At 39.9% G+C, this 72,089-nt stretch overlaps 1 protein-coding gene and 4 non-coding genes across 5 annotated transcripts in view; 2 read left to right on the top strand and 3 right to left on the bottom strand.

Annotated features, from left to right (window-relative positions):
* TRNAS-AGA (transfer RNA serine (anticodon AGA)) overlaps nt 1-68 on the bottom strand; it is an 82-nt gene extending 14 nt beyond the window's left edge. Inside the window, exon 1 of the tRNA in view lies at nt 1-68. This exon is cut by the window's left edge and continues 14 nt beyond it. This is a non-coding gene — a tRNA (tRNA-Ser).
* A 1,163-nt stretch (nt 69-1,231) lies between these two features.
* TRNAS-AGA (transfer RNA serine (anticodon AGA)) lies at nt 1,232-1,313 on the bottom strand. Its single transcript has one exon. It is a non-coding gene; the product is annotated as a tRNA-Ser (tRNA).
* A 36,819-nt stretch (nt 1,314-38,132) lies between these two features.
* On the bottom strand, nt 38,133-38,507 carry LOC135704262 (histone H2B-like). Its single transcript, XM_065225727.1, has one exon. It carries the CDS (start codon nt 38,505-38,507, stop codon nt 38,133-38,135), a length of 375 nt encoding a protein of 124 aa, XP_065081799.1.
* Nucleotides 38,508-64,564: 26,057 nt separating this feature from the next.
* On the top strand, nt 64,565-64,638 carry TRNAT-AGU (transfer RNA threonine (anticodon AGU)). Its single transcript has one exon. It is a non-coding gene; the product is annotated as a tRNA-Thr (tRNA).
* A 191-nt stretch (nt 64,639-64,829) lies between these two features.
* On the top strand, nt 64,830-64,911 carry TRNAS-UGA (transfer RNA serine (anticodon UGA)). The gene has a single exon. It is a non-coding gene; the product is annotated as a tRNA-Ser (tRNA).
* Nucleotides 64,912-72,089: the final 7,178 nt, after the last annotated feature.

Raw genomic sequence — 72,089 nt, 5'->3', positions numbered from 1 at the left:
TTCGAACCTACGCTCCCAGAGGGAATCTGATTTCTAGTCAGACGCCTTAACCGCTCGGCCACGACTGCTTCTTATAAAACCTTTGACAAACGTGCGTCTGTAGGTTTCATCCCACCACAGAGTTGATTTTCCAGCTCTATATATAGTACAGGAAGGCACAAACTCCGTCTATAACACCATATTTTGGTGTTGGTGCGATTGGCATTGGGTGGTTGGTGTTGTTATTGCTATAGATGTTTATATTTCACTTTGTGCCCTCATTTGACTCGATGGTCGGTGTTAAGCACTGAGTCGCCGTCGTCGATAGATATGTTATAAGGTTGCTTGCTTGCTCGCTCACACAGAAGCAGCAGAGTTTCTCAGTGCTGCACAGCATGGCTCGTTTTTCAATGGAATTATGTTCTTTTGCTTCGTTATTTTTTTTTCCGCTTTCCAAACCAAGGGATCCGAACACAATGGAAAATCTGTACCCACATCTTGTGTAATGAATTCAAGAGCTCGATACGAGTCTATTAGATATACGGCGAAGGAAATTTGAGTTTCTGCCGAAGATTTCCCAATTTGAATGCCTATTGCGATGTGATGATGCTAAGGCGTAGAAGAAAAGTTTCGGGAAAGTCGATTCTCCGATTCGGTAAATTATCTTTTAATTGACGACAATCGTTCTTTGGGGCGCTTCTCAGCCGTGTTCGAGCAGCTTAATTTGAGATTTGAATTTTGTTTTGTTTTGGAACGACTAAAAACAACGCCAAAGTGATTTTCGATTCAAACGACGCAGTCAGCGGTAGCCTAAGTGGACGGACGGCTCTTTGATTATGATGATGTGGTGGAGAGAGTGCGGTGTTGTGTGTGGTGATACAGCACACCGCGAGAGACCGAAACCGAGACGATGTCAGCCAGCCAGCCAGCGAGCGAGCGGTGTGGCAGGCGATGCTCTCAATATGGGAATAAGCAAATAGAATAATAAAAAGCAACCTCATGACGAGGAAGAGCGCACACGAAAAATCCGATCGACGGAAAAAAAGCAGGCGTTGAACATTGTTTAATATACTTTTTATGGTTGACTGAGTTTTATGACGTTCGGATGAGTATGGAATCGCTGGGGCTCGGTTTGAAGCAAGTAGTAAAGAACTAGAAAATCGCTTGTTGATGAATTAATTAATTGAATTGTACCCCAACCTACTAGAAATTTTAATTCTCGCTGATTGATTCAAAATATTACCGCTTTTAGCGCAGTCGGTAGGATTCGAACCTACGCTCCCAGAGGGAATCTGATTTCTAGTCAGACGCCTTAACCGCTCGGCCACGACTGCTTGCTGGGGGGGCCACGACGTGGGTAGGTGGGAGAGTCCACCCACTGAAACGACGTCTTTCAGCGATAAGCGATTATCACCTGGGTCTGGCTTAGTGAGTCCAAACAGTGCTGTTGGCGAAAAAAATTGAGTTGCGATATGATATATCATCCGGTTCATGCAATACTGTTGCAACTCAAAATTTCCCATTTTTCTGTTTTTCCATACATACATACAAAATCCAATTAACATCACTTTACAATGCTTTAGTTTCGAAGTACGTACATCCCTCTAAAGGTGGATTGAAAAAAAATATTGGCGTTCAGGCTTAAAATTTACTAAAAATTCAAAGTCTGAATTTATCCATCTATGGTGAGATCTGAACAAAATCAATTTTTACCACTTGCAATGTGGTCACATTCACAATCACATGACATCCTTCAACTTCTCAAAACATCCGGAAAGAACCTGGAAACTAAATCTAGCTCGGTAAAACAGCCAATTAGGGGAAATGGGTGCAACATCGGCCTAACCCAAGTAACAATTCAAGCTGAACAGTGAGAACAGAAGCTGATTATTAGTTGATTTAAGGTGCACAAAGCTGATTAACAGCAGGCTGAATATATAGTTGATTAGTAGAAGTCAATTGTATCCCCATAATTCAACCTCAATAAGTTATACCCCGTTCACATTACAACCTATATCACGTAGTATAGGCTGTCTTGCAATGAGCACTCATACATAGGATTTCCAGTGAAAACTATATGTATGAGTGCTCACTGCAAGACAGCGTATATCACATGATATACGCTGTAATGTGAACGAGGTATTAGCTGATCTAAAGATCGAACAAGCCTTATTTAAGCTTAACACTACTCCACATATCAGCAATGCACTACAAATATTTTGATAGCCTGATTTGCTAAATGTAGTCAGTGTCATTCTTGCATTTCCGGCAATTTAGTTCTTCTAAATTCACTGCCTACCTTTCTAATCCCAAGCAGCGGCAGCAGTAGAGACAAGGTAGAGGAGCTTTTTTTAGGAATAGCTCTACGTAGAAGTGTGCTGCGACGACGTTGGAAGCATTAACATGTGTATTTCTGTGTTTTAACTGCTATATTGCACTGAATTTTCAGACAGAATTCCAAAAATATAGCTCAATTATGGCACTAAAACAGCTTCCACATGATGATCGAAATAAATCGCGCATTTGTGTCCACATTGTGTTAACTACACTTGAAAATGAGAGAAATGTTGTACTGTCACCACTTGTTGTTTACAATTCTGCATTGCTGTATAATACTCTTCCGGTTGCTGTTATTCAACTTAAATTTGACGTGCTTCAACTTAATGATCATACCTTTTTGCCACACATATGCTTGGGTGGTCCAGTAGGTATGATTGATGCCTGTGAATCAGTGACTACCAGATCGAATCCCGAAATGCAAAGGTAATTTTTAGACAACAATATAAACACAGACAAACAGACGTAACACTTCATTGTGTATCTTCGTTCACGCATTTAAACGGTTGATTTGAATATTATCAGTTCCGCGAACTACTTGCCGCAGCGCTGGCATCGGATCACTTTGACGTTTCTATACATTCTATAGAACTTTTATGCAATATTTTTTGCGAGTTAGCGAGCAATCTTGTTTTCCGCGAGGAGCGAGGAGCTTGAAGAAATCCTCCAAAAGTTTTGGTGGGCTGTCGATCGAGTTGAAATAACTTTTGAGAGCCGGATAAAGATGAAGAATTCTCTAGACTGTTGGCATTAGAGAAAGCCACCTAGTTTTCGAGTGTTTCAGGACTTTCTTGAACTCGGTGTCAACAAAAGAACAGATTTTTTTCAATTCTTCTGTTCGAACTGTGTATCTCGAGAAATATCCGTAAACCTTCAAAACCAGAGCCTCAATATCTACATCCAAGCGATCAAATCCATGGCGAGCAGTATTATGCAACAGATGGGCAGGGCAACCGATCCCCACCAAATCACACTGAGCTGCTTGTTTCATGTGATAATATACGTTATTTTGCCCTGCACGATTGATGCCACCAAAATGTGGTGAGCAATTATCACCGCCAAATGCAATGCATTTGTTAAGCAAATCATGCTTCTTCAAATTTTTGGCCATGAATTCAGATATACGTACCGCTGTTTCATTCTCCAGAGACTCAAATGACAGCATTACATGTTGAATCCCCTTTGCTGGATGGAAGCACTGAACGAGCACCGGAAACATTTTGAACGATCCATGCCCAGACAACCAGAATGCACGTATATTCAAAGTAGTTTCTGTGATATACAAACATATACACACACAAACAAATCGTATAGAATGCAAAAAAGGGCCTATACCTACAAAAGCAGAGGCCATATACGTGCCAAATTTAGTTTCTTTTTAAACGAGTTGATTTGACATTATATACGATTTAATCTGTAATAACAAATTCAATTTGAAAAGCCTTACGATGTAATCCGATTTAATTTGTGATACGATGGAAAAATGATTCATCGCATATAAGTCGGAAATTTGCATTCTATACGATTTAACTTAAACACAATGCGATGTATGTCATACTTATATGCGATGTTGACTTAAACTCTAGTTATTTACGATACTGTCTGTACATTGTTATACGACTTCTGGTTGTCTGGGTGGTTGCTTCCATCGGTGCATGCTCCGATGTATGGAATATTCAATTCACGCTTCTCATCCAGGCACATTTTGACGGAATGTGGTCCCAATACTTCATTAACGATCGCCTCAGTTTTCGTCCTAGCACATTCAAATTTAGCAGCAACCTCTGAGTCTGGAAATACCTTCTTGTACAACTTATTTCCACAATCACAGCTTAGGAAACTGTAATTGTGTTGCACAGCACAGCTAATACCTTCAGTTCTAAAGGTGATTTTTGCACTACAAATATTTCCGTCAACTTTTGTGATGACCCCGCTGATCTCAAATTGGAACAATGCTTCTGTGACGCCAAATGATGTGTTAAATCCGTTCGTCCTTTGTTGACAATTGAAATCTTCTTTTGGCAAGTTTCGCAAAACACTTCAAACTCGACTGAAGTTGGTTCGAAATGTAGAAATTCCTTCTGGAGGATGTCCGAAAACTTATTCTTCCGGCGAGAAATGTCAGCACGAAGAACCTGTTCATTAAAGAGCAATTTGGAATGAGTAAATACTTATTGTTTTACAAACACTTCACTTACAACTATACAAGTTAAAAGTAAATATTAGATTCGGACAAATAAAAGCAAATTTACATTGATATTTCCTCGAAGACAACAACAATTTTTAACATTGAATCCGATCGGGCTGAACGTGGTAAACAAAACAAACAATTAAAAACCCGCGAGCGGACTGATTTTCGACAAGCTGTCAAACGAGGGGTGCTACTGCAATAAAAATTACAATTTACAATATTCTGAGGGGCCAGTGAAAGTGTTTTTGTTACAGGTGCTAGCAGTGTAAGCAAACCATATTTTTTTTCGAAGCAATTCGCAACGTTTTCGTATCATGTCTTAATAAATGAACATTTATCTCATAAATTCGAGAGAAAATGTATTATTTGGGAAAATTAATGGCATATGTAGACTGAGAGAAAATATATTTTTTTTTTTGCTAGAAGGTTTGGAGGCTATAAAAAGAGTGCAAACGGCATCATTTTGCAAAAAAGAATAGTACTCGCAATTTTCCGCCGGAAAAGAGTACATGTACTCTAAAAAGAGTACGTGTGGTAACTTGCAAAACCCTACAAACACACCTTAAAAAACGTGTAACAACTCTTTTTGCTTTCTAAAAAAGTAGACAACTCTATTTTCAATCTTATTACAATCAAAATCATCTACAAACCCTAGGAATTCTAAAGGTACCATAATTTTTGAAATTCATTAAGAAATGACTATGTTATGCCATTGCAAACTTGCCGTTACACGTTTTTTGGAGGCATCGTATTCAGTGTACACCAGTGTTAAGGGAAATGTTTAGGGAATTCCTTCGAAACCGCGACGAATAATTCGTTTCGTGCTTATTTCTTAAAACATAAGGAATAGTGTGAACTTGAGTGAAAACCGTTTTCAAATCCGTTAATTCAAATCCGAAATAGACACAAATGATTTTGTTCCATTACAAAGTGGGCCATGCTTTAAGAATCAACCCCTTAAAGTGTACCGATCTTTTGCAAGGATCTTCAACTTGAATCCCTTCGATAATACTGCTTAAGCTTTAGCCGTACACCACTCAACACGAACAAGTGGTTAACCCCATCTCAATCGTCTTGCGTGCTTCCTTCAATCGTGTACATAAATCACGCAGCTGATCGACTACGTCACACTTCGTAGCCTTCCCGCTAGCGAGTTCTCCGATAATCGCATTTCAAACCACCACTTGCTTGCTCTGCATTCCATTTCAAAGGTCTATTTCACTGGCGTTTGTAAGTCACAGTCAGCAGAACCACAGCTTCGGAAACAGGAGGATATCTTTTTTTTGCGCTCAGCTGGGTTTGGGGGTGCTCGGCGCCTTTCCTTAGTCGTCGCCGTCGTCATTGAGTGACAGTGGGCGGCGAGTTCACCGCCACACGCACGCGATTATCACATCGCCCACATGCGAATCCGGCCCACCACCTTCACCTTCCACTTTACTCCTTCGTGATTTTTCCGGAACTGCCTTGTGTGTGTGTACATGGAGTGATTATATTGCGCTTCGATTTTGGTTGGGAAGATGATGCTGCTGCCGCTCCAGATCAGAGCCGCCAGTTGTCGCGAGGGTAATTCTCTTCGGTTTCACCCTCCCATCATCAATTTCAGCATACATTCAGCGCGCACTTGAGAAGATAAACAGGTTTCACTTTTTCCCTCTCCTTGGAGGCCTGAATTGGCGAAAAACTGAAACTGACAAAGAAGACACTCACTTTGAGGCCGCTCGGAGAGCGAGTGGATGCGCGCTGCTAGAGCGAGAGTGACAAATCGGGAGAGCCGAAGCGAAGCGTGCCTGTGGTGGTGTTCGGCTTTGCGCTCGTGTGAGTGGGTGCTCTCGATCGCCGCTGAGTGACCCGCGTAGAAGGCACAGCAAAGACACATAAAAAGATAATCAACGAGAGCGATTAATTCGCTTAAAATATTTGTTTTCCCCGACTTCTTGCTTGTAATTTCAACTAATTTCCTCCGATACCAGTAAATTGAATGAATTTATCGGCGGGCGCATTTTCACCGGGATTTCGAGGGAAAAAGTTGATGGAAATCAATAAAGCTTTCCGTTGCCGAGAAGAGGAGCGTACGTCATAAAAATTTCCCCGGTCTGTGAGCATTGGAGATAGATCCACCCCCCCCGGCCTCCCACTGACTGGTGCTAGTCAGTCGGTGAGTACTTTTCTACCATGGGCTATTAAGACGAGAGCCGTTAAACTGGCACTATAATAATTCATAGAATAGTGCACGACATCGTCAGCAGAGCAGGCAGGGGCCCTGAATACAAACGTTGTACCCGGCAATCTCGGAACGCAGGCATTCGTCTGGGGGGCAAAAAATATTGAAACAGAAGCGTGTGTTTTCACAAACCACCATCATCAGCAGCAACATGTTCACCATGAGCAAGGGCAGAATGGCGACGAGACAGAGGCAGAAGGCGACGAGGGACTCAAACGGCACTGGAGAACAACCGACCGGCAGAGACCATCAGAGAGCATAGCATGTGTTGTAGTTGTAGGTAGGCCCCTCTACGGTTCGTCATCGGTGGTAGCATATTGGTCGAAGGGTCGATCGATTTGAGCTCGAAAAAGCGGGAGTAGATTCGCAGCTGATCGTTTCAGAAAATTTTGTAATCTATTTCTAATTTGCCGAAAGTGTGAAATGCGCGAACTATAGGTAGATATTTACCGACTACCGTCTAACGAAATGACGAGAGCCAGGCGCATGACGGTCATGTTGGCAGATGATGACGGTCGTGTCGTCACTTGTTAGCGCGACTGTTGTGCGCGGTGAGAACAGAAGCGATCAAACAAATAAAAATCACCCGCTCAGCCGATATTTGCACGATACGACTATCAGAGTGGTGGTGATGACGATGACGATGATGATGATGATGATGATGGTGCTGTTCGACGTCACTCGCACGTCGCTGCTTGCTTTGATTCGCTTGGGTTGCGGGTCGCGCGATACGGGATAGTAGGTATTTCATGGTTTACAATAATATTAATAAGAACAACAACGACGAAGATGACGGGCAGGGCCATGGACGGCCAAATGCACGACGACGGAGTAGGCTGTGTGCAAACGTAGTGTAGAGTACATTTTCAAGTAAGATCTGTCGTCACAGTTTTGCGCTTTCCACCACTCGTCGTCGAACTGCGATGCCGTGAGCGTTGGTTGGTTACGCTGATAAAAGCTAATGAACACTATATTCTGAAGCGCGTATTTACGTCTATGTGTACAGCAGAAATATGGTAGGGCCAAACGACTATGTGTATTAGGGTGCCAATGAATGTATGGGAAAAAAAGTGACCCTTGAAGTTTCAGAGTCAATCATATACAAAATGTGTTTTGCCTCGAAAAAAATACCCTGTGTAAAATTTGAGTTCAATCGGATATGATTTAGGGGTGGCACAACATCGTCACAGTTTGAGTTTTGACGTTGGACTACGGCTTTCTTTACTTGCTAGTGGTCACACTACGAAACCGAAAATGACTCATGTAACGAAAATGTGGTAGTTTTCAAACGCGTTTTTCTCAAAAAACATTATTGGGAAATATGTCCAGCAATATGCCATTTGACATAGAATTTATCCAGCAAGTTCTTGTATTAAATTATTAATTGATTAGCAATAGTACACCATTGCCAATTGTGTGTACAGACGAGCCGATAGCGGATCCCTAACACAGACATCGATTTAGAATAAAAACAGTAAATACCATCAAAAATTCAATCATCGATTGTTAATGCAAAAGGAATTGATTGGAGCATCATTTGCTATTCTGTGCGAATAAATCGAATGAACATAAAAATTTCTGTTCTATGCGTCTCGAACCATTGATGACTGAGCTCGGACCACTATCCGGTGGTGGCCGAAGTAGGTTCATCGGCCAATAGGTTTCAAGTTTCCCTGCGAAATTACCATTGTGTCAACTGGCAGCAGTACCAGCGCTGTGTGGACACAGAAATCGACTACGACGTACTACCGGAGTCGTTCGAAGAGGTCGATCGGTGTCTGCAAACCATCGAAGAGGCGATGTTCCGTGCTAGGAAGCAACACGTACCAGCATCCAGACAGGTGAGTCATACTCTGAACCTTGACAGCCCAACCAAAGATCTTATCAGGCGCCGTAACACCATTCGTAGGCAGTTCCTGTTGTGATATGCGCAGTACAGCGGAAGGAAACAACGTGTAGTACGGTTGACTAACTAACTCGGAATGAAACTTTATTTCTGCTTGTGTGGTATACAGCAATCAGTGTATTTGTGTGTGTGAAAGGAAGAGTGTGAAGAGAATATATATAGCACTGATATAAAAACGATCCTGTCTTTGTAGTGATTGAAATGACAAGAGTCTAATACTCCTCCTCAACGAAGACGGTATCGGTAATGGACCTGATGCCGATCGCGTTCCTGTGTCTCTCTAACTTGATCCGCTCCAAGGGCTTAGTCATCATGTCCGCTTCCATTTCGGATGTTGGAATGTACTTCAGATCGATGACTTCACGTTGCTGCAGATCCTTAGTGAATGCGTTTTTAGTATCGATCGTTTCCCAATGCGGTCCGACTCCACCAGCTTGATGCAAGACTGGTTGTCTTCCCACCAGTGTTGGAAAAGTTCGCGATATTTCATGAAGTTCACCAAGGGAAAAGTTCGTGAGTCATAGTGAGTTTTCGCAAACTTTTCCATCACTGCTTCCCACACAGAGATGGGCAGAAGCTGCTCCTCGTTGATGTCCTTTGTAAGCTTCAGATGCCACAGAAGTTCCTGGCATCCCTCCGCCAAGGCGATGAATTCCGCTTCTGTCGACGATAGCGCAACGCAAGATTGCTTGCGCGTACCTCAGTTCACCAATCCACCGCCATACTTTATGAGAAAACTAGAGTTCGATTTTCTGTCTTCTTCGTTGCTGGCCCAGTCTGCATCAACGAAACATTCAAGGCCTCCACTTCCTCTGCCTAGGTGCAACCGCAGATCCTTTGTGCCTTTGAGGTATCTTAAGACACGTTTAGTTTCGGTCCAATCACGGTTGGTTGGCTTGGTCACTTTACGGCCCAGTAGCGATGTGCTGACGCAGATTTCCGGACGAATATTGACCGCGATGTATAACAAACTACCAACCAAGCTACAGTAGGAAGTGTTGTTAGGTAGCTCCTCCTCCTCCTTCTTTTGTTTCACATAAGCCGGGTCAAGGGGAATCTTGGAAGTCTTCGCACCCTCATGTCCGAACCTGGTAACGAGCTTCTCGATGTAGTTTTGGTGACTGAGCGTGTAGTGATCTCTGACTTTCTCCACGTAGATGCCGAGAAACTGCCGCAACTCACCGAGACTGGATAGCTTGAAGTGCATCTGTAGTAAACTGCAGATCTCCTGAAACTCACGCTCCGAATGGCAGAACACGACGATATCATCAACGTAGATTAAGATGAACATTGACTTTCTGTTCCGCTCACGCACGTATAGGCAAGAATCTGCATCGGCTGCTCGAAACTGCATCTGTTGAAGCACACTGTCTATTTTCTTATTCCAGACGCGCGCCGACTGTTTGAGGCCATATATGCTACGACTGAGGTGGCACACCCGCCCGTTGTCCGCAGGAAATCCCGGTGGCTGCTTCCTATATATGTCCTTTTTGAGCTCGGCATACAAGTACGCTGTTTTAATCTTGAGATGCTTAACAAGTATACCTTCTCTGCTTGCAATCGTCAGCATCGTTCGTAGGGTTGACTGTCTGACAACGGGGGCAAACACCTCGTCAAAATCACAGCCGTATTGTTGCGAGAACCCTTACGCAACGAGCCTCGCCTTATACCACACGGTTTGGCCGGTTTGGTTTTCCTTTTTCTTGAAGGTCCACCTACATCCAATGGCCTTCTTACCTGGAGGCACTTGGACTAGATCCCACGTTTGGTGCTCGTTGAGAAAAGCCATCTCTTTCTCCATCGCTGCTTGCCAGGCTGACTTGTCGGGGCTACCTTACGCTTCATTGTAACTTCTGGGATCGTCGATGCTGTGGGTCGTGGCACCCATCATGTCAGCGTACCTCACTGGTGGCTTTCCCTTAGTCGAACGCTCGGAACTTCTCGTTGGCTGTCCAACTTCTTCTCCCAGCATAGGATCATCATCGCTGAATCTATGGAAACTGTCGTCTGACTCTTCCATCAAATCTTCAACGGCATCTTCCATCGCATCTGCATCGGCATCCTCTTCAACGCTCGGTGGATCTGGCGGATTCAGTTGATGAAACTCGAACTCGACCGTGTCGCTCTCCTCGTTGCTCGAAATGTTTTCTGGGCCGCGGGCTACGGGTGTTCCATCTATGAATCTTGCATCACGACTTACAATGACTTTCTTCGTTGATCGGTCTAGGAACCTGTAGGCCTTATGTTCCGCAGAATAGCCAACAAGCGTTAGCTTTTGGGCTGTTTCGCTGAGCTTCTTGCGTTTTTGTTTCGGTATGTGAACCCACGCGGTACTGCCGAAGACTTGCAGAAAACTCACGTTCGGTTTCACGTTGAACCACAGCTCGTACGGGGTTACACTAACAGATTTTGACGGGAGAATATTCTGGAGGTACACCGCTGTACTCAAAGCCTCGGCCCAATAGCACTGCGGAAGGTTAGCCTCAAACAACAAACATCGAACCATCTCCACAAGATAGCGGTTGCGACGTTCAGCCACTTCATTCTGCTGTGGGGTGTACCCCGCTGTAAACTGGGCACCAATCTCCTGTCGTTTGTAGAAATACCGCAGCCGCTTGCTAGAGTATTCCCCTCCTTGATCCGATCGCACAATTTTCGGACTGCGACCGAAGTGGTTCTTCACGTAGGCGACGTATTCTTCCATCTTGTCGGCCAGTTCCGACTTCTCCTTCAGCAGATACACCGTACAGTAACGAGAGAAATCATCAATTTCCGTCATAAAGTATCAGTATCCGCTCACCGAAGGGACTTCCACCGGGCCACACACATCAGTGTGAACGATATCTAAGGGGGCCACGGGAATAGGGAATGGAATACGTGTACTCTTACATTTCAGGCAGCACTCACAAGATTCATCGACGACACACTCGAATACCTGAAGTCCATTCACTAGGTTGCGCTTTTTCAAAATCCTGATGGCATTCGGCTCCCGATGGCCAAACCTCCTGTGCCAAACGTGTTTACAATTGGCGTTGTGTTGGCTCTTCGCTACCAAAACAACCTCGTCAGGCCGCTTCAGCTGGTACAATCCCTGCTTGAGACCGGCCGACGCTACTGTCACGTCATCTCGTTTGATTTGGCAAACCACTGGCGCAGAAAACCACTGTCGCTTGTTTCTGTATGACCGCTGACACCGAAAGCAAATTCATCGCTAGAGTGGGGATGTACAACGCCGAACTTAGCTGCATCTTCCGTTCACCTTTTTCGTCACAGCACTCGATTTCCCCGCAACCTTCGCCTTCTACTTTAGCCACTTTTCCGTCCGCCAGCTTAACGTACTTCACATCACTAGGTTGCGGTTGAGCGTTGCTCCGCTTTTCCTCCTTAACCTTCAACACTGAGTCCGTCTCAGAGCCCTGACGCTTGGCAGCTTCGTCCAAAAGTTTCCTTTTCACCAGCTCCAACGTAAGGTCGGCTTCTGCCCGGCTCTCGAGGGCAGTTGTCAATGCGTCGAACGAGCTCGGAAGACTTCGTAGGATCATTGCGACAGCGAGGTTTTCTGCCAACTCTTGCCCAGCGTTAGCCAGCCGTGAAAACAACTCCTCCATGGCAAACACTTTCCCCCTCCGAGTAGCGTTTATCGCAAATGCGTTTCAGAAGGGAAACTTTGGAAGTTAGGCTGATTTTCTCGTGGTGATTTTTTAATGCCAGCCAGGTTAGTCTTGCGGTTCTCACAGCACGAATCAGTCATGAAGGCCTGAAGGCCTCGGGTATGGATGGTGCATTCAACCTCGAGTTGAAAAATTTGAGTATTGACTTCTTCAACCATCTTACCGTTATCTTCCACAAATGTTTGGAGCTTGACTACTTCCTCGCATGCTGGAAGTTAGCCAAAGTAATTCCAATACACAAGCCTGGCAAAGATCCTACCAGTGTCAAAAGCTATCGCCCCATCAGCCTCTTGTCTTCCATGTCGCAGCTATTCGAAAAGTTGATACTAAGCCGGTTGCTGGAGTTCTCCAATGAAAATAAGATCTTACTCAAGGAGCGATTCGGGTTAAGGAAAGGCCATTCAACGATCCACCAACTAAGTAGAGTTACTAACATCATCAGGCGGAACAAGTCTGTTTCAAATACATCTGCTATGGCATTGTTGGACGTTGAGAATACGTTTGACAATGTCTGGCATGATGGCCTAGTGTACAAACTGCATCGATACAACTTTCCGATCTACCTCGTGAAGATCATCAAAAACTACTTGTCGGGCAGATCATTCCAGGTCTGCTTGAACAATGTCCCCTCTGATACATTAAAAGTTGATGCAGGGGTCCCTCAGGGTAGCCTTCTTGGGCCTATCCTATTGAACATTTTCACGTCAGACGTTCCTCCCCTGCCGGGTGGCGAGTAAACTACAATCAGGCCTAGATGTTCTGTCCGACTATTTAAAGAGCTGGAAGATTTGTATCAATGCAGCTAAAACACAAACAATTTTGTTTCCACACTCGCATTCGCCTCGGCTTGTTCCGCCTGCTAACGTCAAGGTCCATCTTGATAGCACTCCCATTGAATGGTCGAGTGAAGTAGTCTACCTTGGTCTCACCCTCGATAGCAAATTGCTATTCCGATCCCATGTGGACAAGACATCCACCAAGTGCAACATCTTGATCAGGTCTCTCTACTACCCTCTGATAAACAGGAAGTCCACCCTGTCCCTCAAAAACAAGCTTGCTGTCCACAAGCAGATCATTCTGCCGGCTATTGAGTATGGTATGCCAATCTGGGAGAGTTGTGCTAAGTGCCACCACCTAAAGCTTCAGAAGATCCAAAACAAGATCCTCAGAATGATCCTTAACAGTCCACCGCGAACTCGTCATTCGGGGATTCACCACCTGACCGGTCTTCAAACACTCGAGGAGCGAAAGACGTCCACGCTGCAAAGTTTCAGAGTCGCCTGTCTGTGATCAAATCATCAGATCATTCGTGATTTGGCAACCTAGTTCAAGTTGTTAGGTAGGTACCTGCGCTCAAGTTGCACTTTTAGCCATTCATATTACTCGTACTGTCACAAATTCTAGGACCCCCTTCCTCCCTCAAGAGTGGACGTCATATTTAAATCACCCCTTTGTCTGTGTGTCTGTAAAAAATGGATAGCTAGATCACTAAAGGTGACCCCGGCGTAGTGGTTAGCATCCATACCTCTCACGCCAAAGTCACGAGTTCAAATCTCACCCCGGACAAGTCACGAATGACCCAAGAGCGTTAAAGTGACTATAATAATAATAATAAAAAAAAAAACAAAAGGTTCGGTTATGTTGTTATTAATACAATGTAAAATTTGATATCTACCTGCCGCATTTAGGGCATCGAACAAACACCACCCTATAAGGGCGCAGTCCAGATACTGCAAATGGCTTCAAAACCCTATATGTACTGCTTTGACCACTTCTTCATCGATAGTTTCATAGAATTTTCAAATGATTTCAGCATGTCAAGGTCATTTTTTCGAGACATTGCACCACACGAACCCGGGACGCCTGACACAAAGCAGTACGGAAGCCCCTGACCCGCCTAGCTCAGTCGCGCCTCCAGCCATCATCGAAAACCTGTCGCAGTTCTCTCGTTCCTGCCATCCAAGTCGTCCCGGCCCTGAGTCTAGCTCTGGCGATGGGGTCTTCCAAGCTGCCTATCATGGCAAGTATCCTATTAGTAACGGCAATCCCCGCTCTGACGAATCTTCAATCCCTAGGACTGCGCCTCTAGCAAGTAATGCTGCACCTGCTTCTTCGAATGTCCTGTCGCCTTCGAATAGCACCGGTCGCCTTCGAATAGCAACAAAAGCACTGGAGGTGGTGTTTTGCTTGCTGTTCGCTCGAGTTTTAAATCCCGTACGCTCGATCCTCCTGATGGCTCGGCGGTTGAGCAAATATGGATCGCAATTGCCACTGTCGATGCAACACTCTACCTATGCGTTGTGTATATTCCCCGTGATCGAGTAAACGATGAATCTTTGATCGAAAAGCATATCGATTCGCTTAACTGGGTGGTTTCGCAGTTAGGACCAAGAGACAACGTTATCATCCTAGGCTATTTCAACTTGAGCTCGATCTCTTGGCAGCGTAGTCCACATGGTTCCCTGTACCCGATTACATCACGATCCTCGATTAGCCTGGCATCACGGAAGCTGCTTGATGCGTATAGCACCGCTGGACTCAGACAAATGAGTGGAATTGCAAATGAAAACAATCGTACGCTTGATCTATGCTGCGCCAGTGAGGAACTTTGCGAGCACAGCACAGTTATGCAAGCTCCATCACCGCTCGTTATAATCTGCAGGCATCATCCTCCTGTACTGATGGAATTCAAGATAAGTCCACAGCAACGCTTCCAAGATACCTCTGAAAGCATCGCCTATGATTTCAGAAAGGCTGACTTTAACAGCATGAACGAGTTCCTCGCACATGTCGATTGGGACGAGGTGCTTCAAAATTGTGATGCCAACCTCGCTGCGTTGACCATATCTGGTATCCTGTGGTATGCCATCGATCAGTTCGTTCCCGTGAAGTCTAGACACGAGCCGGCTAAGCCAGCCTGGTCAAATGCTGACCTCAAGCATCTTAAGATTGTGAAGCGGGCAGCTCTCAGACGACATAGCAAGTATCGCACGGACTCCACGAGAACGAGATATATGGCGGCGAGCACTGAATACAACCAACTTAATAATCGTTTGTACAACGCATATCAGGACCATCTGCAAAGGCGCTTCTAGACAAATCCCAGAAGTTTTTGGCGTAACGTCAATGACCAACGGATGGAATCCGGACTGCCCTCTACGATGACCAACGGATTGTTCGAAGCTGATTCCACCACTGACATCGCCAACCTGTTCCGTTCTCAATTCAGCAATGTTTTCACTAATGAACACATCGACCCGCAGGATGTAGCCGTCGCCACCAGAAATGTTCCTCGACTTTCGGCCTCTGGGCTACAGTTCGTGATCACGAACGATATGGTTATATCAGCCGGAAAGGATTTAAAATCCTCCACGGTATGTGGTCCGGATGGGATTCCATCGCTTGTCCGGTTTTCATGGTTTACAATAATATTAATAAGAACAACAACGACGAAGATGACGGGCAGGGCCATAGACGGCCAAATGCACGACGACGGAGTAGGCTGTGTGCAAACGTAGTGTAGAGTACATTTTCAAGTAAGATCTGTCGTCACAGTTTTGCGCTTTCCACCACTCGTCGTCGAACTGCGATGCCGTGAGCGTTGGTTGGTTACGCTGATAAAAGCTAATGAACACTATATTCTGAAGCGCGTATTTACGTCTATGTGTACAGCAGAAATATGGTAGAGCCAAACGACTATGTGTATTAGGGTGCCAATGAATGTATGGGAAAAAAGTGACCCTTGAAGTTTCAGAGTCAATCATATACAAAATGTGTTTTGCCTCGAAAAAAATACCCTGTGTAAAATTTGAGTTCAATCGGATATGATTTAGGGGTGGCACAACATCGTCACAGTTTGAGTTTTGACGTTGGACTACGGCTTTCTTTACTATGCTAGTGGTCACACTACGAAACCGAAAATGACGCATGTAACGAAAATGTGGTAGTTTTCAAACGCGTTTTTCTCAAATAACATTATTGGAAAATATGTCAAGCAATATGCCATTCGACGGAGAATTTATCCAGCAAGTTCTTGTATTAAATTATTAATTGATTAGCAATAGTACACCATTGCCAATTGTGTGTACAGACGAGCCGATAGCGGATCCCTAACACAGACATCGATTTAGAATAAAAACAGTGATACACTTGCAACACCACTAGCAAGAGTATTCAACCTATCTTTGGCTACTGGTGTATTCCCAAACTGCTGGAAGCAGTCGTATGTTTTCCCAGTTTTCAAGAATGACTGCAAGCGGATTGTTACTTCTAAGCTGTTTGAGGTGATCGTTCTGCATAAGCTGGTTCAGAACTACGCACACTACATTTCGGCTGATCAGCACGGATTTATGCCTAACCGTGCGATGACAACTAATTTGACTTGTTTCACTTCGTTCGTGATCCGCCAAATAGAAAATGGTCAACAAGTAGACGCTATTTACACAGACTTATCCGCGGCGTTTGATAAAATGAATCAACAAATCGCAGTTGCAATTCGACAAGCTGGGAATGAACAGTAACTTGCTTTCCTGGCTTCGATCCTACCTAACCGGTCGAAGTATGTCCGTCAAAATTGGAGACCACGTTTCGCCCTCCTTTCCGGTTTGGTCCGGTGTTCCCCAAGGAAGTCACTTGGGGCCGTTTCTATTCTTGCTGTATATGAACGATGTCAATTTCATCTTGAAATGCCTAAAACTCTCGTATGCCGATGACCTGAAGGTTTAGTACATGATTAACCAACCACAAGACGCGTTTTTTCTGCAACAACTGGAAGCCTTCGCTGTATGGTGCCATATTAATCGAATGTCGCTGAACGTGTCCAAATGTTCGGTTATTTCATTTGGCCGCAAGCAATCACTTTTCCATTTTAGCTATGCTTTGGGAGGCGTGAATCTACAACGTGATTCGACAGTCAAGGACCTGGGGATTCTGGTTGATACAAAATTATCCTTCAAGCATCACGTCACGTACGCTGTGTCTAAAACCTCATCGCAACTAGGATTTTTATTTAGCTTTACAAAAAAGTTCAAGGACATTTACTGCATAAAAGCTTTATACTGCTCAATTGTGTGCCCTATCTTGGAGTATTCGTCTATCGTCTGGTCTCCTTATTACCAGAATGAAATTCAACGCATCGAAGCTGTTCAGCGAAAATTCGTCCGGTTCGCTCTACGTCATCTTAGGTGGAGAGATCCATTCAACCTGCCCAGTTATGAAAGCCGTTGTCTACTTATAAATCTGGAATTACTAGAAGCAAGACGCAACGTGGCAAAAGCGTGCTTTGTTGGGGATCTTCTGCAAGGCAACATTGACAGTCCTACGCTTCTTAGTCTCTTGGACATCAACACAAGTCGTCGCAATCTTCGGTCGCACTCGTTTATCACCATCCCTCCGGCAAGAACTAATTATGGCTTACATGAACCTTTGCGAAGCATGTCCCGTGTATTCAACCGGTGTTATTATGTGTGCGATTTCAACGTGTCACGAGAAACAAATAAGCGTAGTTTTAAACGAGTTTTACATATGTTAATTTATGTTATTCGTTAGTTTTGTATTTAGTTGTAGAACATGTGTCATTGGGGTAAACATTTTACCTGTTGACTGATAAACAATAAATAAATGACAATAAATGACACGAAAAAAGAAACCAACTTTTGAAATAAACATTAGTCGGTTTGGTAAATTCAAGATGACCATTTTCATTGGCACCCTAATGTGTGTATATGTATAGGCGAGTGAGTGTGGCCTGCGGTTATCGGACGGCAAATAGTGCACACACATTTATTGTTTTGAGTGTGCACTGAATGCTTTTGCGAAAGGGCAAATTTTCTCACCTTGCTTCTTGAGTTTTCGACGAGCCACGAGGGGCGATGTCGGTGATGATGATGGTGGCGTAAGAGGGCGTGAAGACGTAATAGGCGTTATACATTAGGCATTTACTGCGGCTAAGGGATTCTTGCTCTGATATCGGATAGTGGGTAATCAAATTATGCGCTCCATTGTCATAGTCATTATCTGGATGGAGAGCTTTCCGGTGACGGTTGCGAGAGATAAATTTCAACGGTGACTTCAAGATATGAAATTTAACACTGGGCCAATTAAAGACCACCAACATTGCACTCAACCGGGGAATATAAGATTTCCTTACAGGTTTGCATAAAAAAATTCCGAATCTGTGAGGAATCACAAGATGAACAGATTAACAGATTAACAGAATTTCCAAATAATTGTTTTCGAATTCTATGGAGTTATTACAATCAATTAAACCTAGAAAGTGATTTTGTACGAAAAACTTGACTCTGAATTGTTGTAAGAGTTACCATTACAGGTCTTCCAAGAAATATATACGGAGGATGTAGGAAATTGATGATATCATTTTTGTTGTACATGGTATTTGCTTTACGTGCAATAATGTCCTATATTGAATCCTCGATTGAATCTTGTACTGCTGGAATCTATATATTTATATAAAAATGAATTTCTGTCTGTCTGACCCTTATAGACTCGGAAACTACTGAACCGATTGGCGTGAAAATTTGAATACAGGGGTTATTGAATCCCGAGCAAGACCGGGCACACTCAGCTAGTATAAATATAAATAAATATTTTAACACACATTAATATTTCCCCGAGATTCACAATATAGAGTTCTTTCTTGCATAGCACGGCCCGAAAGAAATTCGTTTGTATTGTGAAAAATGTATTATTGAAGACAAAGTCTTCAAGACACCGCGACTTATTGAAATTTTCAAGATTCCAAAACATGGGTTACATACAGATTTGAAGAAATTTTGCTTACAGAAAAGTGTCAAACTTCCAAAATAAAAAAATCCCATTAACTGCATTTTAAAACATACAAGATGACTATGCGCCCGGGAATATGTTAAATTTTCCTAGAATTGGAATATTTTTCAAGAGTTTGGAAATTCTAAGAATTTTGAGAAGAATATCAAAGTAAGAAAGCTCATAGAACTAACCTATAAATCTCACAACATCTCTGATTTTCTCGAACTTCTCCAAACTCGGAACGTTTTTTTTATAACGTTTCCTATATTTTCAAGAGGTTCTCGGAAGTTCTCTATACTCAAAAAATTCCACACGTCATCATCATGTATCTCACACATAATTTTGCGCTTATTATGAAACGCATCCCTTCAATGTGTGAATCTTATGCTATGAATCATGTCTGAACACTATGGATTTGAATTTATTTATTTATTTATTTATTTATTTATTTATTTATGACTGAACATCAACAGGCGTTATTTGCCCCAATGATGTAACTTAAACTAAACATGAAAAGTACTAAAACAAAACATCAATAAGTACATAGATAGTCATCTCGTGAAAAAAGGAACATTACTAAACAAACTAAACTGATCTAGAAAAAAACGAACTAAATCTCCGGCGAAGCAGCTGGCGAGTCGAGTCAAAGTCAAACAGTGCGCAGACCCTATTGAAGAGTCTATGTAAACCACCGATTGCACCGAACATGCCATAATTAGTTCGCTGTATGGGCAGGCGCAGCATTGAATTATTCCGTAGGGCTCGGGGTTTAACATTGATGTCAATTTGCTCAAGGAGGACAGGGCAATCGGTGCGTCCTTGCAAAATATCCGCAATTAGCAATGCCCTTGCTGTATCTCTTCGGACCGACAGGATGGATCAGTTGCAAACGACTTTCGTAGCTAGGCAATCGGAAGGGATCCGTCCACGGCAGTTTACGTAGCGCATATCTCAGGAACCGTCGCTGAACAGACTCAACTCTTTCGACACCGTTGTTGTAGTGAGGAGTCCAGACAACCGAGCAGTATTCTAATATGGAGCGAGACAAGGAGCAGTACAACGATATAATGAATTGTGACACACTTGGATTCTATGTGTCTCATTTGGTGATATCAATAGCTTTGCACATCATAGTTCAATATTCTACAATATTCTACTTTATCGACTTCTACTTAACCGAATCTAAAAAGTGAATCGACAAATACCTAAACAAAACTGCCAGAGGCCAGAGCTATCACATATCTTTTATATGGGTCTGATTTGAGATTCGATCATATGGACTGTTGGGGTGTGCTGCTGCCGGAGTCTTAGTTCGATCTCACTGTGCCACGGTTGTTCTCATATATGAGGCGGGTTGATAGGACAAAGTCCCAAGTCTTGTTTTCGATGTTTACCTTTCTGAGCAAGCAATTCACATCCTATTGAAATGCAAAACACTTTAAATCCATCTGTGTTGAACAGTAGTGTGATTCAATGTGCAATACACTTGAATAGATAGTGAAAGATTTTCAACAATTCAAACTTTGAAACACTATAAATTAACGTGTACAACACATTGAGAGCCAAGGTGAAATACACTTAAAGTAAATGTGATTGTGCATTTAAAAAATCAAGTGTTCAAACACTTCGATCAAACGTGTGGAATTTTTTTAGTGTATCGTTCCATCGATTCCTGATATTAATGGTCTGCCCTGAATACTGCGCCATTTTCCTAATTGTTTTAACATCTCCGAAATTCTTGGATTTTTTCTGCACACTTCGAAATATTCATGTAAATTTAGGTGCTCTGAGAGTGACATATACGAGCGTCAATTTCGACATAAATTTGAGTCATAACAGACACGAAATATAGTTCAATCAAACGTACTTTTCGTCGAGCAACGAACTTTTCAGTCTCGGAGCACTTAATATTACATGACATGTTTGTTTACGTCTCAAAGATGGATTCCGTCACGTGTAAAATTAGTGTGTGGGATATACCGTGAAATACCCCACAATATGGGTATTGTTGGAATCGGAGTGACGTAAAGGAACCGAAAATTCCTGTCTGACACCATTTTGAAATCCAAGATGGCGGCATACAGAAAAATTTGGAAATTCTGTCAAATACCCCACAATATGGGTATTTTTGGAATCGAAGTGACTTTTAGAGATCGGAAATCGATGCCTGATGCCATTTTTAAATTCAAGGTGACCGCTTCCGGTTAGAGAAAAGCTTGGAATTTCTGTCAAATACCCCACAATATTGGTATTTTTGGAATCGGGATGACGTGTAGGAACCGGAAATCAGTATTTCCCTGTTTTTCACTAGCTTGATGCCGCCATCTTGGGTTTCAAAATGGGTTCAGACATGGATTTATGGTTCTCACACGTCACCCCGATTCCAAAAATACCCATATTGTTGGGTATTTAACAGTATTTTTCGGTTTTTCTGTAACCGTAAGTCGCCATCTTTGATTTCAAAATGGCGTTAAACATGGATTTTTAGTTCCCACACGTTACTCTGATTAAAAAATACCCATATTGTGTGTTATTTAATATTATTTTTCTGTTTTTATGTAACCGGAAGGCACCATCTTGAATTTCAAAATGGCGTAAGGCATGGGTTTTCAGTCCTTATATCCTTACCCTGATTCCAAAAATATTCATATTGTGTTCTTGTAACTGGATGCCACCATCTTGGATTTCAAAATGGGGTCAGACATGGATTTTCGGTACTCATCACACGTCACCCCGATTCCACAAATACCCATATTGTGGGGTATTTGACATACTTTCCAAGTTTTTCTGAATCCGGAAGCCACCATCGATTTTCGGTCCCTACACGTTCGCTGATTCCAAAAATACCGATATTGTGGGGTATTGGCCAATGTTTTTCAGTTTTTCTGTAACTGGATACCACCATCTTGAATTTCAAAATGGCGTCAGACATGGATTTCCGGCTCATACACACTTAGAAATAACTTATTTACAAGGACGGAATCGATCTTTGACATAAAAGATGAGAGGTAAACAAACATGTCATTTAATCTTAAGTGCTCCGAGATTGAAAAGTTTGTTGCTCGACGAAAAGTACGTTTTATTGAGCTATACTTCGCGTCTGTTATGACTCAAATTTATGTCAAAATTGACGCTCGTATATGTCACTGTCAGAGCACCTAAGTTTGATTCCAAAAATACCAATATTGTGGGGTATTTGACATTATTTGCAAAAACCTCTTTTTACGAAGTAAATCTCAAATAACGAGGTTTTTACGCACTAATTCGATTTACAAACCCACGGTTTGGTTCGTAAATGGAGGTTCCAGTGTACTTGAAATATACCTGCAAAAAATGAGTAATGAATTTTGGTTGGACCTATTTTGACCGGCGCTAATTTGGTCGAAGAAAGTCTAAGAACCTTTTTTCTAAAATCTAACAAGAAAAATATTTGTTTTAATGATTGACATAATTTCGGTTTTATTATGTTTTCATATATAGTTCACTTTTAACTAATGTTTACATCAACATGCCTTAGAACGTCCACAAGAGGAATGTTAACTTACATTTTTAAAGCTTTTGTGCAGTACAATACTACTAAAAAATGTAAACTACATGTCTCCGGTCTTCCCTGAAGAACTCAAAACTTTGCAAAAGTTTTTCAGAAATCCGCAGAATTTCATGAAGCGTCAGTAAAGTTCCTTCATTTTGCTTGAAGCAAATTCTCTGGTTCTCTGATCTTCCCTGATGTGCTCGAAGATACCCTGAAATTCTTGGTAGAGCGCTGAAATTAATGAAACTGTACTAATAATCTTTGAATTTTCTTGAACTTCTCTGGTCAAATGTTAATTGCCTAAAATATATCTTAGTTTTCTAAACTTTTGAGAAGTTCTCCGGAGCTCGCTAAAATGTTTGGAACTTCTAAGTACTCCCTTCAACGATTTTTTTTTTAATTTTTTGATCGACCTTCTACGATTATGATGAAACATTGCACAGTTGTTTGTTATTGCCCAACATGCCATTTTAAATATATGGTTCCCTAGTTTTGCACACGACTAACACTTGAAAAAGGCTTATGCAAAAATGATACGCATCAATAGAAAAACATATATCTTGCGAACGATTTTTTTGATTGAGATGGTGTCTTAGAAGAAGTTGCGGACAAGTACTGTGCCTTTCAAGAAAAAATATACGCTGTAAAAAATTATAATATTTTTAACAAAAAAAAAATCAAAAGTATAAAAAGAAATTAAAATTACTCAAATTGCAAATATCTTTTTAATCATTTTTTTAATATTTATTTTAAAGCTTAGGTAAAGAAATACCTATTGACACTGTGTATTTGCTGGGCAAATCATAAACAAAAAAGTTAAGAATTATTGAAAAATAAGTATTTTTCAAAATACTACCAATAGTAATCGAATATCTTTGAAATAGTGTTAATATTAAAAAACATTAAATTTACAACAAAAAAGCTGTTAATGCTTAAATTGCCCAAAGTTGTTATTTTCGAGATACTCGAAGGTTTAAATTCACTTATCGCATAATTTGAGCAATTTTCGCCCCTTTGAGATGTTATTCGTGAGTATCCAATCTTGAAAGTATTTTTAACAAAAAGCCCAATTAATTTCCTTAAACTTTGCTGTTCACAATTTTTTAATCATACGCATGAATTAAGATATAATTAATTATGAGTAAGAGACCGTTTGGGAAAAGTTTATTTTTCTGTTTGGCCTCATATACGGCTAGCTAGTTTAGCTAATTAATTATATCTTAACTCATGCGTATGATTTAAAAACTGTGAAGAGCAAAGTTTAAGGAAATTAATTGGGCTTTTTGTTAAAAATATTTTCAAGATTAAACACTAACGAAAAACATCTCAAAAGTGCGAAAATTGCTCAAATTATACGATAAGTGAATTTTAACCTACGAGTTTACGAAAATTACAACTTTGGTCAATTTAAGCATTATGGGCTTTTTTGTTGTAAATTTAATGTGTTTTAATATTAACACTATTTTAAAGATATTCGATAACTGAAAATAAGTATTTTGGAAAATACTTATTTTTTCAATAATTATTAATTTTTGTTTTTATGATTTGTCCAGCAAATGCACAGTGTCAGTAGATAATACTTTATTTAAACTACAAAATAAATACAAAAAAAAAAAATTAAAAAAATTAGCAATTTGCGTAATTTTTATTTATTTTTTGATAATTTTGATTTTTCTTTTGGAAAAAAAAATTATATTTACAGTGTATATTTTTTTCTTGGAAGGCACAATACTTGTCCGCAACTTCGCCCAAGACACCATCTCGATCAAACAAATCGTTCACGAGATATATATTTTTCTATTGATGCGTATCATTTTTGCATAAGCCGTTTTCAAGTGTTAGTCGTGTGCAAAACTAGGGAACCATATATGTAAAATGGCATGTTGGGCATTTACAAACAACTGTTAAAAGTTTCATCATAATCGTAGAAGGTCGATCCGAAACGATTTGCGAATCTGTGTGGGACTGCTCACTACTATTTTTTTCTTCAACATGGCTCACTTCTGAACGTCCAGAAGAGGAATGTTCACTTACATTTTCAAAGTTTGTGTGCAGTATACTGCCGTTATACGCATAAGAGTCCCATGGTGCATAAGGATTGCATATAACATGGAACAGTTATGCGTATAACGGCAGTATAATACTGCTAAAAGATGTAAACTTGCAATAAACCGACCATAACCGAAATATTGAAATACTTGAAAAATTTAAGATAAAGTATAATAGTCAAAAATGCACATACACCAATTTTGCATAGTTCTACGTCATACTGTGGTCGTGTCTAGGGCACAACCATTTTTTTTTTTTCAGGTTTAAGGAGGGGGTGTCAAGGTGATCACACCGTAATCCACCTTACATCAATCTTCCCTACAAGTCGGTCAGTATGATCATCTGGAATTTATTCAAATTCTACCAGAATGTTTATGAAATCTCACTCGGTAGACCAGTAGGCAATTTTATTTTAAATTAAAATTCTCGTGGCTGAAGTGAGATTCAAAGCCCAACATCGTCGTACTCACACACAGTTTACCTAAACTACGGGTAACTCCACATGACCATTGCAAATAATTTTATGCCAAAGAATAATATTGTTATATAACTAAAATGAAAGTCTGAAAGTGTCATTTTTAAAGTCTCAGGATCTTGAAATGATTCTAAATTCTGAATTTATATTTTTCCTGGTTCCATACTTCATTTACAGTGTTCAATTTGAATCATCCTAGAATTTCATCATACTTCTATTCTGGATTCCCCTAAACTAATCTTGATAATATTCAAACTTTTTCAGTAACATTCTAAGAGTGCTTGTCATTATATCCTTTAATCTCTTATAAATCGCTATCTGATTCCACAATTCCCTCAAACTGGTAATAATTTCCAAGAATTGGCATAATTTTGTCTCATTTTTTCTCTATGAAATTCCCTTAGAATATTCTGAATAATTTCCTTGGTGCGTTCTTCATAATGACCGTCACATTCTTCTCAGACTAATCCTCTTCAGTATTTCCTAAGTACTCAAGTACTTTGCCAAAAGAGCAATGAATATCTCCCAGAAATTGCCTGATTTCTTAAAACGTGATAAAACCTAATCTCCATAGAAACATTGGACATAATTCCATTGAAATTATTCTCACGATTCGTATCAGCATTCTCCTTAAGTTTCCTCTTAAGAATTGTCTACGATTTCTCTTCTGACTTCTAAATATTTCCTTTTTTCATAAAATCTCCATGCAATTGTCATCAGAGTTTGCAAAAGACAATTTATACCGTCTTCACTTCAATCAAAGGTTGGACAGACTGCATACTTACAGTTCACTGCAAACTACCAGTCTACCTTGGCCTCACCCTCGATAGCGAATTGCTATTCCGACCCCATGTGGACAATACATCCACCAAGTGTAACATCTTGATCCGGTCGCTCTACCCTCTGATAAACAGGAAGTCCACCCTGCGTTAGCGTTAGCGTTAGCGTTGTTATGATATACTTCGTAGATTGGATACTAGCGACACTTACGTCTGTTCTGAAATTCTCAGTTAGACTACTTTCAGGAATAATGCTGAGGAGTAAACATTGGTTCCAATCTAAACAAGAGTAACAGAAGCATGACTGTCACTATTCCCGGCCACGTCCATCTTTACCATAACTAGGGATATGGAAGGAAATGTTGATGTAGTACTTACTTAACGAGAGGCCACCGACTTAGCGACACCCTCATAAGTGCTACGGAGTTGGAGGGTTGGGTAGGGTATTCGGTTAGGATTCACCATATATTGTGCTTGGCGATGCAACCAAAAGTATGTATTGTTTATTTGTTGTTTATTTAATCTCAGTACATATTAATTTTGTTTAGTGATAATGAATTTTAAGAGTCATGACGGAGAGCTTGGGATTAAACCCATGATTTTCTGATCAGTAAGCAAAAACGATCCCTCCAGGGTCATCGAGCATCTCAGAACCATAACGCTTCGCGACAATACAGGACTACGTTTTCGCTTGATATGCAAATAGTTTCCGAGGTTAATGTTCAATATCAAATATTCAAATGATGGTGGCGATTTATTGTGCTGTGGAAGAGCTTGGGGTTAAATCCATGATTTTCTGCTCAGTAAGCAAAATCGATCCCTCGAGGGTCATCGAGCATCTTATAATCCACAGCGCTTCGCGTCAAAGTACGAATATATGGATGAACTATATATTATTGAATAACTATTATTTACGATAATTACATGAAATAAATAAAATATAAACTACAAACAAAACGTGACTGCTAAAATCTCAAAAAGATATTCTCACAAATATATTTCACGCCACCAGGGATCTCAAAACCATCGATCTAGGCGGTTAGACGGTAGATGTTTCATGTTGGGTTCTGGAACCAGGCTCATAGGCTGTCCGATCAAAAAATGACCAGATGTCAGTGCCTCGGCGCAGTCAGGGTCACTGGACAAGGGGCACAAAGGCCGCGAGTTGAGGCATGATTCAATCTGGCACAGCACTGTAGACACATCCTCAAACGTAATTGCTCCTTCTCCCAGCTCTGCCACCAGATGCTTCTTGACACTGCCTCCCAAATACCGCCCATTGGCTACCTCGAGATGAACTGCTCGAGATGAGAGGCACACAAACACCACAATGTCTTGGTGATCTTACTTCCTCGTATACATGTTGCCTTCAGTTTCAAAGGACCGGCACAAGGATAGACTATGCCATGTGAAAAGGCTCTTGTGGCTAGCGCTCTTGCCGGTGGAAGGGTTCCCATGAGTTGACCAGCAGTCTTGCCTTTGAGTCGCACGCATCGCATACATCCCTGCACTACTTTCCGAACTACCGTCTGGCAACCAACTATCCAATACTGTTGACGGACAATTGCGGTCAGAAGAGACGATCCTGCAGATCGCGCACTAGTAGCTCCGTAACTCGATGATTTTGTGGAAGGATTATTGGATGTTTTACTTCGTATGGCTGGGCCGAATTATGTAGACGGCCGCCCACACGCAAGGTTCCCTCTGAATCCAAGAAGGGATGCAATGCCGAAAGGATATGCTTAGGTTGGAGACACTTACCCTTCCGCAGCAAATCTAACTCTTGGCCGTATACCTCGTGCTGCACAGCTTGCAACAGATGTATCTTAGCTAGATATAGCTCGTCCAAAGTCAGCTCTCCAATGTGTCGCTCGCTGGTGCCTTGCTTGAATACGACGGATTTGAAGTTGTAGATCACACGGTACACGCATGCCAAGGAACGAACCGAAAATTAAAAGCTGGAACAATTAACGATTAGCTGCATTTCAAACTCATAGTTGATTATTTTCGTCGTCAGTGTACACAACGATTTGACCTCCAACGAATCTTCGTCGACAACCTGTGGTGCTGGGCTTCGCTTCCAACCCGATTCATCTTCTTTCAGCCACGGTGCTCCTTGAAACCATAGCTGATTGTTGACAAGTTCATCTGGTCCACGCGATGCAACGTCTGCAGGGTTATCCTTGCTAGAAACGTGATTCCAGCAGCTTCGTGGCAGGTAATCCAAAATTGCAGATGTCCGGTTTCCTACAAATGCCTTCCACCTTCGGGAATGCGAAGACAGCCATTGCAGAACGATGCTCGAATCTGTCCATGCCCAGTGGTGTGGTAAGGCTTCAGTAATCCGACGCATCAACTCCGTGAGTAGCAGCGCTCCGTTCAACTCTAGACGAGGTAGTGACACTTGCTTGATTGGCGCCACCCGAGATTTAGCCGCAATGAGTACCACCGAAACGTTGCCTTGATCATCGACTGTTCTCGCGTACACCACCGCAGCGTATGCCTGATCGGAGGCGTCCGAAAAACCATGAAGCTGTACACGGTCCCGGCTTGGAAAAATGCACCGTGGAATTCAGATGGACTCGAGTAGATGAAGATTTTGCTTCACTGCTTGCCATTCTTGCTCGACGGCTGACGGCAACGGGTCGTCCCAGGCGATGTCGAAAAGCCAGAGGTGTTGATAGAGAATTTTGATTTTGACTATTACAGGAGCCAACCATCCGAACGGGTCGAATAATCTGGACGAATCTGATATCATCTGGCGCTTAAAGTTGACACTGTGCGGGGAAAAACTAGCCTTGAATCCACATTCATCTCGAGACGGATACCACAGGATGCCCAGTGCCTTCACTGCCTCGTTGTAATCCGAAAGGGCACGTCGTAAGAATGCCGCACGATGACCCAGTGAAAATGGTTCTAGAAAGCGACCCAACAGGAACAAGAAGAAGAGGCGCGCAGCGGGCAAGGTGGATCGACCAAGTAGAAGGCGACCTGTGGACCCTTCGCAGACTACGAGGCGAGTAGAGTGGAGACGACTTCTTCGGACAGCAGAGGACAACAAGGCCATGGTAAGGTAAGTTAAAATTCTGAAATCTAGGGCAATTCAGAATTCTAAAGTATTGCAGACTGCTAAGGTAACTCAATATTCACTGGTACTTTAAAACTCTATTTAAAAATCTAATTAATTATCCTCAAACATATCACGAACATACTTCAAAGTCCTGGTGGTTGTCTAGATTCAAAAGCCTTGCTAATTTTCCAAATTGTTTTATTGTTTTCAATCCTGAACAGTTTTCGATTTCTCTAAATTCCAAAAATAGGAAAATTCCTCCATATTGAAAAATTAATTTTTATAAGTCTAAGATTAAAAAAAAAATTATAGCCAAAATCTAAACAAAAACTTCAAATAAAAAAATCCTGTCTCGATATTTTTAAAAACTTGAAGATTTTTTACAGCCAACAATGTTAAGAAAATGACTCAATTTTCATGATTCTGTAACCCATTGCAAACATGTTGTAACAATTCCATGCATGATGTTGCAATGATGTCCAACGTTGATGGCGTAGTTAAAGTAGTAAGTTTGGCTTTTTATTTTTTGATTAGAGGGTCCATTAACTGCAGTGATATTTATAAAGTAACACATTTTTAATCTGGAAAAATCTGGAACATATTTTTTAAAAATCTGGAAATAAATGTGATCTGTCTGTGTATCTGGCAGTACGACTGAAAATCTGTAAAATCCAGATAAATCTGGAATACTGACAACGCTGCTCCTGCTTGCTGCAGAACCCAGTGCCACGCCGTCCGAAGCAGTTCAGGCAAATGCAGCACGATGTGCAACCAAGTGGTACTCGATTATGACGACTGGATTTTGGAAAAACGTATATTTCATGAAAAAAAGAGATAAAATTATCATTTGTACATTTTTCAAAAGATTTTTATGGAAAATTGGAAATGTATTTATTTCAAAAGATGCGTAAAGTAATATCCTATCGATTGGCGTGTTTTGATTTTTTTTTTCATCTATAAATGACAAAGTTATAAGCGTTCAAAAACCAGCACTACTTCACCACACATATTTTTTTGATATGCACCCCAGTATAGTCGACAAAGACGTAGTTCTACGTCAAAGAATAGAGTTTTATGCTCAAGAACCCTAATCAAGGGTAACATTGAGCGTTACAGAAAATTATGTCAAGATTAATTCATGGCAACTAAAATACGTGGCTTAATGATACAATACTCAATCAGCAAACGAAGTATTATCTGGTTCACAATACACCTGACCACTTCCTCTGTAAGAGTATAGCCGATTCTGGAGGAAATAATCGCGTATAACACCGAGCCCCGAGCCCTGTTAGTTTTGTTAGCCAGCTTGTTTACACGGTTGAGCACAACACTCTGAGCAATAAGCTTTTATTGACCAATCACCACCCGAGCCTCACAATTACATTAGCAGCTAATAGAAATCTCCGAGATCAATCACATCGTAATTAAAATGAAGATCCAGCAGGCCAGTACTTTCCTTAAACTCAAAACTCTTTTCCCCCTTGAACCGATTCTTTTCATTCTCAGTCAGAATGACGACGGGTGTCATTACATTGGTGCTCGAAAACTCGAAAAACCATCGCCCTCGTCGTCCCCTCTCACCACATTGGACCATGCGGTGTCGATCCGAGTGATGAACCGATGTTTGTTTGTTGGACAAATCCTAACAATCTTTCTTTTTTTATGATCCTTTCCTCTCCTCCAGAATAAAATTGGTCTGCTGAGCGCATTCATCACTGAAGAAGCACCACAGCAGAACTCTCGCATACTTGAAGGCTTGTTCGATCATACCTATGTGTTCCAACACGCAACAAACAACCATCGTCCGAAGCCCGCCGAGTCACACATATATAAATGATATTCCGGGACGCAGCATAGACCAGCATCATCATCAGGCTTCGAGGAGGCACAGTCACAGGCCTCTGCTGCTGATATGAACAACCGTCGCAATATAAGAAAAGATACCAACATACATCGTGTAACAAATCACTTCTCTTTCCTCCTGTGCTCGTGGGTTTGTTATGTGTGCTCTTTTATGTTTTTATGCATTTTCTCCACTGGCCTGGAAGAAGACGACAGGCAGAGAGAAAGAGAGTCGGCAACTCTTCTTTTTTTTTGAGTGTGGCATGAATGATTATCCGGCGTTTTGGGTGATTTTTTTCATATCCCATTCTACTTGGATTTCTGGTTCCATACAGATTGCTGTTGATGGTGTTGTGTGGATTTGGTTTGTGGAGATGATGGGATTACACTTTATGGGATCGTTGCTTTTCGCTGTACTTGTATGGGTTTGTGGGTGATTATGAGCTTACATAAATATTAAACTAATTGTTCCTTAACATATTCTGATCTTCTTCAGTTGTTCAGACCTTGCAGCAATAAAACAACCGCCACTGAGAATGACAATCCCCGCACTCAAATCAACGGGGAATCGCCATAACGGTGTAGAGCTCGTTGACTCGACCCCAGCTCATAAAAATGTTCCTCGCGCATAAAACATGAAGCGGGAAGAAGTTGGAGCGGTCATGAAACCGAATGGGTGGAAAAACGACTGAAAACAGTAGTTACCGTACCCAGAAGTATGTAACCTACACTCTCGCTTCAACTGCTTTCACGAAACTTCGAGAGCGAGCATCATTGCATTTTCAGCCTATTCGCAAATTCTTCTCTCGTTGCTTGGTGAAGAGGATGATTGCTATGTTTCTCTATATGAAGGTACACAGCGGATTTCGCAGATGAATGGGGGCTGGGGAGGACACTTGGAACAGAAATTGTCATTTTCAGCAATGATTCAACGGGAGCGGAATTTCAATTACAGTTTAGTGCTCATTCGAGTGCAGGATTTTTTTTTTTAATAGTATGCGTTGCCATGGAGCTGCAAAAGGCAAAGATAAACCTAAGCATTGCACAGTGCTAACTTTAGGAACAAAATGGATTGAAATTGGCTGTCGCTAAAATCCCAAATATGTTATATAGATTAGTAAGGTTGAAAATACCCATTAATGAGAAAAGTGGCTTAACTTATGACATCAGTATATCTGACTTTACTCATTAATGAGTATTCGACGAGTACTTCAGAAAATGGGTCTTTTTTCTCTTGATGCTTTTTTTGTTCATGATTAAAAAGTACTCATTTTATTGAAATTTAGCATCAGGTGCATGCTGCCATCAAATATAAACCAAGAAGTACCTTTTGGAAACATAAAACTACAAGGGACAGCCCTATGGGGTTGTACGCAATGGTGACGTAGGACTACGTGGTCTTATATAATAAATGGTAATGTGTATCTTTATTCAGCCAGGTATTAATCGGAACCATATTTTAATTATTTTTCTTACCTCATTTTTATATTGAGCATTTCCAGCCCAAAACGCAAACCGGTTGGTCATGAGTGTTTCCGATTTGAATGAAACATTTCTCACGTGTTCGCTGCTACTAATGGTTGCATTTCTCATTTAAATATGATTTTTTCCTCCAGAGTTACTTTTGAAAAGGGCGTATAAAAAAATGGATTATTTTTTTTTCAAAAAATCATAACTTGAAAACTATTGATCTGATCAAAATGGCATATGAGAAGAAGTTTTAGGTAGTTAAATTATCTTTGCGGAAAAAAATACACTGAAAGAAAAACTTAGTAAATTAGTATTTAAAAAATGTAAAACGATGATTATCTCAAAACACCCCCCCTTCGATCTTTATAAATTTTTTTTTCAAGAAAACTGAAAAAATGCCCTAATATTTGGTGAAGAGTGTATACTGGTAACTTTCTTAAAAAAAAAATTATGATTTTTGAAATTTTTGTTGGTTTTTACAAGTTGGTGAAATTGCATATTTTTTAGTAAAATAGTAATTTATTTGGATTTTACGCATAATTTTCAAAAACATTGCATATAAAAATATTTTTCCTAAGTCCAGCCGTTCTCAAGTTAATGCAATTTAAAAAAAATAATTATAATAATTTTCTACATTTTGGGCCATTTTCAAATGTTAGTCGTGATGTCCAGCAACGAAATGTTTTTCCATGAATATATATTAAAAAACATACAATTTATTCTCAAATATGGTAGCTGTCAGACTTACCCGTTTCTATTTAGACGCAGCGGAAAAGAAACAAGTTTATAAATAAATACTCTCAAATAAATAAATAAAATAATCAACAAACCCACTCATGTGCCTTTTTTCTGTCCTCTATTAGTTGTATACTTGGATAGAATTGTGTATGTCATAACATAGGCTCAAAACATAACCAGGTAAACAAATATGTTATTAAACCTGTAATTGAGATAAATTCTCTAGGTACTTCTCTGACGTATACCATATTGTGCCTTAAGAGCTCATCCCGCGATATCACAACTACATAAAAAGGCACCCCGTGGAGGCTTCTTACACTCACACTTAAAAAAGTTTGCTATAATCAATTCTCGATGAACATTTCAAATGGTCCTATCTGCTTTGACCGGTTCTCTTCATCGACTTTCTCTTTTCATAACCACTGCTATGCAAACCGATTTTGCGCTAATTCTACCACATTGTTTGATAAAAGAGGATCTTATCTAGCGTCCAAAACGTCAAATACAACAGGGAAAGGTTTTGCAGCTGAGTTATTGACGAAAGAGAAAGTCGATGAAGAGAATAGATCAATGCAGATAGGACCATTTGAAATGTTTATCTAGAATTGTACCTAATGAAGATAGGTATAATGTCAACATTGTAATTATTCTGCTACATACATATATATATATATATATATATATTGGGACGATCTTCACCTGTTCCATTCAGTTCATCTCTCTTAGTGTTTCAAGTTAAAAAGCAAGTAGTTTTTTACGATGGATAACAATTTCAAGTGTTGTAAACCTCCACCTAAATCAATTTCAAAGCATGACACAGTAGCAGTTCAGTTGTTTATCTCAAAATGATTAGAATTTTTAAAGTTGCAAATAACAGTCCAAAAGTGTATTTTTATGTCAGATGGAGCAGCATCACAGTACAAAAACATAAAATTTTTTGCTAGCATTTGTGATAAGCAAGATAAGCATAATGTAGAAATTGAATGGCATTTTTTTGCAACTTCACACGGCAAAGGTCATTGTGATGCGATTGGCGGTACCCTTAAGAGAATGGCAACCAGAGCAAGTTTAGCTAAGCAACACGAGCACCCTATAACGAACCCTTAACAACTGTACGACTGGGCAAATAGTCGTAAAGAAGATCTTCAAACAAAAATGTCATTTTGTTATGTTTCTACGGAAGAATACAAAAAGGCTGACACGGAATTTGATCCAATTTTTAAGAAAGTGAAACCAATTCCTGGAACTCGAAAATATCATTGCTATATTCAGGGTGCCTTCCATTCATTTTGACTAAAAAAATGTTTTAAGAAATTATGGAATAATAAGACATAATGAAAATATTTTGATTATGTAAACAACAAGAAAAGATTGTTAAGTTTGTGTTTGACACATAATACCTGCCAATTTTGCCACATGAGAGTCGCAATAAGCGATTTTGTAATTTATCTCACCCACTCTTCGCTCTTCACTCTTCGCGAAGAGGCGATCAGAAAAACGCTCATTGTGACTCTGTAAAAGCTAAATTTGCTGGTTTGATGTGTGAAACACAAACTTTACAATCTTTTCTTATTACTTACACATACAAAATATCATCATGATATCCTATTATTCTATAATTTCATAAAACATTTTTTTAGTCAAAATGAATGGAAGGCACCCTGGCTATATTCCAGTTTCAAACAACCAAATTGCAGTAAAAATATTCTCTAATTCAAACGATACACCCAAATTATTCAATGTATTCAAATAATATGAGTTGTAAAATAAAATAATAAATATATACTGTTTTTTATCTCAACAAATCTTTCATTTGACCACATCAACGTGCTTCTCTGATAGAAACGGGTAAGTCTGACAGCTACCATATCTGAGAATGAATTGTTTGTTTTTTAATATACAATCATGAAATAAAATCTCGTTGCTGGACATCTCGACGAACATTTGAAAATGGCCTAAAATGTTGAAAATTGTTATAATTATATTTTTTTAATTTGCATTAACTTGAGAACGGCTGGACTTAGGAAAAAAGTTCCTATATGCAAAGTTATCGAAAATTATGCGTAGAATCCAAATAAATTGTTATTTTTCAAAAAAATATGCATTTTCATCAACTTGTAAAAATCAACAAAAATTAAAAAAATTATAGATTTCTTTTTAAGGAAGTTACCAGCATACACTTTTCACCAAATTCAAGGGTATTCCATCAATTTTCTTGGAAAAAAAAATTATAAAGATCGAAGGGGGGGTGTTTTGAGATAATCATCGTTTTACGTTTTTTAAATACTAATTTACGAATTTTTTTCTTTCAGTGTATTTTTTTCGCAAAGATAATTTAATTACCTAAAACTTCTTCTCATATGCCGTTTTGATCAGATCAATAGTTTTCAAGTTATGATTTTTTGAATAAAAAATAATCAATTTTTTTATACGCCCTTTTCAAAAGTTACTCTGGAGGAAAAAATCATATTTAAATGAAAAATGCAACCATTAGTAGCAGCGAACACGTGAGCAATGTTTCATTCAAATCAGAAGGGGTCGAGACAAAATTGACATTTTTTTTAACGATTTGAGCTAGAAATGCTCTATTTTCATTTTCTGTTCTATTTACTATCGTACAGATTTGTCTTGAATCTGATGAAATATTGCTTGGAGCCAATGCCCATGATTGTGCTGGGTAATTAAAATTTTTGACGTAGGACTACGTCTTTGATTTCTATATGGGGGTACACTTTGTGAAAACCGAAAATGGAACATGTAACAAATTAAGAAAGATTTTGAACGTTAATAACTCAGCTGCCCCTGGCCCAATTTCAATAATTTTATCACCAATCGATCAGAAATACGGCTACGCATCGATAACAATGCTTCCGAATGTTGGTGTTCAACAAGAAACTATTGAAAAACTGGTAAATGTCCAGCATTGTCCAAAAGCGTCGAATTAACTAACAAATCCACCAATTACCTACATGCATATGCTGCTTCCCCAGCACAGTCGTCAGAGAGTAGTAAGTAGACGAAACAAGTCGAAGTGGCATTCACCTCCGATCCTCGGGCGCGTGCGAATAGGGAGGATGGAATTGCGTAATATTTTGCACACTCATCGCCATACTCAGAACCACACGCTCCCAACGACCACACCACTGTGTGGTGGTGTTCGGTTGTCGAAATTAGTAGCAGCAGTAGCAGTGCTTTCGGCGTGTGGCGTTGAAAATTGTTCTCCAGTAACAACGACAGGCGAGCTGCAGAGCCCACATAAGCAACCATCAAAGGAGGAAGAAGCTGTACCGCTATGCTATGGATCGGAATCAGTAGCTCTTCGTGAGTCGCTGCGGGTCGGTCATCTATACCATGCGTGTCACCCTCGCTCCAAACGACATACAGCTCGACAGTCTCATCCGTGTTGAACACCCAGCTCAGAATTACTCAACCATCACTACAAAACGGTCCTTTTCAGGACCACAATAAATTTGTTAAGAGTATTATTTGGACATTTGTCAAGGTCATCAGTTCCCGCAAGCAGCTAGCTATCAAGGCTTAACCTGGTCTCTATAGAAGGTGTGGAATTGTAGACCCGAATGTATTGGTGAGATTAATCATCGTCCGATCATTTTCCAGAACACGCTGGTAGGAAGTGTTGAAAATCTATATAGAATTTGAGAGAAGTAGGAATAATTCGCTTTGGGGGTGTATATTCAGTCCCCAGAAAGCCAATAAAATCAAATTTGTGAGAAAATTAGCTGTCACGAGTTCAATCTCTCGAAGTCCCTCCTTTTTTACATATTCTGCACAAACGATACTTTCATTCATATAATTCGGAAGGAAATCCTGTGAGGGGTGAATTGAATACACTTTAATACCAAAATGCACAAAACTTAAAAATTCATAAATAACAAAAAAAATCAAACTACACCTTTTAAAGTCGGGTAGATGAATCGAAAATACTCAAGTTGACAGTCCCTTCGATTCTCTTCATCAACTTTCTCTTTGAAATAAATACTACAAATTTGATACGCTTACAAATAAAAAACGGAAAGAGTTAAGATAATTGATGATTGATCAATTAAAAGAACTAAATGTTCACATTTGTTCCGTCCACTAGCGGTCCTACGTCAAGCTTCCGTTCGTGCCCCTAGGCACAGACCCTTCTACTTTTATTCAACAGATTGCGTTCAACGTATCCACATCGTATAATGGCCGCACCAAGCAGACCGCTCGTAAGTCCACCGGAGGAAAGGCTCCTCTCAAACAGATGGAGGAGTGAAGAAGTCTCATCGCTACCGGCCAGGAACTGTCGCTCTGCGTGAGATCCGTCGTTACCAGAAATCGACCGAGCTGCTGACTGCAAGTTGCCTTTCAAGCGTCTAGTCCGTGAAATCGCCCAGGACTTCAAGACCGATCTGCGATTCCAGAGCTCGGCCGTTAATGGCCCTACAGGAATTCAGCGAGGCCTATCTGGTCGATCTGTTCACCATCCATGCCAAGCGTGTCACAATTAATTCATGTTCTATATTCGGTTTTCACAATGTGTACCCCCAAAGCGTACGGTCGTGTCATGGATGCAACCTCTTATTCTTTTTGTCAACATTATTTTCATAAGGCAAATCAACTGATTTCTTATCGCGAACTTTGCTAACGCTCTTTGACTATATGTTTTTAGTATTACTTCTACGTGAAGTCAACGATTTACATAGTTGAAGATGCTAATTTCAAATAACAGACTGTAGTGGTAATTTTTATACGATAGATGGAGTAGATGAAAGCATAGAGTTGATAGTTCCGTTAGAGTACGGCAGTGTGAAGATTGTATATAGATATTAGACAAGCGAGCTAGGACAACTTTTAAGGAAGGTACAAATCGGTTTTTTCATCTCTCTTTACCAAACTCCCCCTTTGGAGAGGGATGGTGAGGGGTGTCCCCCCCCCGCCACCACTGGCAAAAAGAGATGAAAACCGACCCGCTCATGTACCAACTTGCTAACGCTGCTTTCGAACATATAAAAGTTCAATAAATCATCAATACCTCTTTCACGGTGGAAATCGATTTGTGGCCCTGAAAAGGGCCGATTGTTTGGATGGTACGAATTTACTTGGAGTTAGTGTACTTGGTGACGGCCTTGGTTCCTTGAGAGACAGCGTGCTTGGCCAACTCACCCGGCAGCAGCAAACGGACAGCAGTTTGGATTTCGCGGGAGGTGATCGTCAAGCGTTTGTTGTATTGAGCCAGACGGGACGATTCAGCAGCAATACGTTCGAAGATGTCATTGACGAAGCTGTTCATGATGCTCATGGCTTTCGACGAGACTCCAGTGTCCGGGTGGACCTGCTTCAACACCTTGAAGATGTAGATGGCATAGCTTTCCTTCCTGCGTTGCCTCCTCTTCTTCTTCTCGCCCTTAACGATTACTTTATGAGCCTTGCCGAACTTATTGGCCGCCTTTCCGCTGGTTTTCGGTGCCATGATTTAGCTGTTCGCTTCGATAGAAAATAACTGATAGTCGTTTCGACTTAGACTTAAAATGATCTTTATTTCTTGTGTTTGTGTGGTTTACATTGATGAATTTTTCAAGTGACACAGATGCGTCTTTTCAACTTTAGTTCATTTGAGATTTTAATTATTCTTTACAGTTACTAGTCCTATCAGGCCTATTTTAAAGTATGACCACCTTGGTGGGATTGGTTTGATTTGAATTGGAAAAAAGGAGACTACTTATAACTACTATTTACAACTACAACTAACCTACAACTACTATATACACCTAACCTACTATATACAAATTGCTTATCAAAGCATGTTCTGATAAATTACATTTTTCTGCAAATTTAGTCTTAATTTCGTTAATTCTTGAATCTATTTGGGCAATTCCTGCCTCTTCGTGTAAATTTGTTATTCTAGTGTCGACAGGACGATCAAGAACCATCCTCAGCACTCTATTCTGTGCGACCTGAATTTTGTTCCTGTGAGTCTGTGCACATGATTCCCACACCGGAGCTGCGTAGAGGATCGCAGGTGCTATGATTTGTTTGTAGACGGCCAGTTTATTCACCCTTGAGAGGCGGGATCTGCGGCAAATCAGCGGATACAGACACCTAACCAAGGCAGAACACTTGATTACGGTTTTCTCCACATGCGAACGGAAGAGGAGCTTTTCATCGAACAACATCCCGAGATAGGTTACTTCGGCGGACCACTCAACCCCTGTGCCATCCATGATTACAGTACAAGAAGGAGCCGGTTTTAGTTTGGGCGATTGCCGATGGAGGAACATGATCGCTTGTGTTTTGGAGGCATTGATTTTGATTTTCCACGTGGTGGCATAATCAGCAAAGGCGTTAAGGCATCGTTGAAGTTTGTTCGTTATTTCGCGAGGCATCCTTCCTTTGACGGCTATTGCGGTATCATCTGCGAACAGGAAAAACACGCAACCGTCTCCAAGGGGAGGAATGTCGGAAGTGTAAATGCTGTAAAGCAAGGGGCCCAGCAGACTGCCTTGCGGGACTCCTGCTGGGATGGAAAACGTGTCTGAAAGACAACCATTCAACGATACCTTAAACGACCTTTGCTGAAGGTAGTTACTGGTGATTTTAACCAGATGTAATGGGAAGTGGAAGTTAGAAAGCTTGTACACAAGTCCGTCATGCCAAACATTGTCAAACACCTTTTCAACGTCTAACAAGGCCATGGCTGTGGACTTGGATACAGCTTTGTTACTTCGGATGTTATTCATCACCCGTACTAGCTGGTGATTGGTGGAGTGCCCCTTTCTGAACCCAAACTGTTCCGGAAGGAGAATGTTATTTTCCTCGACAAACTTGAGTAAACGATTGAGAATGAGTTTCTCGAACAATTTGCTCAGCGCTGAAAGGAGGCTGATTGGTCTGTAGCTTGAAGACAATGTTGGATCCTTACCGGGTTTGCGGATTGGTATGATTTTTGCTACTTTCCAGATGCTTGGAAAGTAGTGCAGTTCCAAACATCTGTTGAAGATAGCGGTTAGAAGAGACTGCACTTTCATGCTGAGTCTCTTCAAGATCAAGTTGAATATACCGTCAAACCCGGGAGCCTTCATGTTCTTGGTGCATTTCAGCGCTGAGCAAATCTGTTGTACTGTAATCATATCCGCCGGAGGCACGACACAAGGGGAGGTATCTAGGTTTTGAACGCATTGCGCAACCTGATCATCGAGCGGACTTTGGATAGTCGAGCCAAGCAAATGCGATGAAGCTACATGCTCGCCGATCGCATTTGCTTTCTCTTGTGGGGTGATTAAGAGCCGATCGTCATCATTTTCGACTTTGAAACAGATGGAGGAGTACGAAGAGGCGGGAAATCCTCTTGCGTCCTGGTTGGTTGTTATTTGCCGCCTGTTTTCGGATGCGTTTGAAGTCCTCGCGTTTGGAGCACTGTCTGTCGGAACCTTGGTGAGCACCACCACAGTTGGCGCATTTTAACGCCACGGCTCCATCCGCAGGGCAGTCGGAAGTGGCGTGGTCTTGAGCGCAATTACCACAGCGTGGCTTAATGTTGCAGTTGCGGGTGCCGTGTCCGAAGTTCAGACACCGTTGGCACTGAGTCACATCACGATGGCCGCCACGGTATGGCTCCCAGCGGACGATGATGGAATTGATGGAGCGGATGGCTTTCAGCGCGTTGAGTGTCACCGTTCCCTTCTGGAAGTGCACCAGGAAAAGGCTATCCGGATACGCCTTCACATTTTCGTCCTTCCTTGTCATCCGATAGACGGCACATGGGGCCAGCTTGTACCGGTCTCTGATTTCAGCTTCGATAAACTTCGGGTCGAAGTTTGGTAGGCCCCTAATGACGACCTTGAATGGCTTCTCACCGGGAATGTCGTGGGTGAAGAATTCCACCTTGGAAGTCCTCAGGTGGGCGACGACCAAGTCATACTCCGCTTTGGTACGGAGCTGGTTTTCGGTGCCATGATTTAGCTGTTCGCTTCGATAGAGAATAACTGATAGTCGTTTCGGCGATGGTGTCTCGTTTTGTGCCCGTAGGATAAGAAGCGAGACTCCTCCCCTTTTCTGTATTTTGCTACCCACTGTACGTATTGTACCCTCCCTGTATTAGTAATATGCTACTCGACGCAGGTATAAGTATACCCTCGACGAATGAAATAAACCATTCACGCTAAGCGTGTCACAATTATGCCAAAGGACATTCAGCTGACTCTTCGTATTTGTCGTGAATGCTCTTAATTTCTCCGTTGAAATCTATCAAAACCGGCCCTTTTCAGAGCCACTAAAAGATTCCACAAGAGAGTTGGGAAGGAAATTTCTGCTGCTTACAACTGATCGCATCACAGTGAATCCTGATCTAAAAATTGCAACCAGCAAGTGCACGGCGAATGAGAACGACTCAAATTTGAGTTTAGTTCACTCATAATCGCCAAAAGTGCAGGAACTCAACGATGAGTAAGTTTGCCTCATGTTTTCCCAGGTTTTTCCAGGGAAAAAATCCCGAATTTGAGAAAAGTAAAGATTGGATTCACTCAGTTTATTGGTACTACTCCGAGACTGAATAATGTTTTCGTCAATTTCCTCATTTACCGGCAGATTTTTAGGTTTTCCACAGGAAACCATGAGACAAATTTAACTCATCGCTGCGTTCCTGCACTTTTGGCGATTATGAGTGAACTAAACTCAAATTTGGGTCGTTCTCATTCGCCGTGTGCCCTAAAACCAAAAGCGATGCGATGCTATGGCGATGACTGTAAGGGGCTTAGAAGCAGAAGGGTGAAAGCCAATTCGCTTTTTCGATTTCCTCTTTTGTGATGACCATGGCTTCCTATTTCGCACTATTTCTGCTATGCTCTTCTATCATCCACAACAATAAACGTATCAATGAAAGTGTTTGCCGTAGAGTTAACGTTATCTGACCGTGCACTTCGTAGTTGCTCCTCCGTGAATGATCACAACTAATCCACTTGCACAGAGAACTACATAGATGGGTGCATGGGATAAGCTTTCCATCTTCAATGTACAAGCACATTAATTCATTCTATAGATCAATTCACAGCGCCGGCCACGTCCTCCCGGTCTTTTGGGGAGGGAAGGATGATTAGTTCGACGTCCGGTTGTTACTAGAGACCGAGAATACCTCTACAGCTCCACGGCTATCTCACGAAGGATAGTAGTGTAAGCGAGGTAGGTTATTTTTAGATTAGGATTCACTATGGTAAGTTATGCGATCGGTTAAGCAGAATTTGTTCTTTATTTAAATCTAGTGGAGATAGAATAAGGCAAAGTGAAAAATTACAAGGAGGGGGGGGGGGTGGTTAGGGGATTGAACTATCTATACTATGGGACCTAGTCGTACGGCTGCTGAGTTGCGATCGGGATAGATTTCCTCTAAGTGCGGATGTGAAGGACTTCTTACAGCTTCACTATCCGGTGCGGTAGGTGTTCCAAATATTCACGAAGCTCTTACGCGGTGATATTATGTGGTGGTTTCACTAACACTATCACTTAGATTTACTTTCGCACTACCGGTCCCTAATCGGGCGCCAGTTAAGAACTTCTCCGGAGAGAAACTCAAAAAAATATATTTAGGAGCTATGCTCCTCTTTTATTCACTGATCGATTAAGACTCATTTACAAATTCGACTTATGCTACGAAGTTAGTTCTTGGTTAGTGTGGGAACAATGCGGGTGTTTATATGTTTCTGCTAATGCTGCTAATGCGTTCTGGTGATCCTCCTGCTGGGTGGTCTGGTGAGATCATGCTATCGATGATCGTCGTGATTCCAGCGAAAGTGATCCAATCTGGCTATCGTCTGACTTGACATACAATTAGCTGACTCGGCTAATTGATGAAAGTGTTTATTGTTTGGGATCTGGTGTGATGGTGGGAATCTGCTGAATAATGGAGCGGGTCGCGTTGTTACTAACTTTTGTAAACTTTTCTATTGAAGCAATGGATAGAGGTAATACGGTTGAAACCTTATACACTGATTTTAGTAAGGCCTTTGACAGAGTAGACATTCCCTTACTTCTTTTTAAATTAAAACGTTTAGGTATGACAAGTACACTTTTAATTGGATCATACTTGATAGAATGAACACAGATGGTCCGCTTTAAAGAAAAAATATCTTTGCCAGTTAATTTTACATCAGGAGTTCCACAGGGATCTCATTTAGGTCCTTAATTATTTATTTTATTTGTGGATGACGTGAAGTTTGTGTTAAATCGTTTAAATGGGACGATATGAAACTGTACATGGAAATCTTTGACAATTCTGATTTTACATTTTCAAAATGAAATTGATGTTTTCTACAATTGGTGCGTTAAAAGTCTGCTGGACATTAATGTTTAAAAATGCAATATTATATCTTATTCCAGAAAACACACTACTCTAAATTTTACATGTATGTACTGTAACCAGCTGGTTGTAAGGTGCGATACAATTAGTGACTTGGACTAGAAGTTGACATTTGTAGATCATGTGAATATCACAATTCACAAAGCAAATAATATGTTGGGATTCATAAAAAGATTTAGTTATCATTTTAAAGACCCATATACCATCAAAACACTTTATATAGCTAACGTGAGATCAATTCTCGAATATTGCAGTGTGGTTTGGGCTCCATACCATGAAACTTATATAAATCGTATAGAATCAGTTCAAAAACAATTTTTGTTATTTGCTCTTAGGAAACTAGGCTGAACCTCTTTTCCCCCTTCCTTCTTACGAGTTCCGTTGCATGTTGTTAAACATTGAAACACTTAAGAAACGAAGAGAAATTTCCATGATTTCCTTTGTTAATGATATTATCTCACAACGCGTAAATTCAGAAAAAATATTTTTACGTGCCATCACGCATGTTAAGAACTCGAAATGTATTTCAACTGTCACCTCACAGAACGAATTATGGTAAAAATGGACCAATCACCAGAATGATGAGAGTTTATAATAATTATTGTGAGCGTATAGATCTAACGATGTCTAAAGATATAGTAAGGAGAACACTAACTGCTTGGCTTTCATCTCGTTAAGTTTAAAACAATTTTTATTTCTTAGATATTTGTATATGTAATTGACCTTTATTGACAATTTCAAATAAAATGTTTGTATTAAAATAGCATGTAATTCAACAGAACTATTATAAAACGGTCTACACTGATTGACGAATAAATAAATAAATAAATAAATAAATAAATAAATAAATAAATAAATAAATAAATAAATAAATAAATAAATAAATAAATAAATAAATAAATAAATAAATAAATAAATAAATAAATAAATAAATAAATAAATAAATAAATAAATAAATAAATAAATAAATAAATAAATAAATAAATAAATAAATAAATAAATAAATAAATAAATAAATAAATAAATAAATAAATAAATAAATAAATAAATAAATAAATAAATAAATAAATAAATAAATAAATAAATAAATAAATAAATAAATAAATAAATAAATAAATAAATAAATAAATAAATAAATAAATAAATAAATAAATAAATAAATAAATAAATAAATAAATAAATAAATAAATAAATAAATAAATAAATAAATAAATAAATAAATAAATAAATAAATAAATAAATAAATAAATAAATAAATAAATAAATAAATAAATAAATAAATAAATAAATAAATAAATAAATAAATAAATAAATAAATAAATAAATAAATAAATAAATAAATAAATAAATAAATAAATAAATAAATAAATAAATAAATAAATAAATAAATAAATAAATAAATAAATAAATAAATAAATAAATAAATAAATAAATAAATAAATAAATAAATAAATAAATAAATAAATAAATAAATAAATAAATAAATAAATAAATAAATAAATAAATAAATAAATAAATAAATAAATAAATAAATAAATAAATAAATAAATAAATAAATAAATAAATAAATAAATAAATAAATAAATAAATAAATAAATAAATAAATAAATAAATAAATAAATAAATAAATAAATAAATAAATAAATAAATAAATAAATAAATAAATAAATAAATAAATAAATAAATAAATAAATAAATAAATAAATAAATAAATAAATAAATAAATAAATAAATAAATAAATAAATAAATAAATAAATAAATAAATAAATAAATAAATAAATAAATAAATAAATAAATAAATAAATAAATAAATAAATAAATAAATAAATAAATAAATAAATAAATAAATAAATAAATAAATAAATAAATAAATAAATAAATAAATAAATAAATAAATAAATAAATAAATAAATAAATAAATAAATAAATAAATAAATAAATAAATAAATAAATAAATAAATAAATAAATAAATAAATAAATAAATAAATAAATAAATAAATAAATAAATAAATAAATAAATAAATAAATAAATAAATAAATAAATAAATAAATAAATAAATAAATAAATAAATAAATAAATAAATAAATAAATAAATAAATAAATAAATAAATAAATAAATAAATAAATAAATAAATAAATAAATAAATAAATAAATAAATAAATAAATAAATAAATAAATAAATAAATAAATAAATAAATAAATAAATAAATAAATAAATAAATAAATAAATAAATAAATAAATAAATAAATAAATAAATAAATAAATAAATAAATAAATAAATAAATAAATAAATAAATAAATAAATAAATAAATAAATAAATAAATAAATAAATAAATAAATAAATAAATAAATAAATAAATAAATAAATAAATAAATAAATAAATAAATAAATAAATAAATAAATAAATAAATAAATAAATAAATAAATAAATAAATAAATAAATAAATAAATAAATAAATAAATAAATAAATAAATAAATAAATAAATAAATAAATAAATAAATAAATAAATAAATAAATAAATAAATAAATAAATAAATAAATAAATAAATAAATAAATAAATAAATAAATAAATAAATAAATAAATAAATAAATAAATAAATAAATAAATAAATAAATAAATAAATAAATAAATAAATAAATAAATAAATAAATAAATAAATAAATAAATAAATAAATAAATAAATAAATAAATAAATAAATAAATAAATAAATAAATAAATAAATAAATAAATAAATAAATAAATAAATAAATAAATAAATAAATAAATAAATAAATAAATAAATAAATAAATAAATAAATAAATAAATAAATAAATAAATAAATAAATAAATAAATAAATAAATAAATAAATAAATAAATAAATAAATAAATAAATAAATAAATAAATAAATAAATAAATAAATAAATAAATAAATAAATAAATAAATAAATAAATAAATAAATAAATAAATAAATAAATAAATAAATAAATAAATAAATAAATAAATAAATAAATAAATAAATAAATAAATAAATAAATAAATAAATAAATAAATAAATAAATAAATAAATAAATAAATAAATAAATAAATAAATAAATAAATAAATAAATAAATAAATAAATAAATAAATAAATAAATAAATAAATAAATAAATAAATAAATAAATAAATAAATAAATAAATAAATAAATAAATAAATAAATAAATAAATAAATAAATAAATAAATAAATAAATAAATAAATAAATAAATAAATAAATAAATAAATAAATAAATAAATAAATAAATAAATAAATAAATAAATAAATAAATAAATAAATAAATAAATAAATAAATAAATAAATAAATAAATAAATAAATAAATAAATAAATAAATAAATAAATAAATAAATAAATAAATAAATAAATAAATAAATAAATAAATAAATAAATAAATAAATAAATAAATAAATAAATAAATAAATAAATAAATAAATAAATAAATAAATAAATAAATAAATAAATAAATAAATAAATAAATAAATAAATAAATAAATAAATAAATAAATAAATAAATAAATAAATAAATAAATAAATAAATAAATAAATAAATAAATAAATAAATAAATAAATAAATAAATAAATAAATAAATAAATAAATAAATAAATAAATAAATAAATAAATAAATAAATAAATAAATAAATAAATAAATAAATAAATAAATAAATAAATAAATAAATAAATAAATAAATAAATAAATAAATAAATAAATAAATAAATAAATAAATAAATAAATAAATAAATAAATAAATAAATAAATAAATAAATAAATAAATAAATAAATAAATAAATAAATAAATAAATAAATAAATAAATAAATAAATAAATAAGTATCGAATATTTGAGCTACGGCTGAACATATACCGTTCAGTTTACCTGAAACAACGACAGAATTAATAACCATCCGCTATTAACAGAGTTATAAGCGGTCAAAACCTGACCACTTTTCGTCACGCGGTCGATTTTGATTTTTTGAAATTGCACCCCCAATATGTTGCCAAAATACGTAATCCTACGTCAAAAAAGTGGACGACCCTATTTTCTATCTATGTTCAATCAATAAAATTTACAGACCATAGGAGTTCTAGTGGTACTACAACTTTTCAAATTCATCAAGAAATGGCTGTGTCAATGTAAACTTGCCGTTACACGTTTTTCCGTAGTCGTCGTCAAGTTTTTTACCCACCGTGTTCGGAGTGTTTATATATCAACTCAACTCGTTCAGTGCAAGTTAAACAGCTACACGGCGAATGAGAACGACCCAAATTTGAGTTTGGTGCACTCATAATCGCCAAAAGTGCAGGAACTCAGCGATGACTAAAGTTGCCTCATGTTTTCCCAGTTTTTTTCCAGGATTTTCCAGGGAAAAATTCCCGAATTTGAGAAAAGTAAAGATTGGATTCACTCAGTCTATTGGTACTACTCCGAGACTGAATAAAAATTTCGTCAATTTCCTCATTTTCCGGTAGATTTGTTAGGTTTTCCACAGAAAACCATGAGACAAATTTTACTCATCGGTGAGTTCCTGCACTTTTGGCGATTATGAGTGAACTAAACTCAAATTTGAGTCGTTCTCATTCGCCGTGTATTGTTATAATCATGAAAAAAAAATGTCAACAACGCTGCAGGTCAATCTAATCATTCATCTTTCAACTCAAAGACTTGATTAAAAAGATTATAAGTTTCCCACATAATTCCACAAAGCTCTCGGCTCTAATCCACTTTATTCGATGCACCCTCGGTTTCTTTTCTTTTTTCGCTCTTCTGACATTCATATTCGAGAACTCTTCAAACAACATGGGGACCCTTTTATTTTCCTTTCTGAAATACATGGCAACGCAAATCCTTACGGATGTCTTGTTTTTATCCCTGTCGGATCGTACCGACTGCATGTCCGTCCAATAAAGCCGAGTACCCTGCAACATGTATCCTTTTTTTCCCTCCATACTGCTGCCAAGAAATCATTCACCTTCATTCTTGACGATAAAAGACTCACGCACACATACACAAATGCTGAATCCTTCAGCTCATCCGGATTCGATTCGGCGGAACACATGTTTTCGCTTCCGTTGTTCCTTCCTTCCTTCCTTCCTTCCTATATAAGCACATTAAACATACCTACCTACATCACATCACTTTATGATGCTTTTTTTGTCTCTCGGCTATTGTTGTTCGATGTTACCCCTCAGTGTGAATCTTCGCAAAATATATCCATTTAAACTAGAAGAGAAACGTATGAGGTAGGCCTTCTCGAAAATCAACAAAAACACACTTTTGAAAATATTCAGTTAGATTTTCAGTTTAGTTGTGATTTTGCGTGTTATTCGTGAAACGGAACCCGGGCAAAGCCTTTTCACGTGAAACAACATATTTGAACAGCTTCAATATCAGCTTCAGCACAACTTCATTGATTGAATTTCAATTATATTTCGATTATTTTAAATGATTGCTGAATTACTCGATAAGTTGCCTGTGCATTTGTTCCAAAACCGTATGTATTTCCCGAAACCGGTTCTTATCTTATCGCCAGCACAAGTGAAATTCAGTATTCAGAAGGCGCACATATCACCCAACCGTGTCTCAAAAGCAAGTGATCAGATTTTTCTTATCGTCCTATTTTGTTTTGCTATCTCTCTTGTCTACGGATTCCAGTCCTATTTTGTTTTGCTATCTCTCTTGTCTACGGATTCCATGAAACATATCAATACTGAAGTGCTGCTTATCATGTTTGTTATGCAAGCACCTACTAAATCAAAAGTTGTTTGGATTGATTTAAGCTTATGTAGAAATGCTCTTGTTAATTGGCTTCCGGTCTGAGCTACTGACTGAGAAGATAAGTTTGAGACTCATTTTTTGCATGCTTGTCCGTAAATCGTTCCTAAACCACATCGATGGCACGGCAAGATTGTTAAATCATAAATTAATAAAATGTAGACCACAGAAGCGACAACCTCAGCCCCATTCTAGCACAAAGCTAGCTAGTCGAGAGTGAACACCACCAGCCGGAGTGACAAACAGTTTGAATTTTAATGCAGACGCTTTCGAATTAATTACTTTCATTTCCCCTGCGACACTCGGAACGAGACACACACACACACACATACATACACCCTCACACATACCGGTAGGTATATGTGAGGGTACACAATCCTGGTTCAGCAGACGACAAAACCGGCGGCACAAAATGGATAGAATCGTTTGCAGCAGCGAAGCTGACACACAAAAGCACAAAACATAAACAGCACACAGCTCATGTGTGTATGTACCTATGTATGTATGCAGGAACCAACCTACAAGCCACATCATTGTTCCGTTTCGTCCCGTCCGTCGCCGTCGGCGTCGTCGCTTTGGGTCGGGGACGACGAAAATTGGGAAAATGATGGTAGGAAATGCATGGTTTTGAGCACCCGACACGGAGGAGGATGAGGCGTGAGAAGCCCCCAGTTCATTTTGCCAGAGAATAGATCGATAATGTGTGTTTAATAAAAATGAAATCCCTGCTGATTCCGGCGAATGTACGGGGGCGAGCGAAACCCTGACGAAATCAATTACGCGCGTTTCGTTTAACAAACCAGCCGTTTGTCGCACAATCGTGTCAGTCGTTGGCAGCGGTGGCATTATCTGATAACTGCTCTTTTTTTCAATTCGCCTGTAACTTTAGCAGGCATCATAGGATCTCGGTGCGGTCTGGTTAGTTATCTGATAGAATTGTAGCAAGCATAGTATAACATAAAGCAGGTCGCAGGTGGTACGAGCTCCAAACTGTTGTTAAGAAGGAGACCCACCTTTATCGGTTGCTGTTGGATAGTAATGTGTGGTTAATTCCTTCCTCTTAGATAAAGGATGTGTCTCCCTCCAACATATTAGAGATATCATGGCCACGTCCTTGTATCCGGTGGGGATTGGGGAGGAATATTAGTTCGACAATTACTTAAGAGAGATGCAGAAAACTCTACGACCTCTCATAAATGCCACGGGAAGGGTGGAATTTTGTTAGTAGGGAGGGTTGCCCTAGAATACGCCCAGCCGGCGTTGCTTGCAATCGTTACCTAAAATATTAAAGAAATAAAAACTGTAAATCGTTTATCCGTTGGCAGTTGTTGCTGCCCATTACCTAAACCTATTATTCAAAACAGTCTTCAGTTTTCGGAATTACGAAACGTTGCTCCTTTGGCCCAAAGATTCGGTTGTTCCTAGACATATGTACAATTCATTCTGATCGATAAGGGAATCTTCATAAATTACGTACAGTTTTTTTAGGATTCTTGACCCACCCCTCCTCCTGCGTAGACAATGGTCCATACAAAAAATTTAAAATTTGTATGGGCTGTGGATATTTGTCAATATTCGTCCATGGTGGTTTCAGTGTTGCGAGAATGATAATTGTCATTGTTATCAGGATCAGTGCTGCAAAATCTCGACAGTACACGGTGATATTGACAATTCTGCTTTGGTCACTCATTGGAGCCAGCAGTCATAGTCAAGGTAAACCATGTCAATTGTCAATGACAATGCTGTCAGTGACGAACATGTGCAGATTTAGTTATTAGCTAAATTTGTAACGAAATTAAATGACTTGAGCAAAACAATTACATGGATCCATTTTAGTGAATAAGTATCTACGTCCTGAACTACTTGGATAACAATAATGTGACACAGAATGAACTAAATTACACTTTTTGTTACCAGGTGAATCTCGGTTCTCTTCCTAGATATCTGCAAACGTTAGAGTTAGTTTTTCGAAAACTTAAATAACCTACAGCTTTTACCGCATCGGAGAGATAGATGCGTTGGTGGATATTCTGTGTTGTTTTCTGGCTATCTGGTTTACCACCTACTATGACACCAAAATGGACTCTGACATACATGGAAAGTATCCTCGAAAGATCTCGCAATGAACCTCGAGAACATCTCACGCTCAATGAAAAGGTCATCCTCAATGCGACTTCCAAAGAGATATCAGCAGCCCAGCAGATACACTCACTTTGCTGAGTTTGGGGCCGAAGTTCACCGTACCATATACGAGCACAGCGCAATTACCGATGTTCCACATGCTTTCAGGGTTGGAGTCAATCTTGAAAACAAGACCTGAAAAGTCAGGTCATGATAGAACCCGATGTCAAGTGGTCAATCTCGTACAAAATGTCCTCAATAAACCCCAGCTTCTAAAGAACAACAATCCAACATCCAAATTTTGTGCATCAGCCGTAAAGACTACACGGAAATTCGTTGTCGACAACCCAGGTCTCTGCATCATCCGATCGGACAAACGGAATAAGACTGTGATAATGGAGTTAGAAGATTACGACCGAAAGATGAAACATCTGCTGGATGATGAAGATACGTACAAAAAGCTCAACAGGAATCCAACTGGGAGCATCGAAACCAAGAACAACAACGTTGTGTTAAACGTCTGAAGGATCTGGCACTCATCGATGACAGAACAAAGTATAGATTGAAAAGCAACACAGCTATCTGTCCCCGTATATACGGCCTACCTATGGCCCGCAAACCGGACCTACCTTTGAGACCAGTAGTACCGAACAGAATGAGCCCCACATACGAAATTTCTTAATTCGTCAGCAATTATTGTTTCGTTTGATGTTGTGTCTCTCTTTACAAATGTACCCAAGGACCTGGTGGTACAAGCGATTAAAAAAGAGTGGTCTGAAATAAATAAACATACCATGATCAACATGTATCTGTTCCTGGAAATTGTGACATTCTGCCTGGAAAATGGTTTTTTCATGTTCCAGTCTCAATATTATGCACAGAAATTCGGTACAGCCATTGCGCATTGGGAGCCCACTGTCGCCAATCCTGGCTGATATGGTGTTCAACAAATTGTTAGTGACAGTGGTTCAGGATTTAGGATTTCCAGTCCCATTCCTAACGAAATGTGTGGACGACTTCTTCTTGGTTCTACCACTGAATGCCTTCAACAACTACAATGTACATCTTCAGTTCACTGTAGAAGAAGAAAACAACAGACGGCTGCCCTTCTTGGACATGACCGTTACAAGAGAAATGGACCAATCACAATCAACTGAATGGTATAGCAAACCGATAGCCTCAGGGAGATTGCTCAACTACTACTCTCTACATCCGGTGCAGCAAAAGGTCAACGTAATCATGATCTTTACGAAATGTGTTAAGAAATTAACATTGAACCCGGATAACCAACGAGTTAAGCCGATTGTGCACTTCCATCTTCGACGAAACGACTATCCCACAACACTGATTAATCGCATCGTCAACCCCCAACAACAATTTTGGTTTTATGAGGGTTCTGTAGACCATGATTTGGACTTGTAGAATGCTATAAAACCTCTATGAAGCTTGCAATGTTACTTGGGCCGTGTTATCAATGACAATAACAACATTGGAAACAACAGAGAACCACGATATGTATCTCTCCCATACGTTCCGAATCTGAGCAATTCCATCAGCAGATGTCTGCAAGAGGACTATCCGTCGATCAAAATCGCCAACAACAATATACATAATGCCAAGATGTTATATATGTACGAACGTGAAGGATCCAGTCGAGCCGATGCTACAGCATAACGTCATATACAACATTCCCTGTCGAAACTGATCAGTGGGATCATCGGACATCGGCGTTAATGGTCGTGAGTTGTGGCAACCTTCAATCTGCACCAGAAGTGTCAAATCATCGGTCAACAACGGTGTTTCTTCCACGACCTTGATCAAGTGGGTTTTAGCTGACCGTACTGCTATCTCCCACAGTCCTCCAAAATGTGGTGCACTGGGCGGATTGAAATGCCACTGGATTCCTTTTTCTGCGCACTCCTTGACGACCGTTTCTCGGTGGTCTGTGCTCCGTAACAGGTTCAAGAACTCCTGCATCTTGTTCCTAGCTCCAACGAAGTTCGTCCCATTATCGGCATACAGGTCTTGACATTTTCCTCTCCTGGCAATGAAACGTCGTAGAGCTTGCAAGAATCGGTCTGTGCTCAAGTCCGTCACCAGCTTGAAACTAATGTTCTGCCCGACAACAACTCAGCAGCACGAGACTCCTTGAACTGTGTCTCAGAGTCGGCGCACTACTGGGCAAACTGGAGGGGCTACGCGGATGAAAAGGCACTCAAGCTTTCAACTAAACTGAAACACAACGCGGATCAATTTAATCACTGTATTTCTCCAATTACCGATAGTGTGGATTGTGTGGTGTTGTGTTCGATTTTATTGGCACATACCCTTGATGACGATGGCGACTACGATGACTGCAGTCCAGCGAGCGCTCGCTGTGGTTCCGGAAAGATCCTTAAAGGCCGATCTTGTCGGCAAGATGGCGGTACCACCGCTCGGTGAAATTGCGGTACCATTCCGACAATGGCGGACGAAGCGCGGCTGACCGAACGTCGGCCGTAGTGCGATGGCGGGTTGGTTTTACCGGGCTGGTCGTCAGAAGGAAGCGCCTGTGCATCGGAACCATCTCCACAAACCGCTTCCTTCTGACGAGGCCGGTCGACGACGGCAAGGCCGCCCTCTGTCGAACCGGGAAGGGAAATTCTCCTTGGCGTTTAGGGCCTTCAGCCCGAGAACAATGTCCTTTACGGTTAGGTCAAGGTAACTCAATGTCACCTAGACCGTAGCGTGCAATGGCGGTCCTTGACTCGCCAACCAGAAAACCATTTGATTGGTTGAAAAGAAAGGTCCTGAATCAGCTGAATTGGTGTTTTCCACTTCACCTTGATTCACTACTCGCACTGTATTCTGTTGAAATTTATTCCACAGACACTTCTGGTCTACACGCTCGCCTGAGATAAAATGAACGATGGCCGTTCTCTAAGCATCGTAGAACCCTTCAGCTCATCACCCGTGACTCCGTGTCACCATTTTGCCGCGGCCATGCGCGCCTTATTCAGCAGTCGGCCGTTAAGCATGGCCGTATCGTCTGCCCAGTGGGTTTCACCGTAAGTGTTACACAAATTTATTTGAATGCTCGATCACATGGTGCATATTTAAAATATTGTATTGAACCTTTGTAACAGAACGGTTACAAGCTCTAGATGAACCGCTTTCTTACAAAGACAAACGAAAACTGCAACATATACCTTGACTTCCGGTCGTCGGGGAACGGGTCTTACATAAAACGGACCGAAGTACTCTACACCGGTCTGCGAAAATGGCCTAGACACGGTGACTCTTGGCGCTGGCAGCTCCCCCATGAGCTGCTGAATTGGTGTAGGTTTTGCCCGAAAACATTTCAAGCATTGGTGAACAATGTTTCTTGCAAGGCTTCGTCCACCCAATGGCCAGAATCGTAGGCGAACAACTCCGAGTAATAATTGCGGACCATCATGCATCAGTTGCAGATGATAATGTTGGAGAATCATTAGGGTGAACTTATGCCGTGCAGGAAGCACCATCGGATGTTTCGCATCCTCTCGCTCTACAGAATGACCAAGTCATCCTCCAATTCTAATGACGTTATCGCCGGAAATGTATGGATTAAACCATCGATGTGGAGATCTTCTCGAAACAGCTTCCCCTTTGGCAAGTGCCTTCCACTCATCGATGAACACCTCCTGTTGAACACGACGAACTATAGCATATTCCACCTGCCGAATTTCCTGGGTGGATAAGAACTCTGCTGGCATCCTTTCTCGTGGATCGGTCTGCAGCAACCGCATTAATTTCAGCCAAATTGCTGTTTTCCGAACGAGATCCGTGAACGACGTAAACTTCTTCAGGTACCAATCGTTGAACTCCGTGTTCACCGACAATGCAGAAGCAACCGTTCGTCGTTTCTCTTGCTCTGTCCCCTCCAATGGCAATTCTTTGGGGGAAACAGGCCAGTAATCAGGACCTTTCTTCAACCAATCTGGTCCCTCCCACCAGAAAGTATTATTGGTAATATCCCTCGGAGAAATCCCTCTGGAAATCTGGGTTTTCCTTTCCTGGGACATGCCGCCACTGAGTTGGTTCAGCAATGTCTTGGATTTTCGCGACCCGATTCGCGATGTAAGTGGTCCAGACGTTTGGAGAAGCTTGTATCCACTGCAGAACACAAGTTGAATCAGTCCAGAAATATGTTTGAGCAGGAATTCTAATGGAGTCTCGAACCTTTTCATACAGCTGCGCGGTAAGTAGAGCGCCACTCAGCTCCAATCTAGGGATAGACTGTGGCTTCAACGGTGCTACCTTGGATTTGGACGAAAGCAGTCGAACCATGAATCTCCCTTCCGAATCCTGACTTCTTATAAAGACACATCCGCCGTATGCTTTGTTCGAAGCATCGGAAAAGCAATGAATATCGATCAATGTTGCTTCTGGAACAATGACGCAACGATCAATACGAATGCTGTTGAACAGAGGAAGCTCGTCGTAGTATTTCTTCCACATCTCACCCACCGTCAAAGGCAGTGGCTGGTCCCAATCTAATGCTTGGTCGTCGTCGTTCCGAATCCTCCACAGAAGCTGCATAATGACCTTGGCTGTAGTGATTGCAGCACCGAGTAGTCCTAAAGGATCGAATAAACTGGCGATCACCGACAGAACTTCCCTTTTGGCTGGTTGGTGTGATGAATTCCAACCCGGAATGATAAATTGAAACTCCAGTTGATCGGAAGTAGGCATCCAAGTCAACCCTACAGTTTTTACAGTCGGGTCAGGGTCTAGATTAATCCCTTCCAAAACTCGAATAGCCAGATTGTCCTCGGAAACGCTTTCCAATGCTGCTTGATGGTTTGATGCCCATTTCCGAAGCTTGAAACCTCCTTCGGAAGTCATCTCGTTGAGTTGCTTGCATAGCTCCCGTGCGTTTTACACCGTATCCGCTCCTGTGATAACGTCATCCATATACGTATCCTCCGTGGTTGCCCTTGCAGCCATTGGGTACTGTTCTTCTTCATCCATCGCAAGCTGGTTTAATGTACGCGTTGCCAGAAAGGGCGCAGGTTTCGTTCCATACGTGACAGTGTTGAGTTCCGACGGCATTGGAGTGGCCTATCTACCTGTAGAACAAAGATTTTCCGGAACATCTTCTCTACATCGGCTACCAGCATGATTATCTTGACGCGGCTCCGGAGCATGATAGATCGTAAGGCCTCCTGTACAATCGGTCCTACCCGCAGAGCGTCATTGTACTGGCCTCCTTAATTACCGGATGATGTGGCAGATAGCATCGTTTTTCGAGATCATCCGTTTCCTCTATCTTCGTCATATGCCCTAATCGGATGTATTCCTCCATGAACTGATGGTACCGTTCTCGCAGACCAACATCCCTTGCCAATCTATGTTCTGTGCCTTGAAGCCGCCGGAATGCGATGTCCCGTGACTCGCCCAACCTGGAAATTGCGTCTTCATCTTTCGGCAACGAAACGGAGTATCGACCGTCGGATTCCCTGCGAACCGACTTCCGGAAAATGTCCTCACATTTACTTTCCCCTAACGAAAGAACCTTGGAACTGCCAATCTCTTCACTAGCCAAAAACCGTGCGACTAGCTCCTCTAATCCTTGTGTAGTTGCCGTACTACAATTGATGCTTAAGCCTTGACTTGGATTTGTCAGACCTCCGCAGACCACCCAACCGAACACTGATTCGTTAAGTGTGGGCAATAGATCTCCGAGGGGAATTCTTCAACCAGTTTCGAAGAAATCTAAATAGGATTCGATGCCCAACACCATGTCCACTGAGCTTGGATTGAAAAACGTGGGATCCGCCAGGATGATCCCGTTAGGCACCGTCCAACCTTGTGTATTCACCTTCGCCGTAGGTATATTTACCGTAACCTTTGGGAGCACGAGGAAATTCATATTCTGCGAGAAAGCTGTAGCTCGCGAACGAACCATCGCGGTAATCTGGTACTTAACCTTTGTAGCCGCGTGACCAATACCGTGCACCGAGATATGTACCTTCTCTCGATGTGTCCTGAGCCGTTGACTAAACCGTTCAGCGATGAAATTACTCTCGGAGCCGGAATCCAACAGAGCACGAACCGGGAACTGACTACCCTCATCATCTTCCACGATAACGACCGCAGTTGCCAGAAAAACCTTGGAGGAGAACTGTTTAGTGGACCCAGAGACTGTTATTTCGGTGGCTACCATGTTGACCACCTGGGAGGATGCAGAAGTGGATGGTTCACCAGATTCCGTTTGAGGAAGAGGAATGTTGTTTCCAGCAACAGCAGCGACCTTCGCCGATCCATCCTTCTGCGGTTTGAAGCATACCAATGTATGATGACGACCCTTGCAACTAAAGGGCGAACACGAAATTATTGCGACACCGAAAATGTCATGCCAATTTTCTTATAATGTTTAGAATCAAACCAAAATTTTAGGGTAGTTTTATACATATATTTACTTCAAAAATCAAAAGAAAAGTTAATCGATGGAGCCTTGAGTGTAAAATTGAACGCATTTTCGCTTGATGCCCTCCATCAAAGTCTTTACAATGTCATCCGGTACCAGTTTCTCAGTTTTTTTTTTTTTCACTTTCTTAACATGTCCTTCTCGTCTTTGACTGTCTTCTTGCTCTTCCGAAGTTCCCGCTTCATTATTGCCCTGTACTGCTCCACCGGGCGCAGCTCCGGACAGTTTGGCGGATTCATGTCCTTTGGAACAAAATGGACAGAATTGGCCTCATACCACTCCAGGACACTTTTAGAATAGTGGCATGATGCCAAATCTGGCCAAAATAGCGGAGCTTCGTCGTGCTCCTGCAAGAACGGCAAAAGGCACTTCTCGAGGCACTCAGATTTGTAGATCTCGCCATTTACTGTGCCCTTTGTCACGAAAGGCTCACTCCTCAGTCCGCAAGAGCAGATGGCCTGCCAAATGAGATATTTGGAGGCGAACTTCGACATTTTCTTCTTCTTAAATTTGTCGTCCACATCGAACTTGCTCTTGCCGGTGAAAAACTCCAACCCCGGAATTTGTTTAAAATCGGCTTTTATATATGTTTCGTCGTCGATCACACAACAGCCATATTTTGTCAGCATCTTCTCGTAGAGCTTCCGTGCCCGAGTTTTAGACGTCGATTGTTGCCACTCATCGCGGTTTGGGAAGTTCTGTACCTTGTATGTATGTAGTCCAGCTCTCTTCTTTGCATTCTGGACGTAGCTCTGCGACATGCCGATCTTTTTAGCCAAATCACGGCTTGAGACGTTGGGATTTGCTTTAATCATCCGCTTCACCTTTCCCTCCGTCTTTTTGTTCTCCGGTCCCGGTTTTCTTCCAGCTCCTTTGCCGTGGTCCAACGTCAACCGCTCCTGGAACCGCTTCAACACTCTGGAGACGGTTGAATGGTGAATGTTCAACATTTTTCCCAACTGCCGGTGCGACAGGTCAGGAAATTCCAGGTGTTTGGAAAGAATTTGTTCTCTCAACTCGCGTTGGTTCACCTCCATTTTCGTTGAATCGAAAAACACGACTTCGAGTTTGACAGCATGTACACAATACACATCAATGAGAAAGTGTGCAAAATTTAGTTGATTTTTACCCAATGGTAAAAAAGTTATGCCGTGTTGAATGTGTCGCAATAATTCCGTGTTCGCCCTTTACGACAGAAGTATTTTGACGGACAATCCTTTGCCAGATGGCCCGATCTGAAGCAGTTCCTGCATAGGGAGTTCGCCCTCAGAACTGCATCTCTTTCTCGCACCGACAACCGTTGGAAGGATGAACACTGGTAGAGTGGATGGTTCTCCTTGCACACCGCACATCGTCCCCCAGACGATTGTACAGAACCGTAGCTGGCCTTCACAACAGACAAATTCTGTATCAACGATTGTTGTACTTTATAAGAAGTCTTGGAATCCGAAGCTTTCGTTGGTAATGACTCCAGAATCCGGATCCTACGATGTAAGAAATCCGAGAGATCTTCTAACGTGTCTTGATCCTTGGTCGAGGAATGTTCCTCCCACCCTCGGCGAGTTACCGGATCCAGCCAGTTTGTGAGCAGATTTACGAGCAACAGGTCCAGATCAGGCTTGACCACCTGGTCCAAATTCTGCACGACTCTCTCGAAACCATCAATCAGAGTATGCAGATCCGTTACCGATTCCTTAGATAATGTTGGCAAATTGAATAGAGCTTGTACCTGTCGCTTTTTCAATTGCTTGCTGTTGTCATAACGCTTCAACATCATGTCCCACGCAATCTAGTAGTTGTTCTTCGTAATCTTCAAAGAATCAATCAGGCTCTTTGGTTCTCCCTGAAGGCATCCCTTGAGATAGTGGAACTTTTCCACTTCCGGCAAGTCCGTCTTTCGATGTATAAGTGAAGTGAACAAATCACGGAAGCTGATCCACTCATCGATGTCCCCGTTGAAAACTTGTAACTTGATTTGAGGCAAACGCACATGATCAAGGGTACCATGGCCGTGTGTCAACGACTCATTTGCTCGTATGGATTGTTCAACTTCCTCCGGATCCTGCAGTTCCTTGGCCCTATCCATCAAGAACGCCTTACAATAGTAGTACTTATTACTATACGCTAACCTAGCCTTATCGAACTCCTGATCCTCATCCTCAAAGTCATCATGAGCTTGAACATCGATTAGAATCTCTCCATACCTTTCCCACAACTCATCGACCCTATTCAAGCGAACGTTGACCTGACTTGCTGTAGTTGTCGACGGGTAACCGTCCATGAATCTCCAGATGTCGTCCAAAGATGTCTGGATGTTCTTAAGCTGGACCATCAACAGCTTGAAGGCTGGCGGCTTCTTGTCGTGGGTCGGCATTGTTGATATGCGTCACTCAAACCGGTAAATAGAAGAATTGGGTGGTGTAGAGATCCGATAGTCCAAGACTTCGGCTGGCATAGACTGTTGAAGCCTACCTGAGAGAACAGAACGATATACTGCGACCTGCTACACCTAACCCAGTAAATTGTAGAGTCGTTGATTACAGTGACGTCACACCGATTGTTGCAGCTTAGCTCGTAATCGTACGATTGATGACGAAAGAGGAGGAAAGAACCAACTGTTGTATCCAAAACCTGGCTTCGGCGGACATATACTGTTGTAGCAGAACCATACGAGTGACGTCAGAGATATCCCACTCTCGATTAATCTGCACATCTGCTAGCTGCTGATCGTGTAGAACAATGACGATGGAAGAATCCGTTTCTGCAGCCTATTGTAGCGGACTTACAGCTGATACAGGGTTGTAGTTCGATGTGATGGGATTGATTCTACTCGTAAACAATCCCATTTTAACAAACCAATACCCAAACAACAATAGTGAATAAGAAATAATATATCTCTCTATCTCTCTTTATACCATTCGATTTTGCTCTCCTGTATTGTATCATATATCGAATAACTCCATGTATGTCAGAGTCCATTTTGGTGTCATAGTAGGTGGTAATATAAAAGCCAGATAGCCAGAAAACAACACAGAATATCCACCAACGCATCTTTCTCTCCGATGCGGTAAAAGCTGTACACACTAATCTAGGCCACCGCCGTTCGGTAAATTTTGAACTACAGAACTGTTCGGTAAAAGTTTAAAAATCAGTGAAAAATCCAATTATTAGAAAATTTATTCCGAACTTGTACACAATTTGTTCGGTTGACCCCATTTATTGTTGAAATATAAAATTTATAAATTTTCTTGATTTCTCACGTGTAACGGTCATTTGAAAATATTACCGACTTGTTCTGCTGTTCAAAAACCCGGTAAATTCCTACCGACTTCGGTGATCTGAATTAAGTGTGTAGGTAATTTAAGTTTTCGAAAAACTAACTCTAACGTTTGCAGATATTTTGGAAGAGAACCGAGAAAAAAAGGTTATCAAACCGATCATGGAGCTTCGGACACTGATCGAAAGACGGTACAACTTTATGTGAGTCTTTGTGTAAAAATAATGTTAAATTTACAATGCTAAATGTTCAATGTATTAATTTTAAATAAAACTTGTAGATCCCCTGAAAATGGCCAAGTCCCAAGGCCAAAACGTCGGACATATCCAACTTGGCTGATCAAGAAATTTCTATAAAAATACGTACTTTTGTGCATGAGCATGAGCATGATTGACCACCCACGGTTGCTACTGTTATTGCCAGACCAGCTTTAATTACACAGAGAACCAATAGACGAAAACATAGTAGCGTTCTGACTATCCGTTAGACTGAAAAGCCGTTATCCTTACAATAATTTCTACTGCAGTCGTTTCCGAATTTGAGTATGTACTTAAACTATGTTTAAATATTATATTAAAACAACAAAATTCCAACCAAATATTCACTTAACATATTAGCACAGCTCGGTACTTAACTCATTATCTAACTTATTACTGCTACTTACAAATCACAAATTTTTCATTTGTCACTCGATGCTCGTATAAAAAATAAGCCAAAAAAAAATAAAACATTCAAAATTCATTTAACATCACATCTTAACCGTAAACTTCAAACGATTACATTACTTTGGTTTGGCCTTATACTTATTTGAAGTCGTGATTTTTGACACTAATACATAACAAGAGCTTGTTGACTTTATTATGTGTATCATTCGGGTTATCAACAAGACATTTCGCACATAAGTTTTTGTATCATTTCAAGGAAGAACTTTGGTCATAATGTAGATGAATAGGATCAAAGAAAACTGATTTTTGGGTTTCGATAATTTCCGGGTAAACCATCAAGTGGAATACCACAAGGTAATAGTTCTTATAAAAAAAACTTTCTGTTTTCGATAGTTCCTCTTTATTCAAATATAACATGGCAGAACCAGGGCTGTCATCTGATCACTCAATGTGCGCAATGTACCTATTTTCTGAAATATACAAAGTGTGAATCAAGCAAACACAAAGTTGGCTTGTTTTTCACCCTGCGCAAGTGTAAAGCAGCGGAGAAGAAAGGAACGGAACACACCCAGAAATAACGAAAGCTCAATGTGTAGCCATCGCTCCAACGGCTCCGACGCAAAGAGCGCCACTCAGTGAAGGGTTGCAAATGGGAAACACAGCAAAAAGACAAAATTCTTCTTTGTTATGCCCTTCTTCATCTCCTATGTATGCAGTCGTGGTAAGCAAAGTCTGCAAATAATTCAAAGAAGACATTAGCGCTTGTTGTATTATATTCGCTCCCTGCGCCACACGGAGTGTACCGCTCATTGTGTGGATCGTTTTCTCACATATTAGTTGGAAAAGAGTGTGCGAAGTAAATGGGAAAACCACACACTCTTTGTCGAGTGTTGTAAGATGCATGCACAAAATTGCTTTGCTAACGCTCTGAGGTGCTTTCCAGCCCTGGGCAGAACAGAAAACTCAAATTGATATGAAAATACCTACTTTGTGAATTTAAACCCAGATTCAGCGAAGGTCCATTCTATAAAATCCAAGCACACATTCCAAACGATTGAACCGAAATCCAACCTGGCTTCAAAAAAAAATCTACCATCACGTATGAACTCACAAAGGTCTATTCTATAAAATCTAGGCCTGTTTTTCAAAGGACGGAGCCAATATCCAACTTGGCTGATCAAGAAACCCAAATTTCTATAAAAATACGTAATTTTGTGGATGTAAACCCAGTCTTCTCAACACTTCTGCTTGCTTAAAAAAAATCTACCATCAGGTATGAACACACGAAGGTTCATTCTTTAAAATCTCAGCAAAATTTTCAAAAAATGTGAATACATATTGGACGTATATCATGGAACGTAAACAAACATGCGATGACACATGCGGAGCAGTTCCAGGCCAAATATCGAAAAATAAAAATTCATTGAAACTTCGCAGAATTGCTAGCTAGTGGCTGGAATTCAGTTATTTTGACTCACGCCTAATTTTTCAAAAATGTCATATACGATATTTTTCAATCAATCATAGCACGAAAACGGCCTATTCTAATCTGAATGACGCCTGAGACAAAGTTGTAGGAAATCGGATTGCCTATTCAAAAAAAAAAAAGACTGTGAAAAATCATTAATTTACGACACACAAAAAAATTGCTGTGCTCAAGCACTTCTGACAGTCTCAGCGCTAGCTGGCGTTGCTAGATCGCTGCTCTTCTCCCATTTACGCTGCAGCTCCGACATAATTTGCGTGACTGCCCTGCTAACGGCATTCCAAGTGCCCTCCTCTCGACACATTTCAACGACGACATTCTCCACGTTAACCAATTAGCTCTAAAAACATAATTTCTCAATCTTTTTCTTCACAACAAGTTTTAGTTCTAACGAAGAATTGGTCACTTCCCCGAGGGCACCGCTGTATATCCGGGAAGGTCAATATGACTGTGAGGTTTCAATAAGGTCATTACCGGCCGAGTTTTGAAAAACCATAAAATTTGATATATCGCACGACGAGTTTTGGTTCTTGTCGAAAACTGGCTACTTCTCCGAGGCACCGGAACATGCCCGACCGTTGACTGTCAATAAGGCCATTACCATCCGAGTTTTTTTAAATGATGAACTATGATGTGTCGCACGACAAGTTTTAATTCTTGTTGAAAATTAATCACTTCCCTGAGGGTACTGCCAATGCGACCAAGTTATCTCATTACATCCATTTCCCGCCGAGTTAAGAAAAACCATTAAATTTGATATTTCACACGACGGGTTTTGGTTCTTGTCGAGAATTGGCCACTCTCCGGGGAGCCCGCAATATTTCTGAAGGCACCAGAGCATGCCCGGGAGGGCTAGTGTGACCGTGGACTGTCAATAAGCCCATTACCGGCCAAGATTGGTAAAATCATGAAGTTTGATATGTCACACGGTGGATTTTGGTTCTTGTTGAGAATTGGCCACTTCCCCGGGGGCACCGGAACATGCCCGAGAGGGTTAGTGTGATCGTGGACCGTCGGTATAGCTGCTATTGGGTCAATTACATCATTTGAGAGAAAAAACATGATGTTCATCGTGTGTATACTTATTACAGAACAGTAAAGCCAAAAGTGACCCCAACGGGAACCGGAATAAGCCCGGAACATTGTATTGATCCAAATGCTTTCAGATGAATTCAAAAACTTCAGTAGATTTCCGACAAAATGCAACATGTTGTGAAGAAAAAGACTGAGAAATTATGTTTTTAGAGCTAATATAATTTTGAAATCTATACAAATTTAGACGTTATTCACCCAAAGGACAAACAACCTTTACTGAAATTTGGTTCAGAGCCAATTTGGACCCACTCAAAAAACGAAATTTCTTAGCAGGGTCCCAGCGGCGCCGTGGCTTAGTTGGTTAAAGCGCCTGTCTAGTAAACAGGAGATCGTGAGTTCGAATCTCGCCGGAGCCTCATCTCGATCGATAAGTGTTTCCATTATCACACTTCGCGTTGGGAGGTAATACTTTTTTTTCCACAGACTTCACCTTTATCAGTCAAGTTGAAGAACGAGAGGAAGCAAACTCATTGTATTGTTTTTTTTATGCGAGCAACGCGAGTGCCAATGGACTGCTAGCTACCCAACGCTGCTATTAATAACCGAAGCTGAGGTGTCCGAGCGGTTAAGGAGATGGACTTGAAATCCATTGGGTTATACCCGCGCAGGTTCGAATCCTGTCCTCAGCGGATGTGAAATTGATATTTTGCCTATTTCCTGCTTCAACAAGTTCAAGGCAATCTATTAACACTCGTTTCCCATATCATAATATATCGGTAGGTTTGCAGAGGTCAAAAGCCGTTGAACTTCCACTTAACACCCTCTCAGCGAAGGTACGAAAATCGGGGGGAAGAGGGCGTAACATGACGAACCGTTTGACAGGCGACGTGACAATCATGTCCATGCCGACGCCGCTGACTGTCGTGATTTCCTGCGCCAAACAACAAAGCGTCATCATCCATCCATCGTCGTCGTAGGGATTTTTTTTTTCGGTGAAAGACAAGTGGTATCGAATAACGTCTTCCTCCCCGGAAGGTAGTATGAAGAAGCATGAACTCGTGTGATGACAGCCACGTGTCCGCTTTTCGAGCTGTTATAGAATACGATTTTGCTCGATCTTTTCAGCGGCAATTTCCGGATCTTATTCGATTGCCTTAGTGACGTGAATAAATTTCAGTTGATGAATGCTATTATTAGTACCTACAATGAATTGCGAACGCAGATGATAAGTGATTCGATGACGTAGCGTTTCGCAACGATCAGTATACACGCGTCACATAATAAATTATCACCCAGCCAAAGAGCTTACTGCTCACTGATAGTGTATTAGTGTTGTAAAAAATGCCAAACAAGCAAACTGTGCGGAGTAGTAGGCATAGGCAGCCCTGGTGACCCCGAATTTCCGACTCAGTTCGCCGTACCGCAGCCGCCGCCACCGCCGGCCGCCGTGACAACGAACGCTGACGTCGCGTCGAGCCCAGTGTCGGTCGACGACACTTTGGCAATGGTGGCGGGTAAATTTATTATTGGCCTTGGAGCGGAGAGCTGAACAGCATGGGCGAAGCGGAACAAAACAAAAAGTATTTCGGCCTGTAATAGAACGATTGCTACAGCAGGAATAAGTTTCGATTGTGGTTAGGGCTGAGGAAATTTTATTACATGCATTTACACAGTGCATTATGGGACAAATCCTGGTTCCACGAACTGTAAATAAATAAATAAATTAAATTGTAGCTTCATGCTTTTAGGTTCTTCATAAAACCAAAACTATTGGTTCAGATAGTTATGATAAGTCAGCATCGTATGAGGAATGTGATGATAATTTAAACAATGCGTCGAAAGAGCTGAATTTTATTTTTGGAAAACTGCATTAAAGTGATTCCTCGATAAATCCAATCATGGCCGTCATGATTGCTGATATATCCAATCGCTTCAAGTTTTCTTAAGCACAAATCTCGGACGCTGTTGCGTCACCGCTTATGAAATTTGAACTCCCTGTTTGCTGCACTGCAGCAAATGTAAAGTTCTAGTTTACTTATTATATGTTTCAAGAGATGAACTAGCCTCAGGCTAAAAATCTCTAAAATAAAGACAAAAAAAAAAAAAAAAAATATTATATGTTTCATGAGAGCTGATATTGGTGCTCTTGAAATCGCTAGGTGTAAATGAGGTTAGTCAGAAATAAAGCTTCTACAGCGATTCACCTAAAAGTAAATTGATGTCTAGGACTTAGAACCATTCTAGTTGAAAGACTCATAATAAAGGTTGAACACGAAAAACTCCTGATACATCAAAAACGCTGCCATTGAGGCATTTTTGAATATTCTTTTTTTTTTTTATTTCACTGGATCAAGCTAAGAGTGTAAAGAATCACAGTAAGCATTGGTTGTCAGGATAAGTTCTTTTGTATACATCATGGCTTCACCGGAGCAAGCACGTCGCGATTAGATCCTGCACGCTCGAAACGAATATCCCGGTCTATCCGATCCTGAAAGTTTTCGATCTATTTATTTTTTTATTTTATTTTTTTATTTGTCGTCAATCAGTGTAGACCGTTTTACAATTGTTGTCTTAAGAGCTATGTTTACAATTTTGTCTTTGTTTATATTTTTTATAATACGTCTTGAGAACAAGTTAAAACATTACTTCTAGCTGACGTTATGCGAGGAATTAAAATATTGCTTTAATTTGGTTTTTGTCATTGTAAAGTGAATGTTATCGCAGTGCTTATTATATGTATCCATAATTTGGTTCAAGGGTCCAAATTCGGCATTATTCATACGATGACGATTTGTAGCAAATATATTTCTATTTCGTAAATGCCTAGATGGTGTATACAAATTTAAGGATGACAATAGTTCTATAGAATCATTGCGATGTGATACGATATCGTTTACGAAAGAAATCATAGCAAATTCACGACGCTCTTTTATTGTTTGGATATTTATGAGCATACACCGAGCAGTATAAGATGGCAGAGGAAATACAGTCCAACCTAACTTGCGGAGTGCATACAATAGAAACTGCTTTTGAACGGACTCTATTCTTTCTTCGTGTGTGATTGAAAAAGGAGACCAAACTATGCTGCAATATTCTAATATCGATCTTACATAAGCAATGTACAATGTTTTTATCGTATACGGATCGTGAAAGTTATAGCAGAAACGTTTTATGAAACCAAGCATGTTGTTAGCTCTATTAATAATTGTGTTATAATGATCGGTGAAATTAAGTTTTGAGTCCAAAATAACACCTAGATCTCTGACTCTATCACACTTTTCTACGATATGGTTTCCTAAAGTGATTGTTATATCGGGTAGGGTTCGTTTTCTACTAATGGTAATTGAGTTACATTTTTTTTTATATTTAATTGTAGCAGGCTTTTTTGGCACCAAGTATGGAATATCTGTATTTCCTCTTTGAATGTGATGATGTCTTTGGCATCTTTAATTTCCAAAAAAAGTTTAATGTCGTCAGCATAGATTAAAGCTTTCAATTTCTTAATAATGAAAGATATGTCATTGACGAAGAGAAAAAATAAAAGCGGTCCTAAATGGGAGCCTTGAGGAACTCCAGAAGTGACATCAACAGGATTTGATGTCTTTCCTTTGTATTTTACTATTTGATGGCGGTCAGTTAAATATGATTCAAGCCACTTGAGGAGTGCGCAATGAATTCCCATTTTTTGAAGTTTAAAAAGAAGCATGGGTATGTCAATTCGATCAAACGCTTTGCTGAAATCTGTATACAACACTTCTACATGGTTTCCGTTATCCATTGCATTCAAGGAATAATTAATTAATTCGAGCAAATTCGTAGTTGTTGAACGGCCTTTAAAGAAGCCATGTTGCATAGTAGTTATTCTGTTTTTAATTTGAAGAAAGAGTTTTTCATTCACAATCGCGTCGAAAAGTTTCGGAATGCAAGAGATTATAGCTATACCACGATAATTACGTATGTCAGATTTTTTGCCCGATTTAAAGATAGGCACTAAAAACGAGTTTTTCCATATTTTAGGGAAGTTTCCGGATTCCAGTGATATATTGAAAATCCAAAATAATGGAGCAGTAAGTTCAGTTGCTAAAGCTTTCATAAAAACTGGCGGAACACCGTCAGGGCCAGGACCTTTAGATGCCTCTAAATTGTTTAAACCCTTTAAGATATCATGAACCTTGATTTGACTTACGCTGATGTCACTTGAAAATTCTGAATAAGATCAAAATATTCACGGTCACGGTCCTCTTCTGAAAACGTAGCATAGATTTCTTGGAAGAAATTTCCATCCATCAAAGATCAAATCCATGGGCAGGAATGTTATACCTCGGATGACCGGAAGAGTGCCCCGGAAGAATTTAAAATCAAAAAGAAGTCAAAATTCTCCAAAATGTTCCTTGTCTGGAAAGCAATTTCCGTTACTTTTGGGACCAAGAACCAGCTAATTGACCAGTAGAAGTGCCCACGGAAGAGACTACTGTCTTTTCTGGAGCAGCATGAGGTGGATTGCCTACTCTGGCCGCTATTTGAATTCTATCAAACAGTGGTCAAATTAAAAATAAAACGCATTTTTAAATCCCTACAAGATTTTCGTGTCCGGATTTTTTCGTGTCCAACTTCTATGTAGAGGTGGGTAAAACGACTCATCTTACTGAGCGAATCTGATCCGTTCAGATCATTAAGACAGCTTATCAGTTCTTTTTGGAATCAAATGAAAATTGATCTGTGGTTTGAGTTATCCTTTACCAGTAGAGAATATAGGCTATAGAAGACGTGTTGATTATACGTTTTAGAATGACGAATGACGATTGGAAGTGATCAAGAGGCGGAATGGGTGGTCACCCTATCGCTGAAAGAAATATGATGGTTGCACTTTGGTTAGCCATCAACAAAAAACAACCAACGGAAATTATGGCGACGGGATTCTCACCAAGAAGTCCCAACGTAGCAGAAAATATGATCGTCGAAGAAAACTTCATCGGCAAAACTTGTTCCCAACCGACGAGCTTGGCGAACACCACATAGCACCAAATCGAGAGCGCATTGTCAGCAGAAAATGTGCACCCATCCACTTGGACTTGGCGAAGAGTCAACTTCGATCGCACCACGACTGAGTGGTATCATTGTTCAATCCACCAGCGCTACAACAAAGTATCGAAAATGTGGCCCTTCGGAGACGAGGAGACGGTAGAACACAGCAATATCACAACGCACGATGTGATTTCATATTCGGTGGACGGTGGCTTCATCCTAATAGCCATCGTCATCATCATCGCCTGGAAGTGGCGACGTAACACGAGACGCCTCAACTCCCTGGAGGCAGCATCGAGGCGCAACAACCTCAACGTTTGAGCGGGCGTCATCCGACGCCGCCGAGTCAGCGAGTTTGGTGCACCCGGCACCAAGAAGGACTGCATCGGATCGGTGCGCACGGCACCAAAGGTTTGGATATACAAATATTAGAACTTTGTACAAAAGCGAAATAAATATTACCAGTCTTGTTCAGAATCTCAAGTGAGTCGGGTGATTAATCCTATCACAACTCCTGATACGGAATAGGGCTCGGACTTATTCCTCCTAAGTTCTTTGCCAACTCTAGTCTTGTATCCAACGGCCCTTGCGGAAGCGGGGCTAGCAGCGACTAGGTTGTTGCAAAATCATTTTTGGTGACCCCGACGTGATCAGCACCGGCTGATCACTCACGTTAGTCGTCGCGCAATCAATCAAGTGTGATCGCGTGTGCTAATCAATCCTAAAAAATCACGGAAAGTTAATTTCCGCAGTGTGTAGCCCTCGTGCAAGGGCCAGTGAAAACCCGCAAGACTGCCGCGAGACGAACAAAGTGACCCAAAGTGAATTGAAATTTGTCCACACGGAGGGCAACGAAGTGATTGAAAATTGTCCGTACGGAGGACAGCGAAGTGAATTGAATTTTGCTGCCGCAGAGGGCAACAAAGTGAACCGAAACTAACCCGCACAGAGTGAAGTGTAAAAATTGTCTTACGGAGGGCAATCTGAAAACAGTGCTAGTCGCCCCGTGTGGAGAGGGCAATTCAATTTTAATCTTGTGCTTAAACAAAGTCGTTAATTAATTGCCCATCGGCTATCGCAGTGCCGTCGGCGCTATTACATTGGTCCGGCCGCGAGTGAAGTTAAGTTTGCCCCTACGCGGTCGCTCCTAAAGCAATATAAATTCGATCAGTGATTGAGGCCCCGACGGCTCAACGCGAACGGGAACAGTGACGGTAGCAATTGGTGCCTGCTCGACATCCCCGTTCGCGCTCGGTACTGTGTAGTGAAGAACTAGAAATTGTTTCCGTGCGTGTTCAGTGCTGATTAGCAGCTGAGCCGACGGCTCATAGTTACAAACGTGTGATCGTAAGAGTTGATACGCACCACTCGCGTCTCCCTACTAACCCGCACCCGTGGGGAAAAGGTAAGTCACTTCATTTCTCTAAGTGACCTGAAGCAGCACCACTATGGATGAGGACGAGTTGAATGTGGTAAAAAACCAGTTAGCTGCTCTGGAAAGCGGCATAAAAAAATTGGCCGCTGACCTGGATAAAATAACTCCGGAAAACCACCCAAGCCGGGCGGAAGTGAGGACGAATGCTTCAATAATCGATGGGCTCTACACTCAAGCCTGCTCGACATTATTGAAGTTTGAAGGCCACAAGGGCCCGCTACCAGATAGGAGAGCTGCTATCATGAAAGTGTATGTAGCAGCAAAATGCAAATTGGACAATTTGCAGCAGGCGCTGGAGCCTGCCGAGCGTCAAGTACCAATTGCGATGGATCAAACGTTTCAACAAGTTCCCAACCGGACCGATCATCTACCACGTATTGATTTGCCCCGATTCAACGGCTCACCTACAGAATGGTTAGCTTTCAAGGCCCGGTTTGAGAAAAGGATTGCAACCATAGGTGAAGACACTGATAAATACGCGTTTCTATCGAAGTGCCTGGAGCATTTCGAGCCCGCGCGTAATTCCATCGAAGCCCTGGAAAATTCCGGATCGAGTTTCGCAGAAGCTTGGGCAAAGCTAGAAACTCGTTTCTATAAAAAACGAATAGCATATGAGGGCTACTTCGTAAAACTGATAAAGGTTAAAAAGTTAAACTCTCCCAATGCAAAGGCCATCATGGCACTCATCGACGCAGTGGACACCACCATCCACGCAGCACAGCAAATCGAGAACGGAATTGGAAACGATTTGGACTGCGTAGCAAACGGTCTGCTAGTGAGCCTAGCAAAGGCTCGGCTGGATGGAGACACAGCATCCAAGATAGAAGAACGGATGGACATCCACAAAGTCTACACCTGGAAGGAGTTTAAGGAGGAGCTGGAAAAACGGGCTAACCAATTAGCCTGTTACTCCGACTTTGAAGAGCACAAAACTCGAAACGTGAAAACAGTAGCAGCTGCAGCCGTCACTAAAAAGAATGACAGGGAAGCCAAATCCTCAAAAAGCATCCAGGACAAGCCACAAAACAATCAGAAAAATTGCTTCATTTGCGGAAGCAAAGAGCATAGCATCTTCTATTGCGCTGCTTTCAATAAGCTTTCCATCAAGGAGAAGTGGGAGGCTGTCTCCAAGGCCAGACGGTGCTACAACTGCATGTCTTGGGGGCACTCAGTACAAAAGTGCCCCTCCAACGTAAACTGCAAGGAATGCGGGGCACGCCATCATACGCTCCTGCATTTCGAAGCCGCGGAAAACCCTCCGCAGCCAACCCAAAAAGTAAATGAAGGATCGACGTCTTCGGCTTCGGCCTCGACCAGCACCTCCCATTGACTAGGAGGTAGCTACGTGTTCCTGGCTACCGCCCTCATCCAAGTGAGGGGAGCTACGTCTTGGTACCAAGTAAGGTG

The sequence above is a fragment of the Ochlerotatus camptorhynchus genome, unplaced genomic scaffold (genome assembly GCF_037179485.1).
Source record: "Ochlerotatus camptorhynchus isolate MF236.1 unplaced genomic scaffold, CSIRO-AGI_Acam_v1.1 ptg000232l, whole genome shotgun sequence".
NCBI classification, from domain to species: domain Eukaryota; kingdom Metazoa; phylum Arthropoda; class Insecta; order Diptera; family Culicidae; genus Ochlerotatus; species Ochlerotatus camptorhynchus.
Note: the sequence above shows the minus strand (reverse complement) of the source record. Positions and strands in the feature narration are given on the sequence as shown.

Excerpts from the sequence above, each read along its gene's own strand:
- LOC135704262 (XM_065225727.1), bottom strand. The coding sequence starts at position 38,507 with ATGGCACCGAAAACCAGCGGAAAGGCGGCCAATAAGTTCGGCAAGGCT.